Genomic DNA, 61,640 nt, shown 5'->3' on the forward strand with positions numbered 1-61,640 from the left:
GTATGTGCATGCTTTCACAATAAACCCTCAAAAAGCTGAACCCAGCAAATACCCTCAGGCTGGAGGGCAGCTGTCACTAACTTTCTGCTTGCAGCCTGTTTCCCAAGTCTCTTCTGCATCAGAGGACATCAGAGCCCTGAGGTATTTCAATCAGAAGATAATATCTTCTGCATCATAACAGTGCACCATGCCATGCAGAGCTGTACAGAGGATCTCAGATATTGGCCTATGAGTAGGAAAATAGTAGGTTGTCAGATGTAGTAGGTTGTAGGAAAATAGAGTTTGTCAGAGATTGGCTGTCCAAACACCATTTCAAACTTTTCTGCTTGCTTGCAAAGACTTCTGCAAGTCAGGATCTCGGCAACTGCTGTGTGTCTGCCTAAGAGACAAAATAAACATTTAATATGATTGCTGTTGGATGTGTTGTTATGCCAAGCACTTCCCAGTGCTGGTGCTGGCTTCTCTAGCTGAGTATGCAGTCATTGAAAGAGACGTTGCTACACGGTGAGTTATTAGGGTACCTGGAAAGTGAGACTTGATTTGTGAGGGCTTATGTTATTCAACATTAGGCAAGCAATAATTCTGCATGCCCATAAGCTGTCAGCCCCAGTCCTTTGCTGGAGAAGTGTCAGGCAAAGCTCAGATTCATGTTTTGATGACACAAAGTGTTTTGTGCCTTCTTGCTTGAGGCTCGGTGTTTGTCACAGCCTAGACAGCGGTGACAACAAACATGAACCATGGGCTTTTCGTAAAGAGTAACAGTATTTGTCATTCCCTTGGATCCAGGAGATTTTTAATGGATTTAGGCCTGCCCAGTTGTTGTGCCAGAGCAGGTTCTTTAGATGCTTTTAAGCTATTAAACATAGATGAATAATTGTAAATATATTACTGCAAAACACGGTAGGTTTGTGTGACCTAGTTTTTCAAGTCAGGCAACTTGATACTAACCTGAGAAACTGAAGTCATGGTTTTTGCCCATTAGTGAAAAGCTAGAATTATTGCCTCTTCAAATTTTATTATGACAAAGCAATTAGTTGTTTCCTTAGTTTTCTTTTCTTTTTTTTTAATTACTATGGCAAACAATCAGCCTTCTATGAAATAACTGCCGTCAATTCTCAGTGTTATCTGGCAACAGTGAACATGGTCATTGGATTCAAACTGAAAGGCTATCACCATCCATGTGACTGTAACAAGGTCTCCCATCTTTGTCTTAGCTCTCTTGATATGCAAGAAGCTCCAGTCCAACTGCTGGCTCTCTTCTTCCAGCTGAGAAACTATCTGCAAGAGCAATCCTGAAGTGCTTGGTTTGGCAGATGCTGTTTGGCACTCTCCTTCCTTGCAAAATAATTAAAGAAAGAAAAAAACTGAAGAAGAAAGAGGAGTGGGAATGAAACATTATGCAAGATCTGTTTAACCACAGAATTTAAAAAAATCAGTTGCACAAGTTGGGATCCAGAATCCTTGAATGTACAGTGATGTTTTCAACTGATTCCAGCGCGTTTTGAAGAATGCCGTCATTGGCTGTTTGATTTTATGGACAGTGTTGCCAACGAACATGATTGTGGTGTTTATGTAAGCTTTTTCCCTCCCACACAACCTCTTTCCATACTGCTCTGATACTGTACTGTTTCAGTATTGACTTCTGAGGTTCCCATTCATTTTGTAGTTAGCGTTGCCAGATGCATGCATTTAAATCTCACTGAACTTGTAAGTCACAAAATAACAACTGGTCTGTGCGAAAAACAAAACTCATATTCAGTCACAAACACCTTCAGCGATGACAAAAGGAAATACTGAAAAATTACTGATGAAGCAAATTGCTTCTTGGATGAAGTACTCTTATTGAGGATTTTTCCTGGTTCATGAATCCTCCAAATTCATCTTGTGCCTGATGTCTGATGCAAGGATGAGCATAGAAGAGGTCTTTCTGCATGACCGAGACAATTCTTGATGCTCACCTTCAGTTTTTATCATTTAATTTTCTGCCTTTTGTGTTACTCCAGCTGTCAACATTTGTCCTATTATTGCGGTGTAAACCATTGACGTGCAAAGGCAGTTGCTGCTACCACTGAGGGCTCTGTGACAGTGAGTGGGCAGAGCAAGGGACATTAGGGAAGGGCTGAGGGGCGCTGTGGTGCTAGATGCTTTCTGTAGGAAGCAGGAGGTATGGGATGAATTCACCAGATAAACACAGAAGGCTGCAGCAGGTTTCTAACATGTTAAAGGATATTGTGATGGTCTTATAATACCCTTTTGCAATGGGACTTCTGGAAGTAATAAGAGTTTCTGTCCACCTGACCTGCCTCAAAATTTCCGATGGTCAATAATGGTGCATTAGGTCTCCAAAGGTCTCCAACCTTGGTGCATGGGTTGAAAGTCATGTAGGCCTGGTCTTCTGATCAACGTGAGCAGGGAAACCTCACGTGCTGGCCCAGTTCTAGCAGGCAACATGGTTGGTCTACATATCGCTTAGTGGAATGCTGGTGGTCGTGGCATTTTCTGCTGGATGCCCAAATGTATGTTTTGCCTGATGCTTTAAAGGGTAACACCTGGGCAGAGATGCTTAGAGAGTCTGTGCTTTACCTGGTTTTACTCATCTTTGAGCGGAAAATAACATGGTGGTTGATGCCTTGAGCTTGCTGGAGATCGAGGTCTGCTCACCATGTCTTCTCTGCCCACCTGCAGGTTTGAGTGCAAAGACAACAGTATCTGTCAGTCATTCAAAGAAACTGAGGGGCACCGCACATCCCTTTGGTCCTGTTTGTGTTTTTTTTTTTTGGTGGCCAAATCTTCCCTATAAGTCAAGACAAATAATTGCTATAAGCTAAAGCAGATGTCCTCATCACCTGCATCATATTCAAACCGGGGTACAGCTTTCATCATTTTTCCAGCAAAGGAAAAATAGTGGGGATGTTTCCAAGTGATTAGAAATCAGATAAGAGGGAGTGCTGAGGATGGTAGCCAACGCAAGAAATCTCAGCTCTGTGTGAGCCAAGCTATATGTTTTTGTATTCATTAAGTTTTAACACCTCTCAGTCTCACCTCAGCAGATTTCATTTTCTTGGAATAAATTGTTAGCATTTATACAACTTTGACACGATTATTTTGGAGGCTTTTTACAGGAGGTTTTGCTTCACAGCTCTAACAACAGTCTGTGAGTGAATTTTTGGCTCCAAACACTGATGTTGTTTGCCTTGAATGTGCCTGTTGAGACCTCTGGCTTCCTATACAAAAACAAAATGATGGGACAGCCTAACTCTCCAAATCTGCAGTACCCTCACAGCCATCCAAACCAGTGCTCCTGAAATGTAGCATCTGATCATCGTGCTTTCACAGGCAGGAAAATAGTCTGAAGGAAAAAAGTAAGTAGACAAAGCTCAGATGGTTCTTCACTAGCAAAAATGCATTGGTAGTATTGTTTCTGCATCCTGCCCTTACCAACCCTCATGCGTTGGTCGGTCTGGATGTTAGGTTGAGTGCTTGAATCCTTTTAGAAATTGCATTTAGAAACTATTTGGCTTTGGGAAGTACCACAACCTGCATCTCAGAAGTGCTTTTCGAAGCAAAATCCATTATTATTTGACCAGGGAAACGATTTAGAAGACAGAGGATGCAGAACAGGAATCATTTTTGGCTCTGTAAGAGAAAGAGAAGCCATGATCTTTGCTACCTGGAAGTTCTGTTCCTTGATTCACTGGGGCATAAAAAAAATGACTCTTGCTTTGAATCTGTACAGTAGTTCATCAAAACATACAGCGCTATGAAACGACGCTTTGTTTTCAGTTGGAAAGATGCCAACACAAACAGGGATTCTCCTGGGTGATGATGTTACAGAGATCCAGGATGAGGAGAAAGCAGTGCAGCTCACTCTGTGTTGATACCTGCATCTTGTCTACCTAAGAAAGAGCCAAGAGGCAAGGTGGTATAAACAAACTGTCGCATATTCGGCAAATGGTGGTTAAATCTAAATAGTGAAAAGGATTTGATCCAAGGAAAAATGCAGCAGTGCCACTAGTACCACACAAGTGCCTCTGGAATGAAACTCTTTTGAAACTGTTTGTTGAGCAGCACTGCTTGGAGCCAGTGTGATAGGGAATACTTCAGATGCTCTGTGCCTTTGAGGGCTTTGTGGCTGTATTCATTTCCCATTTCTTTGCTCTGATTTCTCAATTGTGCTTCAGCTTATTCCGGTTATAGTGCATCCTGCCATTGCTTGCCTCCCTCCACTAAGAAATGCTATCAGACCTCTCCCGTGGCCGCCAGTTAGGAAAGGCATGCTCTCCCCATCCAGCATAAGCCACTGCATAATCTTCTTAGCCAGTACCAACTGATGGAAAACAAGGACAATATGCTATTTCTGCAAGCTGGAATCATCCAAGTTAAAAGCTTGGTGAATTTCTAACAGTGCATCTGCTGTGATCGCACCTTTCCTTGCCTTTCATTTCTCCCTGTGTTGTATGTGTAAATGAAAAGGTAGTTAGCTCTTAGTTGTGAGGCTTAGGTATGGGTTACGAACAATACCTAATAATTGTGTAGTAGTTGTACTGAGGAATAGGATACAGTGCTGGCATCCCTCTGCTACACAGCAGGAATGTTGATGGATAGCAGTTACTTCAGTGATTTCACTTGGGTTTGTGGTTCCTGATACTAGCAGATGAAAAATCATTGAAGAACATCATGGTGTTTTTTGTTAGTGTTATTATTTTCAATATACAGCACTGGACCAGTCCCTTGGAATTACAGATACCAACCAAAATAGAGCCATGCTCTCAATTTAATCAAGAGTTGCCCAGTGCTTACAGCAAAATCAGGTTTCAGTGAGTCACTTGTGGGAGAGACTTGAGACATTTAAGGTGGAAAGCGTCAGTGGCAGATCAAAGCTGGACTTCCCCTGGTAAACTGGTGTCCTGAACCTGGTGTGTGTGTGTGTGTGTTGCTGTTTGATCACCATGAGTTTAATTGCAGCGTGTACTTTGTGTTGCCTCCCTTTCTTAAAAGTATTTTCTTCCAGACAAGTTGTAAATATTGTGCAACTCTGTGGTACTTGCAAATGTGACTGCATTTTGGGGTGCAAGGAGCTTTGACAAGCTGCAAAATTCCTGCTCATGCATTCGGTGCAGTTCTGGTCAGAGCGCACACACATCTGTGGGCAGAAAAGATGCGATACGTCAGAGAAGCTCTTGCTGTTTGCCAGAGGTCTTAAGGGGATCTTCTATTTCATTCGGTAGTAATGCCCTTTTTGTTGACAAAAGTAAATTGATGACAGGCAGGAGGGAAGCATTTGGTGGAAAAATTCTGTTGACCCTTCTCAGATTGAATTTGACCACAGAACAGGATACCAGCAGTTGCAGAAATGATAGATTATTGTAATGACCGGCAGAATGGCCTTTTGGCATGTTTAAATGGCAATAAATTTCACTAGGAAGAGGGCAATTTAACTACTTTAGGGCAGTGAGGATCCTCTTTGTTTGAGGTGTAAATAAATTGCGGTTCATTAACAGTGCACATATTACGTTCACGGTGCAGCTCTAAAGCATGGGATGTTAATATTTAATTTAATTTAAGCAGATATGTTTTGTCTGTTTGGTTTTTTTTTTCTTTTTTTCTTTTTTTTTTTGAGTCCAGGCTTCCTCAACTTCCAGTGGCAGTTTCAAGGGCACTTTTAACCTCCTCAGGCCTCTTCCATCCCAGATAAACTGGCGTGCAAACAAAAAGCAATGCTTAGGCTCATGTTTCTAGCCAGCATTAGCAGCTGGGACTGTTGGTACCGCTTTGTGCCAGCAAAGCCTGTAGCATTCAGTGTGTGGTTTTATGTACAATGGTGTAGTCAGGAGAACTACGTGAAGCCAAAGCCTTGTCGGCTGCACCCAAGCAAAACCAAAGGGAAGGCTCTGAGTGAAGCAGATGGCAGCAGACCCACAGCAAGATCACTGCTGGGAGAATTTATTTCTCATATTTTACCTTGACTCCGAAATTCCCTCTGTCCCTTGCTCATTATTTTGGCACGGTTCCTTGCTGAACTCTGCCGTTACGGAGGAGAAGGAGGGCGGGGAGGAAATGTACCCAATGAAGTTTGACATTTCCTCAAAAAGATTGTATTAAAATCCACTTACATTTAGAGCATGCACTCATTTTGGAATGCTAATAAGGCATCGTTTCATCAAGGTAAAGGGAGCAAAATCTAATCAAGCCCAAGACCAGCTCGCCTTGCTGTTGACTGTGTTCCTGAAACATCACTTTAAAAGGTTGCTTTTAGACGTAGCTGGAAGTGACAGACTTAACAAAAGCTTATAAGTAGCTGTATCACTTGGCTACTTACCTCTGCCTGCGATACAAGAGCCTTATTTCTTTATTAAGGATTTTGGGGCGGACTGTGAGCTCGTATCCCTGTGCTGTTTCTATCAGTTGGACAGCACTCCCCCAGCATCCCATTCAAGTGTCAGAAAGGCTGGAATGCTTCTCCGCTTCTTGACCATTATCTTCAGTAATGAGAACTTGGTCAGGGCTGCCCTTCTAGCTTGGAAAAAGCAAAGATTAACAGAGGATTCATTTACATGTGATGTGTGTTGTTTTAAAGCCAAACAAATCAACAGAAAGTGGTCCTTAAAAGCACTCATCTCAGAGCAAGGTTGTAAACAAATGACTAAGAATTTGTTTATGGAAAAAAACATGCAGGTACTGTGAGCAATCTTTTCAACAGCGTCTAACATCTAAATTTCCAAAGGTGACTAAGAATGATCATACAGTACTTGGTTTGAGGCAGCTGGTTGAAGTGCTGGCTCCCAGGCAGGGTGGTTCTCATGGAGGGTCAGTTGTGCCCTGATGGATTGACTTTGATCATCTGTTTCAGGCCAGGCATCTCCCTGAGAAAGTCTTCACCTGCACCGCAGTCTCTCAGCAACGCTGTGCAGCCAGTGAATGTGTGTGGGGGTGGGATGGAGGCAGAAGACTGGCCAAGGTAGCAAATGGGCTCAAAGGCTTAGATGTCATGGTATACTAAGGTATGACATTGGGTGTGACACAGAAGGTCACCTAGATAAGATAAATCCAGAGAGCATCATGGAAACAGTGAGCAAAAGGGACATCCTTGATGTACTCAGTGTTTTCCTAGCTGTGTGCACCTGCACAGGATTTCACATCAATCAAACTCCAGCTTTCCCACTTTCCAGGATATCCTTTAGGTAGCTTTTCAGTGCATCCAGCCATTAGTGGGCACTGGCTTAAGAAGAGGGCACCTCCAAAAAGTTTTGAAGGATTGCATTTGTTTCTGAGCCGTGCTTCTGGGAAGGTTGTTAAAACAGTCCCATAAAGGTGCAGCTGTGAAGCTCAATTGCAGCATTGTGGTCCAGCATTTCTGCCACACGTAACACCTCTGCTGGGTTTGCCTGTCTTCAGCAGTGCTAAATTGTTTCTCATTAACACTTGCAAAGAGAAATGAAGGCATCAGGAATTTTTTACTGATGTTCTTCTGCTTGTAAAAGAAACATGAGGGTTTCAGTAACTTGCTTCTTCTCTCATATAAGATGAGTAGCAGACCCAGAGGGGCATGAGCGCCTCTCATGTCCCCATCCGACTCAGGCTCTTGGCTACAGGAGCGTCTTTATCTTTCATTTTATTAATTTGTTTCCTTTTTTGAAGATCTCTCACCTCTCCTGGCATTTACTGTTTTAGCTCTAAAACCAATAAAATTAGCTTTTTTTTTCTTCCAACAATTAAAGTCTGAGACTGAAGATCACATTGAAGCAAGCTGCAATTACAGATGGCTCGCTGAGATGCCTTCATTTTATTTCCAGTGAAGAAAATAACATTATTAGCAATACAGTCTTCTGATTTCTTCTCTTTGTGCCCATTGCCCATTTAAGTTTTGTACCCTCTAAAAGGTCAAGATAGTTATTTTTTATTACAATAGCATACTGTGGAAATGCTATTAATGCATGTTGAAAGAGAAAGTAGCACAGTGCATTGCATTGTTCTGCTTTTGAGAGGAGAATAACTGTCAGCTCTGAATGCTTTCTGAGACTGGGAAGGAGAAGGGAAAGCCGTTCAGTAGTTGATGCTTGCCCTGATTCGATCACTTCTCCCTCTCAAGCCTATTTTTATTATTTATTATTTGTAGTGATTATTTATATTCACTATCATTTATACTTACTGTTTATTTATGGTTATAACACACTCGTCATACAATATTAACCAACCTATAACACTGTCATTGATGGCTGTTTTTCATTATCCTTCATGAATATTTCAGTGTAGTCCACCCGATTCTTCTATTTTAGAAAAGCATTTAGAAGTGCAGTGTTGTGAAGTCCTATGAATACTAAGCTACCCATCCAAATGCCATTCATTACCTCTCCTCAGGCTTATTTAGGGGTGTTACAGCAAACACGTTACGTGTAGATGTGTACTGACAGAAAGAATCAGCCCTACGCATATATCCACATTGTTATTGAGTACCCTATGATTTAATTATTTCCTACTTGAGACAGTAAGATCTGAGGGTTTTAAGATCTGGCCAGATTTTTGGTTGGCTTGTTTGCTTATTAGAACAGTGGAGGCTTTGATTTAGAGAACTGTTTCAGAAATCCCATCCTTTTCTCAAATAATCTGGTGTTCACTGCTACTTCTGTTCCTGAAGATGAAGAATGCTTTGTTGGACCAAATTTGCTGGGTGTAGTATTTTGATGATGCAAGAGGACAGAACAAAAACGATGCTGTGATCATCTTAGAGGCTTGCTGCCTCCTTTCTCTTAGAAGCTAGGTATTGCCTGAAGTGGGAGAGTTTATCACTTCCAGAATTACACAAACGTTTCCCAGCACTGGTGTAGGGTAATTCCTGCCCATATATGCTAGAACTATGAGACAGCTGCAGTGGGTCGCTGTTAAAGTAGGCGTTCAGCTGCAGTGGGGTTTTATCATGCTGTATGTTATCAAAATGGCTTGCTTATTAGCCTAGTCAATAATCAACATGCAATTTTTGTTTGTGTCAAGAGTTGTTAAAAGATCTCTTCCCCTCTCTGAAAGTGCTCCCGTGTCTGCTGAAACATCAAGTTTCCCAACCAGAAGTCCTCTGCTGCTCTCATGTAGAGCCATCACCCCAGGCTGGCTTTGTGGGAGGAGCACGGCCCTGCTTTGAAGGCCCTTTGAAATCCTGCCACGGTCAAAGCGTGCCAGCCGGTCTGGCACTATAGAGCAGATGTGTGCTTTGCAAATTAATGAAATGCCTTTTGAAATGCTTTTAAGTAAATGAGAGTTAAATTCACCCTAATTGCATTAGCCTCCACGGAGAGCGGTGTCTGTTCAGGGTCACTTCAGCCTGGTTTTCAGCTGCGTTCGGCGCGTGTAAACTGGGCCCCTTTGGCCCGAGTGGAGGCTGAGTCCCGAACCCCATATCGGTCTGGGTGCAGTGTGGGGCTGACCATCCTCCAGGCCCCGTGGGGAATGAGGGGAAGAAGGGAAGAGGCCGAGTGCGGCACGAGACGGTCTCTCCTTCACTGGGGCTGCCTTCTTCATCTTCGTCGCGGTCTACTTTCTTTTTTCAGATGGCACTTTGACAGAAGATTAATTCAAGTCAGCTGCTGAAAATAATTATTGCATTATGGGAGCAGTAATCATTATTTAGAACATGATTAAATATGTCTGCGTCTATTGACTCTGCCTATGATTTATGTATTTGTTTAGTCAATAGTCTAATGTAAATGATGTAATTAATTATAGATGGTGGTGTCAGGTCATTGGTAAAAACAATCTGATGAGAACAAGGCCCCTGTTTTTTCCTGACAGATGCGGAGGGAGGGCGGGAGGGACGGGCAGAGTTGAGGGAATTCCAGGGGAACTTTTTCATGTGTGAATGGCGGCTGGGATCTCAATTTGCATGTTGTCTTTCTCTTGTTCAGCATTCGTTTAGAAATTGAAATAACTTGTTAAGCAAAGGGGAAGGGAACACATGATTGCAAAGAGGACACCTGGGAGTAGTGACGGCGAGCAGCTAAAGAGCCAGCTGCTCCCTAACACGAGAGAGCGTGCCACTATCATTTACCGCTTCATAAAATTAAATGTTTTCCAAATTAAATCAGTAGGCAGCATGCAGGAAGACCTACTATCTCTAATAACAATTTTTCAATCAATATCGGGGGCCCTGCCGATCTGAAATCGGAGCGGAGGAGCCTGGGATTGGCTGGAGGGGAGCGGGGGGAAGGAGGAGGTGGGGGAGCTCTGAGCTGCGCAGCTTTCAATCAGAGCAAAAGTTAAAAAATATATATATGCATGGTGGATTCTCCATCACTGTGAGTCTATTCCCCATAGATTTTTCTCTTAACTGATAATTCGGTCAGTCACATTCCTCAGAGGGAGGTCACGGGTCACCCCAGCCCCTGTCAGGCCTCAGAGAAACCATTTCCATTTTAATGCCACAGCTATAATCTATCAAAGATGTGATGTACAAGATACAATGAATTTAAGTGGTCTTCATATATCACTGAGCTTTCATGCCTTCACCTGGGTAATAGTCTGAATTACTCTCCCTACCTCACAATCTGTCACCCCCAGTAAAATAACTGCCACACGGGTGTTAATGGCAGGTTTGTCCAAATTGGGGCCGTGGTAGCCGGAGGCATTATACATCATAAACTTTAGCATTCAGTGCTTAGCCCGGCGGTGTCAACAATTGAAAATTATTCCGTAAATACTTCTGTGGGGCTGTTCTGCTCATGTTTTTATTTATGGGAGCGGAAATGAGCATAGCTGGACCAGCACAGGGGCCATCTGCTTGTGCAATTGCACAGCTAATGCCTGTGTTTAGATTGGATGCATCCACTTCCCTGTCCTTGCGGAAATGCATGGTATGTAATGCGTGAGCTGCAAGTGCGGGAGGGGGTGCAGAGCTGGTATAGCTGTGTTTGTAGGAACGTGCATCTCCTGCCTTGCCTTCAGCCAGCTCCTGTGCTGGCACGTGTCACCAATAGCCTTCAGCAGCTGGGTCATTTATTTAGAACGTGGTTAAATAAAGCCCCGTGCCCTGGGTATGGCAGGTATGAGGCTTTTTCTTGCTTTTGGTTTCTATTTTTTTAATTCAAGGGTTCAAAGTTAATTTGTAGGTGTTTTAAAGTTTCAAAGAAAGAATGGAGTTGGAATTCAGTAGCAAAGGCTGGATGTTAGGAAAAAGAACTTCTCAGGAGGAGGGGTGATGCTGCTCAGGGAGGTGGTGAAGTCACTGTCCCAGGGGATGTTCAAGAACTGTGGAGATGTGGCACTGAGGGACGTGGTCAGTGGACAGTATTGGTAGGTGGATGCTTGGATTAGACGATCTTAGAGGACTTTTCCAATCTTAATGATTCAATGAAGGCTCCTTGGGAGGACAGAGACTGCTCTGCTCCCACACCAACAAATGCATGGGTGGACAGAGATACGATGCACAGCGTGAAACTTCCTGGCAAATTTTTCCTGTGTGAAAACCGCCCTTACCTTGTAAGATATACCCCAGTGGCTGCATTTCTTCTGTGATGCTGGTGATTGCTTACTTCAGAAGCCACAAAGTTCTCAACCTCTCAGGGTCACATCAGCCAGCTCGAATCAAACTCTGGTTTCAGCCCTGTATCTTTTGCGTATTGCAGGCCTACAGATCTGTCTGCTATTGTCCTGATCTTAATGCATCACAGGGAATATTTGCTAAGTTGCTTTCTTTCCTAGATATTTCCAGGAGATTTCCTAGATATTTCCCAGATATTTCCGTGTTTACAATAGGGAGAACCTGCCACACTGTCTCTGTTGTATGCATAGCAAACATTGCAACACCAAAGAAGCAGCTAACTAAAATATTTTTTTGTAATCTTCTTAATGGAAGAAAGCAATTAAATCTTTTAGCTTCACCAGGACTTAAGTATGTGCTTAGTTTCAAGCACATCGTTGAGTACTTTCCTAAATCAGGATCTCGATTTCCAACATTGTGTTTTTTTTAACCTGGATATTATTTACAATACGTTGAACTCTTTTCTCTTTTGACATATTATGCTGATCTATGAGTTGGCCTTCATTTTGTCCTGTTAAGTAGAAACCCACTTCATCATGAAATATGTTCCTCATACTTTCTCCTACCCAGGGAGAGAAAAACATTGATAAACATCATATGGCAGCCATTTCTCAAAAGCTTCCAACAGGTCTCAGGAAAGGAGAAGGAAAATAAATATGAAGCAACCGCTGCTTGTTGAGGTGGATGCTGACTCCATGAAGGAGTGAGGGGGACTCTAGGTTAGAGGAGCAGGCTGCAGCAAATCCTGCCTCTGCCCTTCTTCTATCCAGCATGTAGAAGGCTGCAAGAAGTCATTTAACCCCAGTTCAGTTGGAGATGGAACAAAGTGTCACATCTAAATGTGCTACGTTGTTTAAAGTGCAGGGCTTCCAGGAGAATGCTACAAGTGCTGGTGACCTTTCCCAAGGACTCCTACTGAGCGTAAGCAGTGACTTTTTAGAGCATACAGTTTATTATTCCACTAACATTGGATTTAAAAAATTCCCCGGAATTTCAGGTTTCTTTGGAGGATTTCTTTAAGACAGATTTAGTTGAGTTTTAAGGCAGTATCTGCTAACGTGTGCCAGCAGTCATAATAGTACTGTGCACCAGATCTGTCTGTGTTTGTGTAACCTCTCAATCTGTTGCAGATCACCCTTGACTAATTCTTGTATGTCCAAAATACTGCTGGTTTCAGAGAAACTGAAATCTTTTACCCATTGCACAACAGAAGAGAGCTATTTCATCTAAAGGACAATATTGGCACAGAAACAAATGGCTTTGAACTGACCGTGAATAAATTTGAGCAATTACATTATTTCTAACCAGGCAGAGGAATGAAAGACTGGAAGAGCCTTCTAATATGAAAAGAAGGAACTGGAGCCCTGGGCAGCTTTAAGATGAAGCTTGATCAGTTTATGAAGGCAACTGTATGACGCGGTCTCTACAGCACTCTCAATAGCCACAAGCTAGATTCACAGGCCCCCTGGCCTCTCCCAGCCCAAGCCTGCAGACAGCAAAGGTCCATTTCTTCAAGTCTTTCCAGCCTTTTCGTCGACTGAGCAAAGAGTACGTGAGCTTTCTGAAAGAGCAGACCCACAATGGAAGCACTGTGCAGGTGCTACCATTCCTTAGAACACTGCCCTTAGAAAAATTCCCCTCTCCCTTTCTCCTAGCCAGCTCTGCTGAGATGCATGTGAGCACCACGGGGGAAAGTGGGAGAGGTCATATGTGATGAGCCAGCAAAAAGCATGGAAAATTCACCCCGAGCTTCTGATAAACAAGTTCTGTTTTCCCCAAGTCAAAGACATTTTTATTAGGAGTTTAATACTTCACCATGGTGCAGATATACAGCATATATGCTCTTTCCCAGAATTTCACCCTTATTTCAGATTAGATTTTGACCATAAAGCTTCAGTAATGTTTTTCTTTTAGTAGTAACACTTAACAAAATAATTAGGCAATTAATTGCCTAACTCCACAAGGAGCAGCAATTATTTTTTTTACTTAAAACATGTAAAAAGCTGTGTCATTTATTGATAGAGAGTCGCATAATATTCCACGGCAGAACAGCCCTCTGGAGACATTACTCTATATGCTGTGAATGCATTTTGAGAATAATAAACAAAACTCAGCTAAATCTTAAACGAGCTAATTCCTCTATTTAAAAAATACTGCTATTCATTACAATTATTTATTGTTTATCACTGTGCAGACGACCACAGCCCAGTGAGAACAACCCAGCCTGTACCCCCAGGAATTTACGGCCTCGGCTTTGTTCTGGTACAATACCTGAGCAGCTGTGCTCATGTGAGCTCCAGTTCAGCAGGGGATGTATGCATGTGCCTGGTTTTCAGGAGGGCTGTGGAACCAAGGCTTAGAGCAGGCATGCATTTTAAAAGTTTGTTTATCAGACTTTTGTAGTGAGGTGGGTACTGCTTCAGGTCCACTGGAGGTTGGAGAGAAAGGACATGGGCAGGAGAACTCCTGCTCAGTTCAGGTAGTCACAGGTGCAAACCTATTGTAACACGCTCAGAGCTTTGGTTCAAGTATTACTGTTCTTTTCAGGATCGGGAGATGTGATGAGAACGGCTGTTGAGGTCCCTGTCCCATTACTATGCTGTGTTCAGGTAATATACCTGGCTGTTGAGCAGTTTCATAGCATCATTATTCGGTGGGAGAAGACCTTTAAGGTCATCAAGTCCAACTGCCAGCCCACCCCCACCATTGCCCTTTCACCACGTCCCTCAGTGCCACATCTCCACAACACCCCTAGGGACGGTGACTCCACCACCTCTCTGGGTAACCTGTGCCACTGCTTCACCACTCCTTCTGAGAAGAAATGTTTCCTAATATCTGACCTAAACTTTCCCTGGCACAACTTGAGGCCATTCCCTCTCATCCTATCGCTGTTACCTGGGAGAAGAGGCTGACCTCCATCTCACTACAGCCTCCTTTTAGGATGTTGTAGAGCATGTGGGGCTCTCCTCTGTACCATAGATACTCAGTTTTGTGTTACAACTACGTGGGCATAAATTCCTTGGTGCTACATATACCATCTATGTGAATTGATCCTGTATTTCAGTGGTACATTCTCTGATTTTTGCTGCTTAATTGATCCTTTACAATCTTCATCCTGGCAGTCGCTGATCACTGAATTTATTGGGTTAGGATAGTTGTGCCATCACTACATGCAGGGTGCACAGAGTTGTTCAGGATGAAACACAGCCTATGCTCTGGCAGAGACCAGGGCTTCCCCCAGCTGGTGGCAGTCTGAGAACTGGTGTCAGATGAAGCTGCTGAGCTGAGCTGAGCGGTGAGGACTCTGGTGCCTCATTTAATTTCCAGCTGACTTTTGCTTTGCAAGAACACCACCCTGAAAGTCCAGTGTAGTCGTAATGCACCACGGTGATGCTGTTGATGTGGTGCATTTTCCTATTTCATTTTGAAATGGAACTGTGTATGTTTCTTCTTCGAACCTCCCTTTGTAATAGGGCACCGAGTGTTTAAAGTGTAATGTTACTCAGCATGCAGGGCCGAGTGTCAGTTTGTCAGAAACTAAACGTTTTGATTAGATCATCCTGCAATTATTCCAGAGTTTTATTTTGCAGAGAGTTTGGCGGCGCTTCTTACGTGAAGCAAAACCAAGTATTGAAACCTAGAGCCTTTGCGAACCGTCCGTCTGTCACCATGCAGCTCCTATAGATGTTCTTTTTCTATTCTCCCCAGATAAAGAGGAATTTTATTTTAAATCTGGGCTTTTAAATGCCTGAGAAAATAGGGCGGTCACAGAGCCATGGCTTTAAACAAACTTTATTTGGGCGCTTGACTGACTGGCAATTGCGGGCAATCATTTTAGCTGTCACAAGGCCCGGAGAAATGTGTGAGAGCTCTTCCATGAAATGTTTATATTTCATAAACAAAATGATGTGCTTAACAGTCAGAGTGATGGGAGGGTTCCGGCTAATGCATTTTCCAATGTGTGAGGCAGATTATTAATGCGCTCCAGTAGCTGTTAATTTCAGTTTGCCGGAATGATTTATGGGGAGGTAAAGGAGAGAGACATAATCTAATTGAGATCAGAATCGCTGTTCTAGGAGAGGAGCACCACCACGGGCCCCAGCCGCGGCAGAATGATTAATAACTAATAAGCAAATAATCCGTTAAATTATTATAAACGTTACTTCTGACAACTCTTCTGTTGCTGGTAGGGAGAGCAAAGCAAGCAAACAATATTAACAAAACCCCGTGTAAATTTTCTGGGCATTTCCATTCGGTTACACAGAGATAAACATCGGACAGTGAGGAGGAGAACATCCTGTTAGGGAACGCGTGGGCCCTGGTCGATTGGACATAAGTGTGGAAACGTGCTGGAATAGGAACAGCCATTGGGAGGGAATCGATCTCGAAAAGGAGGAGAGCGTCAGGAAAATGCGTGACATAATGCAACGGAAAGCTTCGGGCAAAACCTTTCTCATTTTCCCTCCTAGCAGGAAGTGTGGGTAAACCACATACGCTTACACCTTGCCCCGTAGAGTGTTAAAATTACATTTGGGGCTAGGCAGAAACAGCTTTGAAAAGTCAGATACTCAGTTGAGCGCCTTCTGTGGAATCCTTTAAAGTCCTTGTGCAGCTCTGTTGGCTGCATCCAGATGAAATCATGTAGGGCTTTCTGTGAGGGTTGGCAAGCCCAAAATAGAAGCAAGTGCTGCTTGTGCCTAATGCAGTCGGGAAAGCTATTTAAGAACAGTTTGTCTGCTGGAGGTATGATCCTTGCAGAGCTGCCAGGATCAGGGAGTGCTAGGAGGGGATCAGGCGTCCGCCTGAGTGACAGCCACAGAAACTGTGATTCAGTTTCTATGGGTGCAGTTTATCTGTTGGGAATGAGTAACCTGAGGAGCAGGGTGTATGAGCTCTCCTTGGTACAGGTGAGGGGCGGGTAGAGCTCTCCTACCTTATACCTTGATGTTGCACACCAGGCAGGCTTCCAGTGGTGAGCACACCATTATTGAAATTGTCATTGTGCCTTCACAAAAAAAAACGATGAAACCATGGCAGGACGTGCCCATTGTGGGCACACACTTTACCCAAGGGTGGACCCTGAGAGGAAGCAGTCTTAAGTCACATGTTATTATTATTATTTTTTTTTAATCATTCAAAAGCTCCGAAGCCCCTGATTTATGTCTGGAATATGACCAGTGAAGAACCTAAAACAATCAACAAAAGAGAAAGTAGCGTGATTCCAGCTAAAAAAATGAACAGGCACCTAATCCCCTAATAGAGGATAACAAGATAAACAGTAAAACTTTGCTTTGAGCACATACTTTTCTAAGCAAAAGTCTGCTGCCCATTAACTGGATGAATACATCCAAAGAACAAGCCAGAAGCTGTAACATGGGATCTCCTGTTCTGAGTTGATGCTATTAGTCTCAATAGCAAGGAACTTCATCTGCTTTGATAATCCCCCCATTCTAGTTTTTAATCCTAGAATCATCATTATGGTAATAAAACCCATGCTAAAGTGTCTCAGCCCTCTTGGAAAGAGGAAGAATGTGGCATCTCGTTTTCTTGCTCAAATGGATGCTTCCCTTGGGATTGTTTAGTCTGAGAAGAGGAGGCTTGGGGGAGGCCTTGTGGCTCTCTATAGCTGCCTGAGAGGAGGCTCTGGCATGGTAGGGGTTAGCCTCTTCTCCCACTAACAGTGATATGAGAAGTAATGGCCTTATGTTGTTCTAGTGGAGGTTTAGGTTGGATATTCGGAAATGTTTCTTCTCAGAAAGAGTGGTGGTGCATTGGCATGGGCTGCCCAGGGAGGTGGTGGAGTCACCATCCCTGGGGATATTCAGGAAGCCTGGAGATGTGGCACTGAGGGACGTGGTTAGTGGGCATGGTGGGGGTTGGTTGACTTAGAACTGAATGATCTTAGAGGTGTCTTTTCCAACCTTAATGATTCTATGTTTCTCTGAGATGAACCTGCAAATAGAGCTCAGTTCAGCTTTTGAAGACGCAGTGGGAACATCTCCTGTTAGTGCAGCACCTCTGCTGTCTCTTCTCTGTGCCCCAGATCAAGCTTCTCTACCCTCTGGGGCACAGAAAGCTTGAAAAGTGTCCTACGCTTGTTCTTCCTTTGCCCAGCTTCCTCTTCTCCAGTCCTTTTCATAAGTTGGCTGTAATGAAATACAATGGAAGCATCTTACCAGAAACCTCTTACAGAGGTGGAATATTAAGTTCTGACACTGTGATGAGCAGAGCCCTTCTTATAGGAGGACCTACCTGCAGCCTCTGCTTGTGACCTTCAGTTCCTCACCTTGGAAGTACTCACTGAGACTTCATTCCCTTGTCTGCTGAATTCAAATTCCTTGCATCCCCACTGCCCTGAGGAAGGGAGACCGACCTCTTCTTTAAGGTCAATGAGGAAAATAATTGAGGTTTAAACTCTTTAATGAGCAACACTGTAAAGCATGCAAAAATAACAACGTGGACAGCAAGAATGTACGTATGTTCCCCTGGATCATAGGAGCATTCAGCTGTAGTCAGGCACTGGAAAAGTTATTTAAAATCATACCCCATTCTTTTTGGGTTAATTCAGCCTGTGACCCAGTGTGCTGCTCATCCTAATATTAACTCTGAGAAACTTTTCTTGTAATCGTGTGGAATTTCTGTTTATTATTCTGGCTGTTGTGCTTGGCTCTGTTCCCTGCAGCGCGCCATGGCGGGATGCTAGCAATAAGCCATGGAGAGCACCCGTGCAAACACGCAGGCGCCCTCTCCCCAGCTCCAGGCTGGCTTTCCAGGGTTTGTTCTGTTTTAGTCCGAGATGTACTGCAAGCTAATCCTGATGTGCAAACCAGTGGCATTGACGAGTGCCCTCATCATGTCGCTGTGGCCTGGCCAGAGCCAACTGAACTGCTGGGAAATGCCTTGCTTGGTGAGCCACCAAGTGCAGACGCTCCTTCAGAGCTCCTGCAAGATGTCCCGTGCCTTTGAGTCTACCTCATAAGGCCAGAAATGTTCGGCTCTCAGGTACTCTGCAATGTTCCCTGGCAGGACTTCATCTTCCTTCCCATCCACATCCAGAAATAGGCACACAGCGGCATAACGTGTTTAAACAACTGACAGCTTTAGAAGGCCCTGCAGCTCAGTCTGGTTAAGGGCATTTTGTCTTCCGCGTTAACAGACCTGGAGTGAGGAGTGAGGTAGGCACAGGCTCATGTTTTGTGGAACTTGATGTTTAGATTTTCTTCGCCACGTTCTTGTAGCCGCCAAAACCATGCCAGGTCTCTTTTCCCAGGTGTGGTTGCCAGAGTGGGGCATTGGCCTTCAATCCCATGAAAGGTGCATTCCTCTCTTATCTCCTAAATATTTCCTGCAGCACTGGTGACAGCAGAGCAAAGAATGTGTGAAGTAATGGCCACCTTTAGGTTATCAGACCCTCTTTATTTAAAGCGTGTAGCATTTAACTTCCTAGTCCTGTTTGCAGAAGCTGTGGACAGTGTGTTGAAAACACACAAAGTCCTAATGTGTGAGCCTCCAGTATTAGTTCCCAATAGGGTGACACAGAAAAATCATACCTTAGCTTCAAGGGCATCAACAAATGAAATGCTGTTTAAAATTTGACCTGGTGTATCGAGGAAGGCTCTGTCAATAAATTCATCTGTCAGCTGCAGTGCTAGGCTGTGTTGCAGGGATTTATTTCGTCACATACACACAGACAATATATAACCAGGATCAATACAAAGTATGCATTGTCTTAGTAGTTCAAAAAGGAACAACTCAGCACAGCTTGGTTTAATAACTGGAAAATGAGAGCTTGTTTGCCTTCTGCAGACGGCAGAGGAATACCCAGTGCTTCCAGCAAGGACTCAGAGCTGCCATCTCCTCAAAACCGGACTTGAGGACAGGCTCTGCAGAGCAAATGTCCACATACACACCTCTGAAAGTGCTGTGTTCCCTCTTGTTTCATCCACAAGTGTCTCTCTAGAGCAAAACATAATGGCAGTATTTCCACTGGCATTTTGGTGAGTCGTAGTTGACATGTGCAAAGCACCTCAGAGCCTGAGTTGGACCTTGTATTGCCAAAATCAGGCACACAGACCTGGCTTGGGGTCAGCACGGTGCGTTTCTGCCTGATACTTCTGTTGTTGTTGCTCATCTTCCCCAGGTTTTGCTTGGAGAAACTCCCTGTTTTTATGCAAAGTCCCATGCAAGTTACTCTTGCTATAAAAGGTGACAATCACAGCTACACATGTCAGGATGCAGCATTGTTTTCAGTCAATAGGAATCTCTACCAACCCTAATGACAGTTGAGTTTGATCTTTAAAACACAGAAATACAGTTTCTACAAGTATAATTCTTCTTATTCTTTAACTGTTACCATTGTAAATTATGGGGCTAACAGCTGGCTTGCAATGAAGTCAGCTATTAATTGTACGTTCACTACCCTGCCTTGTGTAAATCAATATGAGAAACGAGCAGTCTCCTACTATCCAGCGCAGATACGGATACTCTGCACTGGGAAGTAATTTAAGGGTGGATGTCAGATTACTTGGGAAGTCGTCTTTCCTTTACAGAAAACAGGATAGTGAAAAAAAGCTTCACCCTATAGAAGCCCTCCTTAGTCCCTCTGGGAGTCGGTAAGCAAATCTAACAGCTCCAGCAGCGACACAAAACTGGTGCAGTTGTTGTTGCACAGGATAAGTTATTTTCCAAATCTGCCACTCTGCTACTGGGTATGACATTAGAGGTGACGTACTGTATATCTACAATGTACCCTTGAATCAAGGCTGTGAATTCTGAAGGATTTTCTCTTCTGGATTTTGTTCTTTTGGACTAACTTTGCTGTGTACATTATGCAAGTGAAGGTGGCTTTCAGTCAGTGTGCCTCAAATTGAGATAAAAACACACTTTCTTTGTGTTCAAGTATGTGTTAGGGAACTGAGACGTTTGTGTTGGTTGTCTGGTAGGGCTTGTGTGTCCAACTGGTGCTCCCTGATTGTTTCTCACCTGCCTTGCTTCTCACCTGCCTTGCGGGGAAGGAATCAGCAGGTAATTGAATGACAAAACCTATGTTCCAGGTTGTTTTGTTTTTGTTCTTGTTTTTGTTTTTCCCCAGAATGAGCAAAATGCTGATATCCCAATTCCGGTTTTGTTCTTCGGTGGGAGTTTAGCCTGGAGCAAGGCGCTGGTCCTGCCCTGCTCTCGGGCACAGCACTGCCCTGTGCTGCTCTGTCCTGGGGCACCCTCAGGGGTTTTCTGAACCCCGAGGACCCAGACATAACACCTCAGAGCGGTGTCTCAGTTCAAGGAAAAAGAAAATACAAGAAAGCTATCGAGTTTAAAGGAACCGTTGTGAAGTAGTGTAACTGCGCAAGCCTTGTTTTTGAGAGCAGATTGGATTATCTGTATATTGTACCATAAATGGGTTAAGCACACAAGCAGGAGATGCAGTTTTTTTTTTCTTTTTTTTTTTTTTTTTCTTTTTTCTTTTTCTTTCTTTCTCTGCCTTTTTTTTTTGCGTTGTGGAATTCATGTGTCAGGTACTCTTTGACAAATATTATTTCCGTCTTTAAATTGAGCAATGAATTGAAACTGGCAAAGGGAAAGGAGAAGAGAATATATTCTGTGGCTGTGTCTTTTAAATTGCTTTATCTATTGATAGGTTTGTCCCACGCTAAACACAATTTCAACAATATAGAAAGCACAGGCTGAAAAACTGAGCTCTAATTAAATCAGTAACGTTTCATTATTTCACGGGAACAATGCAAGTCTAAAGTGATCTTTCTGCAGAAAAATTAAATCAAACCCCACATGAAAGCTTGCCGTGCAGGATGTGCTTCACATCCAGCCTTCGGAATGGGTCTGCAGCCCCGATCCCTGCTCCTCTGTTAAGCAGTGCCGGCCGAAGGGAGAAAACAGGGTGGAAGGCAGAGAGGTGCACGAACAAACTTCAGCTGTCGGGTCCCAAAGTCACCCACGCACGCTCGCCTCGCTAATCCTCAATTTGCCATTCTGAAGAAGAAGGCGGTGAGGAAGAAGGGGGAGCTCACAATTCACAAACCAATTTGTGTTGTTTCTGCAACACTGCAAAAGTGCGACTCATGAATATGCTGATGAAATTGCAGTGCGAGTTTTGGCACCATTTCATCCCCTTGGCTAGATTAGGGAGCAATAACACTATAGGTTTACATGTCTTCGGGAACTGCTGCGGTGGGGAGAGTTGGGGGAGAGGGGGAAGGAGTAGAGCTGCAATATTTACAATTCGACAAAAATTGCATTGCTTCTCCCATAAAATAGCAGTATCGCCCACTCTGCTCAGGAGAGGTTGGTGAATCAGGCAGAGGGCTCATTCCTCAGGCTGAGAGGGAAGCAGCAGCAGGGCGGTGTGAGTGTCAGGAAGATAACCATCCCTGTTAGCATCTGTGTGGAAGAACAGAACCGTGTCATGCGTTCGTACAAAAATCATGGGCAAAGGGAGCTCCAGCACTTGGGTATTTTGTGCTGGAGAAGGAAGACCTGGAATTTGGACTGTGATTTGAGATCTTCGTTCATCTTGTCGTTGTGATATGAACATGTGCATATACTTACTCCAAATGAGGAGTTTGTCCTCAAAACCTCTGCAGTGACATGTTCAGAAGTGAGCACAGATTTAAAAGAAGCTTCAGAGCAGTACATTTAGTGCTGGCAGTTACCTACGTAGCCTACAGCACCGTAAAAACAAACGCTGCTGCGCTGAGTGCACAGATGTCATGTGGGAAGGAAGAAGTGCCCAGCACTGGGATAGGGGAGAATGCAGAAGGGTGCAAAGGAGCGGAGTTCACTCTGAGAGTTATTTACCGGTGTGGCACCCTGTAGGTATCTGGGACATCGAACGGCGTCCCCCTTGCTGGTTTATTTACTAACCGTCATAGTTATTCTTTTCATTACCTCCACGGCGTAATGGTTATTTTATGAAGGCTCATTAAATTTAATGAGACACCACCAGATTTTATTGCCTTCTAATAAAATGGGTAGGGGGAGCTGTTTTCCTTCTGATTCACACAGCTCCAGAGCACCTTAGCCAGCCCAGGTATTCTGTTGGGTCTCAGCGGGGCCCCGGCAGTCTTTCTGGTGGCCTCCTCGGGGACCTCAGGCAATTAACAGCTATTCTAATAAAATGTGTGCAGGGATGTGCTCAGATGTGTAAAGGTTGGTTTTAGATATGTGTTAGGTGTATGTTTATCCTATGTACGTGTGTCTTAGACTGGAGGATTTTTCTTCCCATGGAAGGCACAACTCTGCCAGAACGTGGAAGATGTTGTCATGGAAAGGAGTCGCTGCTCGGATGCTCTGGTGGCGCCGTGGGGTGAGGGCGGTTCTGCTAACAGGGCTTTGTGTTGCTCAGTCAGTTCTTGGCTGTTGCACCCAGCCTGTCCCATGTTTCAGACACGCGGGATTCAGTGAGATTTTGGGAAATGCGTTCCAGAAGTACTTCTGTGGGGCCTGGACGGGAAGAAGGTCCAGCGAGTTCTTCTTCCCTGTTGCCCATGAACTGCATCCTGCTAAAGATGGGGGCGAGGCAGCCTCCCTGGCTCCGTAACGAATGAAACCCTCCTCACAAAGCTGGTGGAACTATTAGAAGTAATAATTCCACGCAGCCTTTTCCCAGTTGTAAATAGCTAATCCTGCTTTCATAGACCTAGAGAACAGCCCGAGTTGGAAGGGACTCGTGGGGATCACCGAGTCCAGCTCGCAGCAGCAGTGCTGGGTATCGGGACAGACCCAAAGAAGCAGCTGCTCTCAGGGAGTTCCTGCTGTCGTTCTCTCACTGTGTGCCACGGTGCTGTTGTTGCTTCCTGCTGTTATTACAGAAATCTCGTTAGTGACCGGGGTGGTTTCTGCAGTTCTGCGCAGCACGTGGGTCCAGAGCTCCTGTTCGGTGCTTTTCTGCTGTCCGATCCCCGGCTGTGCCGGTGCGTCGCCCTGCTTCCTAAGAGATCCAGCCCCGCTCCTGTGGAAAAGCGAAAGAGGGGAACAGATAGATTTAAAACTCTTTGGCAATCGTTGTGGCGGGCTGGCGTTGTTGGAAATGTAACTCAGAGCGTTATTCCCGCGTGTGGGTGACGCATCCGGTGCCCCCAGTGTGACAATCGATACGAGCCCTGATTCCCAGCCCGGCGGTACGGCGCGCCGTGAAGTGCAGATGTGAAACGGATTAGGAATTTGCCTTTCCAAAGAAAAGTTTGCCGGGAATGCGTCTCTCTGTCAGAGCGAAGCTTTGCCCCGTAGGCAAAGCGGCTGAAGGTTTCGCCTAGGGAAGTTGCTCGGGAGGGATCACCCAGGCGGTGCGGGCTGAGAGGCTGCGGCCGGGTTCGGGTTTTCTGGAGCTGAAGGCACCGAGGCTGCCGCCTCCCCGACACGCAGCGGAACAGCTCCATCCAGAGAAAAGTCGGCCCCAGAGCAGGGGAAGGCGGCTCCGGGCTTCAGCGCTCCGAGCCGGCGATTCTGCTCCGCTTTCCTCTCCCCTCGTTTTCCTCACTAAAGCTGCTTCTCTGTGAGCAGAGCTCGGTGATATTTACCGGCCCGGGAGCATCTTTTCCGGACGGGATAATTTGGGATTGTGGGCTCCGAGGGCTCGCACCCGTTGAACCGTGGAACTCCGCGCCCGTGGGGGACGCGGTGGCCGCCGCTCCCCAGCCTGGGAAACGGCGGCCGTGTGCGTGGGGCGGGGATGGAGCGGGGGAACGCGGGGTGCGGGGCCCCGAAAGTGGCGGAGGAGGGACGCGGCCCGAAGGCCGCGTTGGGCCGGAGCCGCGCTCTGTCGGGATTTGAGGAACTGATGGCAGATTTCGTTGCTGGTACTCATCCTGTATCCTACTCATAAAGGGAGCGACGAGGAGGTATATCTATATACGTATATAAAAAAAAACCTGCCTGCGGTCGTTAGGGGATAGTTGGGGATAGTCTATTTCTGCTTTAATGCAGTGATCTAATTAACCCCCGGGCGGAATTCAAACGACCCTAGATTGGCCCTGTGACCCTGCCGCATACCGCCGTTAACTTTAGGCGAGCATTTCGGCAGCCGCACCTCGGCGCACCCGTCCCGTTCCCAGCTCCCTTCCGCTCCCTTCCCCGCAGCCGCGGAGCTCCGCTCGGTACCGCCGCCTCGTCCCGCTCCGGTGCCAATCCGAGCGTCGGTTTCTGTTTACGGCGTGATGCATTTGAGCCCGAACGCATTAGGTGCATTATTCATTGGGTACATTTGTCAGAACATGCGTGTGTATAAAGAACTAATGATCCATATTAAATTAATGACGCTATAAAAAAGAAAAATACCCCGTCCGTGCGGCTTATGACGGCGGCTCCGGACTTTGACAAACCGTAGAGAAGAGCGAATCGGGGGAAGCGCCTCCGAAATGGCATTTCTCGAAACGCGCCCGTACACAATGTTGGTTTTATTAAAACAAATTAATTCAGTCATTAAGGAATCATACGGCGAGTGTCTCATAAGTCAGGACCTCCAGTGGAACAAATTGATTAAATGACTGTGTAATAGTCTCTTTAAACAAATCTAGTGTAACAAGTTAATAGATCTGCTCAATTACCGGGCGGCGGCGGAGGGGGGTGGGGGTGTGTTGGGATGGCCCTCATTACGTGCTGGATTTGGGGTGTGGGGTGCGGGATGGGCGATGCGTGCCCATTTGGCCGAGCGTTTGCTCCCCGCCGTGACCCCGCCGCTTTCTCCGTAGGTTTTTATTCGGTGAGAGCGCGGCGCCCGTACGTTACTCTAACAATCGCTATAATTTTTGAACAACGGGGCTCGTATTTTACCGCGGCGAATTAAAAAGAATGCACTTTCATAATGATTAAAAAAAAAAAAGAAAAAAAAAAAATCTCCGAGCAATACCCAAATGGCACGACACGGATTACAGCCCGACGCGATGGGCCGGCAGGACGCTGCCCCGGGGCCGTGGCTGCGCTCCATCCCGTGCCGCTCCCGGGGCGGCGGGCACAGCGCCGGCTGCGCTGCGTTTCCTCCCCCGCCGCTCTCCGCGCTCGGCCGCGCATTTGTGCTTTTGTGCTCCCCTTTGCCCCCCTCCCCCCCGCACTCTTCCTTTGGCTCCGTACCCCCGATGAAGGCAGCAGACGGCGGGAGAAGGGTTTAATTGGTTTTATCGTTGTTTTGTTTGCGAACAGAAAGTGCATTACATCGAACGGGGCTTGCAAAGGGCTTTTCCTTCTCTTTACAAACCGAATTGGTTTTAATATAAATTAATAAAGGTTAAGACGCTATGTCACGATAGATCATCGTTATTAGCTTAAAAAAAAAAAAAAGGAAGAAAACAATTTACATTCTATAGTATTCTGTATGATACAAAAGGAAAACACACCTTAAATTCAATGACAGCAACTAAATGGATTTTTATATTCCGCCCGAAAGCGGCTGCGCCAATTCCCACCAGCACCAGTTCCGCTCAGTTGGGGTTTCTTTCTCTCGCCTCCTTTACGGCACGGCCTCGGGCTCCGCACCCCGGCGCCATGCGGGCGGTCCCCCCCAGTCCGCGGGGCCCGGCGGCCGTACAAAAAACAAAACGAAGGTATCGTACACGGGCGCTATTCACAGCCGGGACCGCGGGCTATTTACAAAGAGCCTTCAACAGGTGGCCCCGCCGCCGGCGACCCTACCATAACAACGCCGCTGTCCGGCCCGGCTAAGCCGCATTCGGCGACCGTACGAGAACGCGAGCCCGCAGTCCGGCTCCGGCCGCTCGGGGCGTAGAAAAATACATCTGTACATGTGCGCGGGGCTACGCGGAGGCCTCGCCCTCGGCGGGGTGCGGCAGCAGCCCCCCGGCGCCCGGTTTGTGTTTCTTGAGCAGCTGCGCGATCTTCTCGTCGTCCGAGTTGGGGTCGAGGGGTTTGTTGTAGTCGTCGTCGTCGTCCTCGTTGTCCGAGGCGCCCTTCAACCGCTCCGTCTCCGAGTCCTGCTTCTTCTTGGCCGTCGCCATCTCGGCCGCGTGTTTCTTCCGCCACTTGGTCCGCCGGTTCTGGAACCACACCTGCGGCCCCGCGCCGTCACCGCGCGGCCCCGCCGCCGACCCCGGGCCGCCCCCCCCGGGCCACCCAGCTCACCTTCACCTGGCTCTCGGTCATGCCCAGCGAGTAGGCGAGCCGCGCCCGCTCGGGGCCCGCCAGGTACTTGGTCTGCTCGAAAGTCTTCTCCAGAGCGAAAATCTGCTGCCCGGAGAAGGTGGGCCGCGTGTGCTTCCTCTTGCCGTCCTTGTCCAGCAGGATCGAGCCTTGATCTGCCGGAGGGGGAAACACACGCGCGCGTTACGCTCTGCGCCGCTCCGCTCCGCTCGGGACGCGCGGCCCCGGGCCGGCCCCGCGGTACTCACGCGGCGCGCAGCCGATGCGGGCGTCCCTCCAGGGCGGGCCCTGCACCACGCCTGGCCAGAAGATGGGCGCCCGCCCGGGCAGCTCGGCCAGCGGCTTCGCGTAGCGCCCGGCGGCGGCCACGGCAGCGGCGGCGCCGAAGTAGAGCGCGGGCGGCGGCGGCGGCGGCGGCGGCGGGCTGAGGCTGCCGAAGCGCGGCAGCGCGGCCAGCAGCGCGGCGGGGCCGGCGGGCGGCGGCGGGGCTGCGGCGGGCGGCGGAGCGGAGGGCCGCCCCAGGATGTCGTTGATGCCGTGCGGGGTGGCGGCCGAGAGCGGCGCCGAGAGCCCGGCGGCCTTGGGGCCGGGGGAGCCGAGCGGCGGCGAGGGCGAGGCGGAGGCGGAGGCGGGCGAAGAGGAGGCGGAGGAGGGCCCGGCGGGGTACGCGGGGTACGGCGGCGCCTTCATCTCGGCCATGCTGTGCAGGGCGGCCAGCGGCGGGCTGCCCAGCAGGAAGGCGCCCTGCCGGGGCGCGCCGTCCGTCTGCCCCAGCGCCAGCATCGCCCCGCCGCCCGCCGGCCGACGCCGCCGCCGAGCCGCCCCGGGCGGGCCCTAGCGCCGCGGGGCCCCGCCGCCCGTCCCCCGCATCCAGCGCGGCTCTCAGCGGGGAGCGGCTGCGCGCCCGAGCGGCGGCCCCGCCGCCCCGCCGGGCATCGGGGCTGCGCCGCGGCGGCCGCCCCGCGAGCGCTGTGCGCGGCCGGAGGGAGCGCTGCGACGCGCGGACGGCCCCGCGGGAGGGAGGGACGCTCGGGCCGGCCGCGGGCTCAAAGCGGTGCGGGGGCCCCGCGAGCCGCCCCTTCGTCCTCCTCGGGGCCCCGCATCCCGGCCGCGGCCCGCCGCCTCCGCCTCCCGCTCCGCCTCCCGCCGCCGGCTGCGGGCTCGGGGCGCAGCTCGGGGCGCAGCTCCGGGCGCACTGCCGCGCCGCCCCGCTCCTGCCTCCTTTAGCGGGGCTCGGCCGGCAGCGGGCGCGGCGGCGGCGGCGGCGGGCGGGGGCGGAGCGGCGGGCGGGGCTGAGCTCACGGGCCGGGCCGGGCCGAGCTGAGCGGGTCGGGGGGGCCGCGCTCCGCCCCGGCGGCCAACTTCTGTTTTCGGCCCGCCGCCGCTGGCTTTTTCTTTTCTTTTCTTTTCTTTTCTTTTCTTTTCTTTTCTTTTCTTTTCTTTTCTTTTCTTTTCTTTTCTTTTCTTTTCTTTTCTTTTCTTTTCTTTTCTTTTCTTTTCTTTTCTTTTCTTTTCTTTTCTTTTCTTTTCTTTTCTTTTCTCTTCCCTTCCCTTCCCTTCCCTTCCCTTCCCTTCCCTTCCCTTCCCTTCCCTTCCCTTCCCTTCCCTTCCCTTCCCTTCCCTTCCCTTCCCTTCCCTTCCCTTCCCTTCCCTTCCCTTCCTTCCCTTCCCTTCCCTTCCCTTCCCTTCCCTTCCCTTCCCTTCCCTTCCCTTCCCCCTTCCCCTTTTTTCCTCCTCTCCTCTCCTCTCCTCTCCTCTCCTCTCCTCTCCTCTCCTCTCCTCTCCTCTCCTCTCCTCTCCTCTCCTCTCCTCTCCTCTCCTCTCCTCTCCTCTCCTCTCCTCTCCTCTCCTCTCCTCTCCTCTCCTCTCCTCTCCTCTCCTCTCCTCTCCTCTCCTCTCCTCTCCTCTCCTCTCCTCTCCTCTCCTCTCCTCTCCTTTGTCATATTCTTCTCTTATTTTCTTTCTGTTCTCTCCCTTTCTCTCAGGATTTCTCTGTCTTTTTTTTTCCTCTTTCTCCTTTATTTCCTTCCCTCCCCCCCCTCCCCCCCCCCTATTTCCTTCGTTCTTTACATTCTGTTTCTTTTTCTCTTTTTCTTTCCCTTTTTCCTTCTGCTTCTCTTCTCCTTTTTGCTTTATCTTTCCATTTCTCGGTTTCTCTTTCTTTTTTTTTACCCTCCTTTTTTTTCTATTTTCTTTTGCCTTTTTTATTTTCCTTCTTTTTCTCTGTTCCTTTTTCTTTTTTTTTCCTCTTTTTCTTTATTTCTTTTTTTGTTTTTCATTTTCCTATTTTTTTCTTTTTCCGATTTTTTTTTTCTTTTTCCGTCTTTGTCTGTTTGTTTGTTGTTTCCTTTTCTCTCTCTCTCTCTCTCTCTCTCTCTCTTTCTTTTCTGCCTTCTACTTTCCGTGTTCCCCGTTCATCCCCGTTCTCGTTTCTCCTCCTGCCGTCCCAACCTCTCCCCGCTCCGACCTTCAGATCGAAGCCGCGGCGCTGCCCCGGGTCCGGCCCTTCCCATCGCCGCCGTCCCCGGGCAGCCCCGGCCAGGAGGGAACAGCCTCGGCCCGGCCCGACCCGTTCGGGTCTGCGGGGCCGCGGGGCCAGGAGACGAAGGGAGAGGCGGGCGGGAGCGGCGCGGCCGGGAGCGACCCGCGGGGCTTTGCTGCCGCGTTTGGCACTTAGCACGGGGACGCGGGAAGAAAAGGAACAGAGCGGCACCTCCGTGCCACGGCCCGTTAGAATGGGGTCCCCGGGTGCCGCCCGCGCTTCGCTTCGTTTTGCGGTCTGTTTATGGGCGCACGCCGAGCGCGGCTCTTCGGGAACCGCCGCGGCTGCCGGCAGCGGAGAGCTCGGGGCCCGGGGGAACCTCAGAGGAGCGGCCGCTTTGTTCGGCGCGCGCAGCGCTCCGCCGTCACCGCCTGCTCTTCGCCACCGGCCTCCTGAGAGTGCCGGGCGGCATTCGGGCACTGTGCGGGCATCGGGTGGTTCGTAGTCCTCCTCGTGCCGGGGAAAGGACCGAGCCGGGATCTGCCAGTGCTTTGCCGTGTGCTAATTCCAACAAGTCTTCAAGGTCTGATTACCGAAACGGAGCACAGAGCATACAAACGCCGTCGAGATTTTAATTTTTTTAATTTTTACATTCGCCCATAATTCACGTTGCAAATGTGCCCTTTATGACAAAATGGTGATGATGCCGCAGGGCTGCCTGCAGCGGGGCCAACGCTGAGGGATCGTGCGTGGCCTCTCCTGCTCCTTCTGCTTCCTCCCAAATGCAGAGCGGCCGAGAAGCAGAGCGAGCTCATTAAAAATAGTTAATAGGTTAATAGGCACCCGGGCTTATATTTCTCTAATGCAGAACGCCGCTGCTTCAGTGATGTGGCTGTGAGGCGTTATAGGGAGCCAAGAGAATGAATCAGACGTTTAATGGAGATGTGGAAGCGGAAATCTCTGCTAGGGCTACAAAAATGAGAGCCAACAATACACTAAAATATAATAAAATTAGAATTAAAATTCCGCACACGAAGTGCCAACGTGTCTCCACTCTCGCTAGGCACAAACTGAAGCAAAGCCCCAACGAATGGCCGGAGCCGGGACTTTAGCTGCGGTCCCCCTGCTCCATGTCCCCATCCCCGGGCTCCGGGGGGCTCAGCCGGGACAGTGCCCTACGCGGGGCTTTGGGGAGCCCCTTCCTTAGCGACTCTCCCCCCCCCCCCCCCCGGCCCGGACGGCGCTCGGGAGCTGCAGCAGAAATCCTTTTTCCTTCTGTTAGTCCGGACTGACCCCTACTGGGGGAGAGCCGCGGAGCAGAGCGGGAAGGCCCCACACTGCGAGGGGAGCAAAGACTTTCTAGAGCTTTTGTACGTTTATTGTGAGAAACTGTTACGGACTAGCAAAAAAATAAATAAATAAATAAATAAAAAATCGGAAACAAACAAACAGACGAACCAGCGTGGCTCCACTTTGGTTTCACGCGGACAGCAAAAATGTGTGGAAATGTGACTGGCAGTGCTGTTGCGCTTCTGTAGTCTCTTTGGCTCGATGGGAAAAACGTACGCACGGCGGGGGCACCTCGGGGCATCGGGCCCCATGGAAATGGGACCGCAGAGCTTTGCTCAGAAGCTGCTGGCACACGGTGCTCCGGGGCGTCGGGGAACCGGAGATCGTTACATCGATGGTCCAAATGGGGACGGGAGGGAGGAAGTGGCGGCAGCTCTCGTTATGTGCATGTTTTTATGGCTTTTAGAAAACCACATTGCAGCATTTTCCGTCGCGTCCGAGGCTGACAGGGCTGCATTGATTAAAACATCCGATTTAGGTCATAAAGAAAATTCGCTCGCAGCAGCACAGTCCGTAACGCCACGCTTTCTTAAGACGTCTCGCTCCCGTCGCTGCGGCGCGGAACGCAACACGGAGCCCTCCGCTCCCTGCGCGTCCCCGACGCCGAGCGCGCCCGGTGCCGCCAGGGGCTGCTGTGCTGCCGGGAAGGGCGCAGCGCTCCGCGGGTACCGAGCGCTCCGCGGGTACCGAGCGCTCCGCGGGTGCCGATCCCGCCGCGGCTCTGGGAGGCAGTCACGGCCCTCGGCCTCGCACCGGAGGCACCGCCCGGCCCCCCGAGCGCAGGGCTTCACGGGGTGGCCATCCGCGGCGTGGCTGTAGCTTTTGCCTTCCGTGCTTCCTGCCGGCTGCCTGCCGCTTACAGCGCATACCCCTGGTGAGGCTCTGTCTGTCCCGTGAGATGAGACTGCTGGATGGCAGAAGTGAGTTATATTCCAGAAACGGCCAAAAATCAGGCTGCACATAGCCTGGGTGGAAAGGCATAGCCTGTCACTCAGTGTTCCATGCAGACGTTTGCGGTAAAACACCGGCTCTGCGTGGTTATACAGCCTGCAGTGCATGGGAATGTATGTGGGAAGGATGTGTTGCAAATGCATGGCGTGTTCAGGCAGCTGCAACAAGTTCCAGAGTGAATCTTGGAGGAAAACAGCAGTGGTTTGCCAAGCAGCCATCATGTCTGAAACATCTTTTGGGAAAAAGAAATGGCATCCTGGGAATCGTGGCATGGAAGGAAGATCTGTGCGCTGCTCCACACCTGGACCAAGGGATGGCAGGTGGGACACAGCTTCCTGCAGCCACGTCTTCCTGGCGATTACCTGGTGATATTCCTCACTCTTCTGTGCTTTGTTTGGAGGCATCACAGCCACGTTGCTTCCCTGGATTTTTGATTGTTGGTTTGGTTTTTTTTTGTGTGTGTGGTTTGGCATACAGCTGTCCCTACTTCATAAAGTTTGAGCGTGCAAGCTCCAAGCACATAATTCTCAGGCACAAATAATACAGACTGTGACGTTTCACTGCCAGACTAGCGAATGCAAACAGCTTACTTGGCACGTTAGCTCAACACAGAACAATTCAGCGCTGTCAGTGGACTTAAATTAGTAAAATATGGATGCTTATATTCCATTCAGGATGCCTTGGCAAATCACTGCTGTCTGTCAGCACATGTTAACACCAACAAGACAAGAGTTAGAGTTCATATTGTATCCATTTAGAGGGAGAAAAGAGACTCCATTCTGTTTTGCTTTGTGCTGTTTGAGAGGAGGACTCACCTGGGAGCACTCAGGTTGTGCGACACCGAGCTCCTGGCCTGGAATCCAGCTGTGTGCACTCCCCAGGCAGCACCAAGCGCAGGCGCTGCACTTCCCCATGCGGTCCCAGTGCTGCTCGGTGCAGTCCCTGTGGTGCGGGAGCACCTGTGCTAAGGGCTCGCCATGCTCTATGCAGCTCAAATTCTGGGGCTGTTGTGTGACTGCTCTCTGCTTTCCTCTCTATATTTCTCTATAAGGAAAAGATTGCAAATTGATTACATGCAACATTTTACAGTGCTGTTTATAATTGCTACAACCTGTGGGACACAGTGCTGTTGCTGACGTTGTGTGACATTGCCATTGATGCTGAGCAGTGGGTACCGACATTTTCCACGTCTCCACTGTTCTGTGTATAAGTAGGAATCAATTTCAACAAGACAAAAGCTGTGAACAATTTCTGATTCCAAGAGTTCCAGCAGTTGGGCTCCCCTGTGTGAAGGAGGTGTAAATCTCAAAGCAACATTCCAGGCCTGGTCGGTTCTGTTCCTCAGCCTCACAGCTGCCAGGGGCCGGTTCCTTCAGGCTGCTCTTGCTGTGAAAGGAAGGGGGCTGATCTGCTCCGCTGCCCTCTGCAGAAGGGGCTCGGTGGTAGTCAGCAGAGGCTGCAGCAGCCCCTCGCAGACTGCCTTCCCAGCAGGGCTCTGCACGCAGCTCATGCACGCGTTTTCACACAGGGATTATGTAACTCTAGCAGTGTAGGGACTTCATTGTGTGTCTGCCTGCAGAGCGCTCCCCCTTCTGTACGCAGAGCATAGAGACAGCGCGGAGCCGCTTGCTGCTCGGCGCAGCGTGGCTGTGGTGCACTCTGCACCTTACCCGATACACGGGCTGAGCGTGGGGACACGCCGGGTGCCACTGTTGTGGAAAGCACTGGGCCCAAGCACTCGGCTTTGGTTTGTTCGCCAGCAGCTTTTGGTCACTGAATGGATGTGAGAGGCAAAGGCCCGGCAGCAGGAACTTCTGAGGACTCTAGTTGAGAATTCTTCATTGATACTTCACTTGTACATGAGATCCATGATAATATTGGTATATCAGAAGGGCTGTTGGCAGGCATGCCGATGTCTCTATGTGTGAAGAATGTGGCAGTTCCTACCACACATTGTGAAAACACAAAAACACTCCAGAGAAGTAATGTTACATTCCAGGCAAAGCGGCTCATTGCCCCACAGGATCCTGAGCAGCAGAGAGGAGGATTCCTACCCGACCAGTCCAACCAGCTGAGACTCAGGGCACTGCAAGCTGAGGGTGTGTACTGGGCTTCCAGGAGCAGCCAGACTGTTCTGCTGCCAGCCCCGACCATTCAACTGCCAGTCCCACTGCTCTACCTGCAGCCCTGGCCCTCACTCATCTTGTGTCATCTCTGTGCCTTGCTGTCACAGCTCAGAGACAAGAAAAAAGGAAGACTAGGCTCATGTGCCCACCTAATCCTTCTGGCACCTGGTTCTTGTTTTTAATTCTCTCTCTTCATGGCCCTGCCCATAGGATTGTTCATGCTGTCATCCCACTGTCACCAGTTGCTCAGGTGCTCCCTCTCTTCCTTATCCCCAAATGCAGTGACTCATGCTCTTGCACTCACCTGCTCTCCATTCATTAATAACTTTGGCTTTCTGTCTCTGCTGGTTAGCCTTTGCTGTTATCATTGCATTAGTCCATTTGCGAAAAAAATATTTTCTCCTCTGAGTTTTTCTAGGTGAATCTTTTCCCTTTCACAGTTTAGGAGGTGGCTGCTCATCCTGGATGGGATGTAAGCATTTGCTTTATGGGTCTGGTCTTGTTCAACATCTTCATCAATGACCTGGATGAAGGGATAGAGTGCACCCTCAGCAAGTTTGCTGATGATACAAAGCTGGAAGGAGTGGTTGACACATCAGAAGGCTGTGCTGCCATTCAGAGAGACCTGGACAGGCTGAGAGTTGAGCAGAGAGGAACACGATGAGGTTCAGCAGAGGCATATCCTGCACCTGGGGAGGAATACCTGCACACATCGGTGCCAACAGATGGGGGGCTGACCTGCTAGAGAGGAGCTCTGTGGAGAAGGACCTGGGTGTCCTGGTGGACAGCAGGTTGGCCATGAGCCAGCAGTGTGCCCTTGTGGCCAAGAAGGGCAGTGGGATCCTGGGTGTGTTGCAAAGAGTGCGGCCAGCAGGGTGAGGGAGGTGATCCTCCTCCTCTGCTCTACCACGGTGAGGTCACATCTGGAGCACTGTGCCCAGTTCTGGGCTCCCCAGCTCAAGAAGGACGGGGAACTTCTGGACAGAGTCCAGTGGAGGGCGACAAAGATGATCGGGGCCTGGAGAACCTCTTGCATGGGGAAAGGCTGAGGGAGCTGGGGCTGTACAGCCTGCAGAAGGGAGGCTGAGAGCAGATCGGATCAGTGCTTATCAATATCTAACGGGTGGGAATCATGCGGGTGGGGCCAGGCTCTGTTCTGTGCTGTGCAGCAACAGGACAAGGGCAGCGGGCACAGATTGGAATGCAGGAATTCCATACGAACATAAGAAGTTTCCTGTGAGGGTGACAGAGCACTGAACAGCTGCCCAGTGCGGTCATGGAGTCTGCTTCTCTGGAGATACTCAGAACCCACCTGGAGGCTTTTGTGTGCGACCTGCTGCAGGGATCTGCTCCAGCAGGGGGGGATTGGGCTGGGGATCTCTGGAGGTCCCTTCCAACCCCTGTGATTCTGTGATTTTGTGCAGGCAGCAAAGCATCACTTGTGTCTGCCGAACGTGGGAAGATCCTTTCTGTGGCTTTACTGCTAGGCCAGCTTTGCCGGGAGGTGTGCAGCAAGGCTGTGCCGGCAGGGCCACGGGGAGCAGGCGGGCTGCTCTGTGCTTCCGTGTGAGTCCCAGCGCAGGGAGCGGCGGGGTCCTCACGCTGGAGATGAGGAGCACTGATGGAGAAACACATTTACAGCCGTGTTTATGAGGCGTCGGCAACCAGGCAACCTTTGTCCGAGGGCGGGAGCCACACCTCAGCGCGCTGCCCGCCCTGTGCTCGAGACCGGCCTCCCGCAGGAGCGGCCCTTCTCTGAAGCAACAGAGCCATTACCGAAAGACGCCCTCGCGTCAGCCCGACCCGCAGGCCGGGAGCGCGGCTCCACGGGCAGTGCAGGTGCCTTGGGGGCGGGCGGCGCCGGCCCCGCTCCGCCCAGCGACAGAGAGGAGGGCCGGCCCGGCGGCGGGCGCACCTGGACACCGCGGCGGCGGGGACGCGGCCGGCTCCGCGCCCCCTGACGGGGCTGCCAGCGCCGCGCCCGGCCACAGCGCGCTCCCGCCGCCATGTCGGCCCGGCGGCGGCGACGAGCGGCCGCTGATGAGGAGGAGGAGAAGAAGGAGGTGGAGGAGGAGGATGGCAGCGACAGAGTGAGGAGCGGTGGGGCCGTGGGGCTGGGCAGGCCGCGGGCGGGCGCCGGGAGGCTGCGGGGGGCGGCGTGGCGGCTTCGGTCACCGCGGGGAAAGGAGGGCTGTGGGCGGAGGGCCGCCGGGAGCCGCGCGCTGCCGGAGCTGCGGGGCTGTGCGGAGTGAGAAAGCGAAAGTCTGCTGGCAGCCCTCGTCCTGCACTTTGGTTGGGAGGGCACGGAGCCACCGAGCTCTGCAGTGAGCCGGAGTGTGCTGCGTTCAGGGCCCCATTCTGTACGGCAGCGCTTAGGCCACAGCTGCGTGTCTCTCCCTACGTGAGAACTTATTTTAGCTATGACTTTTCATAGCGGTCTGCTCAAAATACTGCTTTCCTACAGAAGCATTTGGTTTTGCTCAGCTCTGGACACGGCGACCTGCCCCCAACCCCCCATCCCACCTCAGCTCCCCCCGCCACAGAAGGGCTTGTCAGGCTGCTGGGAAGGCAAGCCCAGGATCTAGAGATGAGTTTTGTATCAGCCACAGTTGGGTCCTGATTTAGTGGTGGGCACAGTGGTTGTGCACGCCATAGGGGATCTGATGGGGAGTATGAGGCCATTGGGATTCACAGGTGCCACCACACTCTGTCCCCATAGATGGGAACGTGCGTGCTCTGCCTCTTGCCTTGCCTTTGCAACATGCAGACAGCACGTTCTCCTTCAGATGTTTGCACATTGCCTGTTCTGCCTTGGGGGCTGCACATTTGGAAACTTGTTCCCTCCTCCATGACTGCTCCAGATGGCTGTGAAGCAACGGGTTTCCGCTGCTCCCCACTGCGCAGCTGGGAAACATCACCCTCTTCCACTCTTAAAATGAGAATTTGAATGTATAGAAACTGCTGGCTGCTGATGCAACTACTGCTGACCCAATTCATTCAGTTTCCAGATGGGTAAAAGGGACATGCTTTAAAGCACTGTGCATGTCAATGCAGAGGAATGCTCGGAGTTTGCTCAAGACCTGCAAGAACTCTTGAGTATATCTGAAGGCTTTTATCTGTTAGACCCTTCATTGGCATTTTCAGTATGTTTGCTGATACTTATAATACTTGCTAAGTCCAGAAATGCTCATTTCCTAGTGAATTTAAGTCAAGCTGTTTGGTTGTTTGGTTTTTTTTTTTTTTTTTCCCCTTTTCTGCTCTTCTTCTTAGTAATGCACAGAAACAATCAGTATCTGTTTCTACTTCCTTGTTTTCGAATAGAAGGTAACTTCGGTTTAGAACAAATGCTGTATGCCCTTTGTATAGCTTATTCCTGAGCACTGCATAGTTTAGTGTCCCCAGCTGCCTGCAACCTTATCAAGCTGATGACTGCAAAATTCCTGTCAGCGTGCCTTTGCCCCATGGGCCTCTGCGATTTCACAAGTTTTTTCTTTCCTCACATTGTCCTGTGATGTGCAGGAGTGATCTTTAGGTCTTCCCTGTCCCATTTGTTGCTGTGTGCCTTGTGTGCTTTTCCCATAAATGTCTTATATGTTTCCATGAATACTCCACTGCCCTCCAGAGCAAGTGGAATGATTTAGCGTTAAAATACTCAGTATGAAAAAGTCAGTTACAGTTTTGCAGATTGCTGTTCAAGCTACTCTCAAAATTCCAACTGTTGCATTCGTTACCATGAAGGTTGTGATGCTGCTTTCAAATGCTTGAAAGACATCAGTGTGTCCTGAAGGTAGGGAGATGGTTACTTCTCATGGTGTCACACGGAGTTCAGGAAGCGGTGTTGTGTTGCCGTGTAGCCACCAAATGAGTGACTGTGTGCACAGGCTAAGTGTTAATTATTTCTAAGTAAAACAAACCTGGAATCACTGACTGGTGTTTCTCCAGTAACAGCACAAAAGGTGTTTCTGTTCAGTGAAACAGCCCTTCTGGGAATCAGCCGCTGGAGAAATGACTTGGGCTCAGACTCTCACCTGCAAGGCTGGCCCCAAATTTTGTCCAGAGTCATGGTGTGTGTCCTGAACCCGGAGACATTTGAGGTCAGGCTGGATGGGGCTCAGAGCAACTGCTGAAGCAGCAGGTGTCCTTGCTTGTTGCAGTGAACTTGGACTAGATGACCTTTAAAGGCCCCGTCCGACTCAAATGATTCAGTGATTCTTTAAATGTTCTAAACTCACTTGGAGTTAAATGAAATCCTAATGACAGTGTCAGTTAGAATGAAATGTCAGACTCTGTCACAAATCACTTCTTTCAGTTTGCTTAGTAATGTTGGAGTAACCAGAAAATAGACCTGGTTAGTTTGACGGGTAACAAGAGGGCTAACTATTTTCAAAACTCACATCTTGAAAGTGTGTGAGTTGGGATGTGGAGGTTTCAGTTGGTGATTTGGTGTGTGCAGTTTTCATGGGATTGTGGTTTTGCTTATGTTGGGCTTCAACAGCTTGGAAAAAAAAGGTTTTACTATTCAAGATCTTCTGATGCTTTGATGGCTTGGCTTCAGAGGAAGGTATCGAAGTACATTAATTTAAATACGCCACAAGGTGTTCTCACTGAACTGTTAGCTTCAGTGTAACACTTGTGGGAGAGACTGTAGAAAGATCAATGCTGGAGGAGAAAACTGAACAATTACGCTGGTAAAATGGCAATCAATTATTTGCTTTGTATATGTGTATATATATGTGAAAATAGAAGTACGTATATATACATATAAGTTGTTGGAAAATGTCTGTCTTCCTTTTCTCTTAACATAGGTGATGTTCCGTTCTCTGAGGAAAGCATATTTACAGTGTCTACCTGAGTTTCTTACTGTGTTATGGAAATAGTCCAGTACTAACAGAACATTGCAAGTGCCTTAGTAATGAGTAATTCCTGTGCATGTTTCACTCGGCGTCTGTTAATTGTAGCACAGAAATGTCTTATATGGGATGGCAATTAAGATGAGTATGGCCTTTTAGAAGGTGAGAGGTTGACAGGTCTGTTTTTATTTTTATGCGTGACACATGGATGTATTTTGGTGGCTGCTGGAAAGCAGAAAGCAAGAATTCCATATGGAAGCTTGATTTTTGTGCAGGTGTCACAATACCTCCTGCTAGGTAGGCACAGTGTCCTTCCTTGAGTTCCTCCTATGGAACGGTATTTGTAATATTGCTCAGTTTAGCTTGAGGATGGAAGTCTTGTCACTTTTTAGGAAAGCCAACATTAAAACAAACCAAACCTCTACAACTACATACACCTTTCTCTTGGATTAGTTCACAAATGCTGAAAACTGATGAACATTGCAGCTTCAGAAAGAAACATCTGTTGGGCGCTGAGCTCCTAGGAGCGGCTGAATAACAGTTTGTGTTTGCCTTCTTCCTGTTCTTATCAGGCCTGCATCATTCAGCCCTGTTGGACTTAGCCTTAATGAGCTGGTTAGATGGGTTCTCTTGCAGGAACATGAGCCTTCAGATGAGGAGAGGCAAGTCAACAGCCTCCTTGTAGTGTCTGTCTGTCACAGGCACTTGGGGCCTGAACCAATGAGATGAGTGCGTGTGAAAGGCTCTGTCACCTGCTGTGTGAGAACTGTGGGGAGACGTGGCAATACCTCATATCAAACATTTAACTTGGAGCTGAGGTTAAAAGGTGTCATTTTGGACACTACAACTTCTGGTGTTTTCACTTTACGTTTGAAAAACTTGTCAATCAGAGCCCACAGCCTCAAGCTGTAGCTTTTCACGCGTTGCCCCTCGCACATCCTCACTGTTGCTGTGTGTTCAGCTTGGCTAGGTCCCAGACCAGGAGAACAGGAGAAGGAAGGGCTGCTGGGTTTTATATTCGCTCCAAAACTAATCTGCAAAGTCAAACTGAAATAGCAAGACTCCTGATCTGATCTTTTTTTTTTTGACGGCTTTTGTAGTGATCACACCACTGGTTACTGCAGTGATGATTGTTGTTATTCCTAGCTATTAACTGGAATGTTTATAGTCAATTATGTAACTAAGAAAAAAAATTAACAAGAAAAGTATGTCCCCAAGTGATTGGGTTCTTAAAGCATTTCATGCTGGAGATGACAATTAACTGACTGCTAGTGAGCAACTTCCTCTTTGGCTTCGGACTGGGCAAATTAAATACTTTACTCAGGAAATGTTTTGTGGCCATTATAGCATGAAATGGAAGATGAAGTGCTCAAGGTCATTGCTGAGGTGTGGTTCAAAGGGAAATAGAAGATAGTTCATGGTTTATTCCCCAGAAGTTGTTCTAGCAATTTAAAGCTAAAAAATGGCAGAATGTGTGCAGCTTGAAGACTGCACCGGCCCACCTTCTGATAGCAGCAGCAGCATCAAACTGCTGAAGATGCATTGGATAAGCACAGGAGGACTTCCATGGTGTTCACATGCTCTGAAAAATGCCACGGATTTCAGATGCTGGAAATATCAACTTGAAAACATTGCTTCAAGTTAGGTGCATGAGTAAAGATTGTGTTAAAATATCAGAGGTGTAAAAATAGGCATGGTTTTATTTCTTGCTGTTTAAACAGCAGTTGAGCATGGAGCCACTTAGGGCTGTGCTGAAAGCCCAGAAATGGAACAAAAATCTTGGAGGTATTTTTAGTTCTCAGTACGTAAAGGAGAGAACTTCTCTGCTGTGCACAAACAAGGATTAATATTAAATACTCTAAGTCGTGGTCTTAGGGCCAGGATTACTGCCCTTCATCAGCAGTGCAGTGCTATCTTCTAGCACTGTGCAAACAGCTTTTTGTACTTGGATGCAGACTGTAAGAGGTGGAACAGTGGTTTGGAGAAAGGCTTGTGATTATTTTTTACTTTTTTACCTTTTTCTTGTGCATTATGATACCTATAGTTGATTTCCTAACCTGTAGTACTACAAAACTGGAAAAAGCCATCTCTGAATAACAAGGCTTGCATGCCCATTAATTTGTTTGTTTGCTTGCTTTTCAGGCCTTCAACAAACTTCCTGAGATCTAGATCATGCTTCAAATATTTACTCTTCTAATGCCTATTAATTATAGTCAGTGTCTGCCTGATGATTACTCAGCCATGGGATCAGAGGGGAGGGTCCAGCCTCCCTGCTCACCTCCTGCAGGCCAGCGCTGGGAGCCCAAACAGCCCCAAACCAGGCCTCCAAGCTTCCCCATTTCAGCCCGGTTTGGTTTGTGTTTCTGAATGCGGGCTCCATCAGCAGCTTCAGGCAGTGAGGTTTGGCACACCTTACCTTTTCCACTTGTGTTGTTGACACAGGTTGTTGGTTACTGAGGCTGAGATTATGGTTATTGAGGCTTTGATTATGTTCAAGCACAGCTTCCTGTAGGCCAAGAGGTTACGGGGAAAAGGCTACAGACTATAGAGGAACCGAGTGATGGCTGGGACTGTAGACCTTAGCTCCACAGTGGTTTTTTGGAGGCAAGGGGAAATGTACTCTGCTGTCTTCTAAAATACCAAAAATATTCAGAAGAAGGGAGCAGCTGTGCCAGGGCCAAGCGCGGCCTTCCACCTGCGCAGAGTTAGGGATTTGTAACAAAAGAATGAAGTAAATCAGCACCTTGGGTATTGACTGCTGCTGAGGAAAAAGAAATCTCAATGATCTGCTCTCACTGTTGGTGACAGTTTGCACATTAGATTGCATATGTTGCTTTTGGATAAGATGAAAGATCGGTCTGTCTCGTATCTTCTGAGTAGTCAGTGAACAATGAAGATCCGGGTGCTTTGCTGGGGTTGTACCAAGAGGTTATTCTGAATAATACTGTCACTGATCCCTTCATAATTTGTTCTTGGGTGTCATGTATTTTCAAGCTGGAGGGTTCAAGGGTCCCTTCAGTTTGTTCTTGGGTCATTTATTTTCAAGCTGGAGGGTTCAAGTCCCCTCGTAGGTGTGTGTGAGACTGTGAAAGCAATCTCTCATTGTGGAGAGGTTGGTCTGGTGCTCCATTTCCTTTCTTCTCTGTGTAACGCCACCAGAAGACCCTTTGCTGCCTTAGATTAGCTTGAAATTAAGGTGAGGAAGTTTGTTAGAGACTAAGGGATTTTTGTTAAACCTCTGTTTTATTCACCTTTAGTTCTTTTGGAAACAAATATCCTTGTGCTTATGTAGGTGGGTAGAGAGAGTGCCCAGAATATGAAGTTCCCTGAGTGTAGCAGGTCGTGTCACAACACTGGAGTACTGCCCTTCTCATAAACATATATTAATGCACACTTGCTTTCTACAGCATCAACCACTTGACTAGCACATCATTGCTTTCTCGATTTAGGGAACTGATAATTCCTACGTCACTTTCCAAGATGTGTTTGTGACTGAATACTGTGTTGTGGCATAATTAATATTCCTGTATGTCGAGTTGAGGTGATTGAGCTATATCTTTTTTTTCCTCTGGTCATAGGAAGTGGATTTGGATGAAGGACTTGTTGATTTGGATCTCAGAAATGATTCGGATACCCCCGATGTTCCACCACCAACAGACAGCACTCCAGAAATCCTCAAAAGGGCTTTGTCGGGCTTGTCTGCCAGGTATTGTAAAACAAACGAGCTCTCTAATTGGAGAGCTGCCAACTAAAATTATTGCAGACTGTATTGTAGTTTTAATTTTCACTTGGTACATAACAAAAATTCAAGGATAATTTTTTATTTGTTGTCACAATTGATATTTATGCTTCAGAAGCCCATTTAGTGTAATGTTGTTTCACAGCAGCTGAAGATTGCCCACAGTTCACTGAAACTTGTGCAGTTGTTCTGTCTAAGCGTTGCAATAAAATATGTGAGAGAGCAGTGTTTGGGTTTGATCTCTAGAGTCAGAATTTCTAGGGGTTATAAATGCTTATTTCCTACATTCAAGCTTTATGAGGGGGCCGTTTGTGTTTCAGAGAAAGTGTTGATTCTCTGGATGAACTTCTGTAAGTTTTTTGGGCAGCATTTTCACTTCTGATAAGTAGGCCATGAGGAACAAGCCGCTTCTCCGTAACTTGTACTGAAGGGGAACTTAAAGCCTTATTGTAATGAATTCCTCTCCAACCTTGTTCTGACAATTTCGGCAGTTCCACTTAGTGGCTTTAGCTGCCATTAGCTGGCAGATGAATATCAAATGAAGGTAGTTCAACTCTACGTTAAATGCAAAACATGAAGCAAAACTGAGTGTCTCTTGAAGCAAGTGTGTCTACTGGGGCAGCAGTGACACGTAAAACTGGTATTAAAGGAGGACACTGTGAAGACCTTTTCTTCAAGATCTAGTAGGCTTTCTTTTGTGCTTAGCAGTAAGTTGTGATTTCGTGGTTGATTGTACATGCATGGGCAAGACTTTTGAAGGGAGCAAGGCAGAGGAGGAGAAGAACTTACTGAAAAGGAAGTACAGTACACACTATTAATAATTAAAAACATTTCCATGGCAGAAAGGAGCATGCAGTGAATTTATTCCCAGATATTTATTTATTTATTTATTTTTGTCTGTCAGCTTCAGAGACCTGTATGCTGCTTTCCTGGCAGCCTTTCTTTTTACATGTAAGTCTTTGTACGGCTGCTTTCCCCATGTCTCTTGCTGTGAAAAGCTCCCAGAGGATCCTGATGTATTTTCACAGCTGCCTTCAAGGAGGGGCTGATCCATAACGTCTGAAATAAGAGGGAGGAGAGGCTATGAGGAAAGAGGGAAGATTGCTACCTTTGCTTTCTTTTACCATGTGTTCTGTTGAGTTGGCAGCTAGTAAACTAGATTCTGTGTTTCTTGCTGTATGTTCTATTAAGCAAGGTGTATCTGGGCTTCCTGCTGCTTCTCATCAACTCAAGTATTCGCACAGTGTAGGAGTGGCCTTTGTTTTCATTTTTAACTGGTTGCTTTTTGTACTGTTTCTCTTTACAGATGGAAAAATTGGTGGATTCGTGGGATTCTAACGCTAGCTATGATTTCTGTGTTTTTTCTGATCATATACATGGGATCTTTCATGCTGATGCTTCTGGTGAGTTTCTTTAAATACTCTGTATTGTGCAAGAGTTACTTAATCTCTTCGTCCAGCATAAGGAATAGCTGGAAGCAAAGTGCAGACATTACAGAAAGCAATTTCTCTTCTGTAAATGTAGGTGTCTTTAAACTACTGAAAAGGTTCTCAATTGGGTGCTTTTGGATGAAGACCTCCTCGGTAACTTTATTTGGGAAGAAATTAAACAAGTCAAATGGATTTTTGCCTTGAAGCTAATGAAATCAATCTATTTCCTTGTCTGATTCCCATTACCTTCTCATACCCTCCTTTGATTTTGTTTGAAATACACAAAGGGAGCTTCATTTTTCAGGCTGAGAAAAGCAGGCAGTTCAAGTCAGCTGGCAGTGCCTGGCGCTGGAGGACTTTCCTCAGTCATGCTCCATTAATTCCCTGCTTCTCTCCAGAGCTGCCTTGGCGGAGTGGAGCTAGGTGCCTGTCTGTGACACAGAGACAAAATGCATTTTTAGGTCACAAAGTAAACAAACGTAGTGGATTAGCATCCACTGCATGCTGCTTCTTTCCATTGCTTTTATTTCTGCTATTCTTAGTGAATGAGGGTTTAATTATTTTTTTCAGTTGTGGCAAACTACAAAAAGAAACATGTTTCCTAAAATTCTGGAGTTTAGTACTTCTGGTTTGCTGCTTTGGTTTCTCCCCCAGCATTGTCAAATTGTCAAAACCTTTATTTTTTCCATGTCTACTCCAGAACACCTCTTGAGATGCTGGAATGCTGTTTCACCAGTATTATGGTCTGTATTACAGGCCCTACATCTGAATGAGTCTGATTTGTATTTCCTGTCTTTAGAAGAATGACACAACAAGCTTGTGATTTCAGTGGCAGATGATTTTACTGAGTGTATGAAGAAACAACAAAAAAGCTCTGTTAAGTTGTAGCTCGTTGGGGAGACATTTCTTGCTACGTCAGTAGTCTATAACACTTTCAGAATAACTGGAGCAAAAAGAAACTGCTGGCTTTGAATTATTATTTGCTATATTCATGGTATGCTGCAAAGTTTCAGTCATGGCTAAGCTAACAGGATATTAACTAAAAAGCAGTTGAGGTTAGTATAGAATTAATAGAGAATTCTTCCTCTGTACTATAAAGCAAAAAAGACAGTTGCCTAATACAGTTAACTGTGTCTAAATTTGATATTAGTTACAGTGTTCAAAAAGTGAAGTAATGAAAAGTTTTGCTCATGTATGATTTAGTTTCACTGGAGTCACATAGCTTAAATTTTCTCAGGAGTTGTCATGCTAAAACCAAATCTTAGTACGGGCCGGGAGGATGCCTGGAGAGCTGTAGGAAGGGTAATCCAGATAAGTTTGGAGGACAAGTCCTCAAACTGCTCCCAAAAACTGGGGGAATGTATATTGTGTTTGTTTGCTGTTGAGGCAGAAGCTTCCACACCTTCACCCCCAAATGTCCTTTTCCTCTTAAGGACCAACCTTTAAATACTACGGGCAATTGTGACGTTAGAGTTTATGATGAAGGCAAAGCAGAATTGAGGGCATGAGCAGGGCAGGTGTCAGAATTAACTCGCTGAGGTGATGTAATACTGTTCAAACTGTTTTGAAGAAGGTGAAGTGCATTCATGAGTGCAGGTGCTCAGAGAAATCCTGCAAAGCCTACGGTGATGGCATGCACAGTCAGTGTGGGTAGGTTCCTCCTCCAGTGTCTGCACAAGATTACTTCTTAGCACTGTTTGAAAGCACTGGATATCAGGGCAAGATGGTCTGCTTGGTGACTAAAAGTTAAGCAAACCTGACTGAGTCCCTCAGGGCCCGTGGCCCGCAGAGTGCGCCTCCAGACGTGCATAGGCAAGCACAGCCATGGTGAGATCGTGAAACAGCAGCAAGGCTGTGCGGGGTGTGATACTTATACCTGCACTGGGTGACCTATGCTTCTAATCAGCACCGATAATTATCAGTGTAGACTTACCTGTAATGAAGTACTTGCAAATGGAAGGCTTGCTATGTTGCGTTGCACGACTTTTTTTTTTTTTTCTTTCTACCTTGAACGTATCTCTTGAATTTAAATAAAACTTAACCAAAAGAGCTTTCTCTTTATGGAAATGCTTTTGACTTGCTGCCATCCAAGTATTTTAATGAGGAACAGTCAGGAATTCTCTCTTATTTCTTGAGGGGATTCTTGCAGCTAGCCCAGAGTGCCTTTTTTTGACAAGCTCAGTGTGTCTTTTTTACAAACCTAATAGCTGTGAGTTAAGGGGGCAGGGACAGTTAAGCAGAGCTTAAGTTTCTCCTTATTCTTGTTTGGAAGCTGTCTCCTTTCTGCATGGAATTTAAATTTGGAGTAATTTTTTCCCCCCTTAATGTAGGCTGCAGTGCTCCACACAGCCTTTAAGAAACAAGCAGTGGTCAATGTACATTATTCCTCCTTCTTCTTAATTTTAGGTCTTGGGCATCCAAGTGAAATGTTTCCACGAAATCATTACTATAGGTTACAGAGTGTATCACTCGTATGATTTACCGTGGTTCAGATCCCTCAGCTGGTAAGTAGCAAGCAAGATGGTCAATAAGTAGAGATGGGAAATTTAAGCCTTAGCATTGTTTGTATCCTGGCATGATGGAAGTATAGCTTTGTAAGTCATGTGCAGATGTAAAACCTGGCATCTGTCTCTACTACATGACTCTGTAATTGCCTTCCTTTTGTGAACTTGAACAAATAAGATGGCTTTTTACTACTTTTTTTCCTGTTATAAATATGTATGCATGTACACATTTGTGTGCATGCATATATGCTTGAAGTCAGAATTAAGCATTTGGAAGCTGCCTGAAAATGTGCATAGCCAAATAATCACCTGACCTATATTATCTGAAAAGCTTTGACTTTTGCAAGTAATTCTGTGTACTTTTAAAGGATTCTTTTCACAAGCAAGTGACTGAAATCATGATGTACAAGTTCTAAATCCTTTCCTGTTTTGAGTTTAATCACAGGACTGGGTAGATAGAAGTGGTAGGGGATATTTTGAAAGCCACAGGACAGGATTAATGTTTCTGACAAATCCGGGATATTTGTGTCAATGTCCTGCTTCTTAGAGGGTGTACAGCGTACCACTTGGTCTACTTTGGCAGCTAACTACAGTCTACCTATGTATGCTAAGTTCAAAATCAGCATTTCAATACCACCCAAAGTCTTGCTGCTGAGACTGCATATTGAGACCTATCAGCTGGGTGGGAGGGTACTGCTGGTGATTGGAATGTGAGCTGTGAGGCATAGTTTGAGGGGCAAAGCCTTGCAAAGTGGACTTTAGGATTGGCTTGGAGGAGAAGACAAGTACTGATCTCCATAAACATCCAGATATCCAGCCCATCTTGAATTATGAGTTTTTTGGCTTTTCTGACTCCAGTAAAAAGCTGAAGAACATGCTGCTCGAGAAACGTGCATCTTTTACTGGTTTTGAATTTGATATTTTTTTCTTTTTTTTATTTGCATGTTAGCTGGTTTGGCTGACATGAAGCTTTTTTTTCTTTTGAAAAATCCTTCAGAAGGAGACGTGTGAAGGTGACATCTCACTTCATTCAGACTTTGTGTTTGGATGTACTTCCAGTTTATTTTGGAAGAAGTTGTGGTTGGAGCTGTGTCACTGATTTGTGAATTGACTTTAACCCCATAAGATTATTGTTAGGTGAAGGAAGCTAGAAGTGAAAGACACAGGAGAAGATGCAGCTGTAACTCTTTCACACAAGAATCTTCAGTCCAGATGGCAAAAGTAAAGTTCTGATCAGATCCTCAAACACATCGACAGAGGTTTGAACTCAGAGGTTTTGTTCTGCAAGTATCTTATTATTTTCTGTGGCAGATATCATGAGCTTTTCATATTAGAATTGAGTACAAGAATGTATCCAGTTGTATTACTTAGTGTAGATGGTATCTGATACTTATTCTGTACTGTGAGAATATCTGAAAAGGGCTTTCGTAGGTGTGAATTATTCAGTACAGGACATGAAACGATTTTTGTGACATTTATTTTTCTAATCGGATTTCATTATAAGAAATAAATTACAAAATTTGCTTGTTGGAGAAGGCTTCAAACCAGAGGTATAGTGAAAATCTGAATTTATTCTTGCATTTGTATTCCATCATGAGCTCTTGCCACTTAGTTGTTTTTCTTATTGTGTATGTTTGGGAGCGATGTTAACTGAATGACACAACCCTGTATTACCGTGTTAAAATAATAGCTACCTTTATTTGTTTTAGGTATTTCTTGCTGTGTGTCAATTACTTTTTTTATGGGGAGACTGTGGCCGATTACTTTGGTACGTTTGTTCAGAGAAGAGAACAGCTTCAGTTCTTAATTCGTTACCACAGGTTCATCTCTTTTGCACTCTACTTGGCAGGTAAGTGTGGGGAATGATAGAAATTAAAGATCTTTGTGCTGCATTTCTTCTTGTGCCTATTTGTGTATGTTTTCATGGTGGGTTTTGGTTTTTTTTGTTTGTTTGTTTTTGTTGTTCTTTTTTGTTCTTGCTTTTTTTTTTTTTTTTTTTAAAGCTTTCTGCTGTTATCCTCTCTATTAATTTTTCTGGTGCTGTTTAAGGAAATTCCCAATTCTATTCTCATCATGAAAATGAATGTAATTTTTGCATTTACTCAGGGAGTAACCTAAGAAAAAGCAGATTATCTTAGGAAAGCTGAGCTTATGGTGCTCATTAGGAATCATCTTGGACTGGTTTTATGATGATTGATGATCCTGAATATGTGCAGGGTGTTTTGACAGTCTGTGAAATAGCTTATATTCACCATTTCTGTGATAGGTTAATGCTGTATTGTGCAAGTGTTCCGCCAGGTCAGCAGCCAGGAGCTTGGTATTATATTTTCAAGCTATTTTTCCAAAGACCTGAGAGTTTGTTTTATCTGCAAGATGCACTTTTGCTTGCCTCATGGATAAATTTTCCTCCCAGTCCAGCTTTGTGGGATATGGCTTTGTAAACCACTAAATACAGTCTGCTCTGCTTTCAGGAACGCAACATTAATATTACTATTATTTACTATATTAATATTATCATTAGCTTAGAAAGTAATCAATTGAAGACTCGGGTTGTTCTAAGGAGCAGGAGACTGCCGTGCTGAAGTATTCATAACATAGATGAAGAAACCTGCTGTTAATAAAGAGCTTTGTCTACTGTTACTGTTTTTTAAGCCAGATAAAAGTTTTTCTCCATGTTTAGATTTCCATGATGGGACCTTGGAAGGAACAAAACAGATGCTTCTTACTAAGGATAGCTAAGTCTGCTCTAATGAGAATAATTCTGTGCCTGTGGTTACTGAGCAGAAGCAAATACTCTGACCAGAGGAACTGGGAAGAGCTTCAAGGGAAGAGAATGACTGGCATATCATGGTTCAGTGTCATTGAATATACAGTGGTACAAACTACACTTACTTTATTTTACAGGCTTCTGCATGTTTGTTCTGAGTTTAGTGAAGAAACACTATCGTCTGCAGTTTTACATGGTGTGTATTACCCACTTTGCTGTGGTCAGTCACGTTATGAATGTCACAAGAAAGAATCATGTCATTATGTTCATAAAATAGCTTGGGAGTGCTTCAGCTGGCAGCTACATGATACAGAGTAATGTCAGTCTGAGTGTTTACACCATGGGGCTGCCTCTGTCAGAAAGTGCAGTCTCTCAGTGAATCCAAGCTGTGATTAATGAGGCCCTGCGCATACCCAGGGTGATGCATCTCTTAGTGACAGATGGGTAAAGGAGAGGCTCCTGGTGAGAGGCACGTGCCTTTCGTGCAGGCCAAAAACCAGACACGTTCAGCGCAAAGCTGGACATGACTCTGGTGACCACAGGCCCCACTGCAATGCTAGGAGGGAGCCTGACCTGAACACCTGTGTGGGGAATTGGTTTTGTGCCAGCAGCACAAAACCAGCACTTAGCAGCACTTCTTCTGTTGTATAAACATGTGTTTCTATCTCTCATCTTTGGTCTTCTAGTACAGTGTGTGGTGGATAGTCAAGAGCATTAACATACAGTTTTCTCGTGTAATTTTTGTAATGTGCCTTTTTTATATCTAAATTGAAGGTGTAACATCGCATCTATTAAAAAAGATAGAAATGACCAGAAAACAGTAAAACAGTAAGGCAGCACAGCCGTTTTATTAAAAAAACAAACCAACAAACAGAACAGTTTTTGAATGTCTTGTGCAACCTGAAGATTTCTTAAGGACCTGTTTCTGCTGTTATCTCCTGTTTCTGCAGGTGCCTTAGATGGCACTTTAGCCTTGCAGATTGCTCATTTTGGACTAGGAATTGCATGATATTTAAAATCAATAAATAAAAGATTTACCATGTTTGTGGGATAAGTTGCTTGGTGGAGGGGAAATGCAGCTTTTCTGGGAGAGGTGGTCTTTGGTAATTAGCAAAGTACAGGTCTTTGATTTGGCACAAGGTAAATACATTGCTTTCCCTTCTGGAAAAAGGAGGGGCAGAGGAATGTGCTTGGTCATTCGACATTGTGATTTTCAGAAAGCACTAAGGTGTGACTATGTAAGAATTTCAGAAGAACAGAAGGAGCAGCGTATCCTCTGGATGGGAGAACACTGTTTGGATAGACGAGAACAGCCATCTGGTTTGAGTTGATATTACAGCACCTTTGTATGAATCACTGAAGTTTTGCTTCAGAGTTCCTTTACTAACCAGCGAATAATATGTTCAGAAAGTTTAGGTCAGTTCTTGCACTCCCTTTCAACTTTCTTCAGTTTTCTTAACTATAAGTTGTTGTGGACTGCTATAGGAAAATACATGTGATAAGAAAACTTAAGGAAGTACCACGTTGTACGTGTCAAATAGTCCAGACATGGAGTGCTTAAATCCAGAGTTCCATGGAAAAATGACCAGGTCTTGATCTAAGAGTTTTTGGAAAGTGAGATGTAGAAGCATTACTTGTAGACTGTTTGGAAGCCACCTGATGGGCAGAGTATTGGTGAACTTGACAGTTTAAATGTTCATGCCCATAAAAATTAACACTTCCTTTTCTCTCATCCTGAGAAATCTCATGTTTCCTGAGAGGGTTGGTGTTAAGTCATGATGTCCACATCTGTGTGACATGACTCTTTCATGAGTTCTTCATTGCCATTTTATTGTTACAGTTCTAACTTGTCTGTTACACGTATATACACAGAATATCACATTGCTTACCTTTCTTCGCTGCTTTCATGCTGAAAGTACACGTATGTCTCACTAAATTGGATGTTCAACTGCACATTAAAAATTCTGGGTGATGGAAGAGGATGAGGAAAGCTTTTAAAGTTTCAGTCCTTTCTTCAGAAAGCCAGCTAACTTGTGATATACTGTATGCATGCACTCTGCATTATCGCTAGAGCTGGTGTACGTGAGAGCCCCTAAGGGCTCTTCTAGCTGACATGCCAGTATTGATGGAGATGTACTGATCCGTGTTCTCACTAACTGTTGTGTTGTTGCATTGTTAACAGTTCGCATGGACTCATGTCACTTTGCTGATCACTGTAACTCAATCTCATCTAGTCATCCAAAATCTCTTTGAAGGCATGATCTGGTAAGGGGACAGCAATAAACTAATTTGTAACTCTATTGCATTGAAAGGCTAACTCTGCTATGTAGTGGGTGTGGCTAGGGAATAACTGCGGAACAGTGGAAGTAGCACAAGATAAGAGCACCTGTGCTTAGTTGGACGGGGAGCTGGAGGAAGTGGGAGCAATGAGGTGAAGGTACAGGACAGTGGGCAGAGACCTCTCCAGCCAGATGGCAGCCACAAGGATGGTGGTTTCAAGTAGCCACTTCATTTGTCTGCCAGGTTCGGGATTAATTGCAAATGTCGTGAATATGGCATTTTGCTGAGTGCAGGAACACAGCTGCTCAGGAGCTTTAGGTACCTCAGTGCTACTGAGGTTGGACCACTTAATTTGGAAGACCAAATCTGGCTTTAGGAGTCCCACTCGAGACCTTTCCAAAAGGTTTGAAGGCCATAAAATCCTCAGAGATTAGAAACAACATCGTGGGAATTTTTACAAGGTAACTAAAAATGTTCTCACCTATTTTTAGCAGGCAAAACAAAATAGTTCTGGCAAAGTGATGTAGCATGGACCAGTAGTCTGAAACCACACGTCTTGTCTGTATGGAGGTTCAGGTGAAACGACAGCAAAGACTCCCTTTTCTTACTGACTGATGGCAGTCTCCAAGAGCAAGGTGTCTATTAGAAGAAAAACGCTTCTCCCTTCCTGCCTTTAGTTTGTATGCTAAAGTTCAAATCAGTTTGTTTGAAATTCTCTATGAGTTTAAATCTTGAATGTTGCCCAGTCATCCCAAGTCTTGTTTCCAGCTACGTAATCAATTCTGATGATGCAGTTAAACTTGATGACTTCAAAACTTCTCCCCCCAAAAGAAGTAATGCTTTCCCACCCCACACCTCTGCAGGTGGTAAATTAGAAGTTGAGAAAGAAAGTAGCAGTGCATGGAAAGCAGTGTGTTCTTCCAAGAACTTAATACTGCATGTTCTCCTTTTCCTTTCCTGATGGAAGGACAATAGGAGATTATTGCAGAGAGGACATGTTCACAGCTAGAAAGAAGAAACAAAGCCTTTGACAGAGTTTGTTTAACTGAATTCTTTTCATAGTGATTTAGTTCATGTGAAAAGCTGAACCAAGTTTCCTTGTTAGCTACCTACTGATTTGGCACATAATTATAACATCCAACTTCTAGTTTATTAATACATCTCTGCCTTGAAATGGGGGGAAATGCAAGTTAACAGGATCGAGTAGCAAATTCAGATGCTATCTGCATGCAGAGAACACTTTAAAAAGCTAACACAGGCTGCTGCAAACTGATGAGAAGAAAAAAAAGAGCTGACTTTCTTTTTTAAAATTTAAGTACCATTGAACTTATAAGGACTTTGCTTGCTTTGATGTTAACAATAATATTAACGTGTTTCTTTCTGTTGATTTCTTCTTAACGGTGGTATCAGTCAGCAGGTCTGATAGAAAAACCCAGCCTGTTGTCATTTTAAGCTTGTGTGCTAAAATTAAATTTTAACTTGAATTGGCATGGGTCTCTAACAGTCTTGATTAGCTGAACATTAACATCAGTATGGCTAACTGTGTTACTTAGGGAGGAACAAGGTGAAGACATTTTGAAGCATAACAGTTTCTAAGTATTTCAGAACATTTCCAAACAAAAATGCTGCTGTGTGAATTATAAATTATTTGTACTGAAGCTCTGGCAGTTTTCCCCTTTCTCTATGTGAATCTTTCGGTGCATCTTTCTCTAGGTTTCTGGTGCCAATTTCGAGTGTTATCTGCAATGATATTGCTGCTTACATTTTTGGATTCTTTTTTGGCAGAACTCCATTAATTAAGGTATGTGTGTAAGTATTCTTTGAGTTTTCACAGTTTACAACATTTTTGATACTTGCTAAAAAATAATATTTATAGAATAAACACTTTCATCTGTTCTGCAGGTTACCTATTTGCTAAAAGCCACATTGTTTATCTGATTTCTAGAGATTTGTAAGTGGCAACTGAAATTATGGTGGATGTAGTATTAACACCATAGTATAATACAGTTGCAGCCTATTTCATTGTTAGCCTATTTCATCCTTTTTTTTTCTTTCAATTTCCCATGCAGGTTAAACTGCATGCTTCCTTCACAGTGTTTAGTGACTAACTTAGCTGGTGACATTCAGTATTCCATGTGTACATGTGCTCACAAGCAGGTGTTGATGTTTGCAAGTGAGGTACAAAAATGGAGGTGGGGATGAAAGAAGGTTTAGTGATGCAATTGTTGCAGCTAACTCTGTCTTGCACCTAGCTGTCTCCCAAAAAGACCTGGGAAGGGTTCATTGGAGGCGGCTTCTCCACAGTTCTATTTGGATTTGTTGTAAGTAACCACAGGACTTTCCTTTTATAGATTCCGCTTTTAATGTTCTGTTTTCAGGGGAAATAAAATTACTGACAAATTAGGTCATCTCAAACTGCAGAAAGTCTAAGAGTTGGGGATTTGTGGTTGATCATCTTTTTAGCTACAGAATTCTGCTTAATCATAACTGGTTTTAAAAGTTAAGCACAAGGTTTGTACTTCAACTGAAGTACATTACTGTTACAGACTATATCGGAGTTCTTTTATCTAATAGTTACATCTCTATTTTAAAATTTGAGTTTATTAAAGCATTGCTTTTGCTTTGTGAAGAAGTAGCTTTGTATTTTATGCTTCATGTTGTTATTTTTCCTGACTGAAATGCCTCTGGGTTTGGATGGGTACTTTATTCTGATGGTATGTCTAGGATAAAAGAGCAACATAAGTGATTTTACATGTAATTTATCACCAAGGTCAGAATTTGTAGGTACCAGACCTTGTAGAAGTAGTAGTTCAAGTTTTAATAGAAAAGTAAACTGAAAAGGAATAATGAGTTGTAGATGTATGGGGATATTATGATGCAGAAATACACTGCAGATACTTCTGAGAGACAGAAAAATAAAAACAAACTGGGAAATTACCATGAAGGGTATTGAAATTCCACATCTGCCTGCCTTGGTGAGGCATTCTCCACCCTAAAACGAGGGCTCCGTTGTGGTCTCTTTATTACCAAAAATTTTCATATCCTGAGCTTGCGATAACAAAGTCATTTATTAGAGTAGGTTTTTGACTGTAACAACTAATGCATATTTCAAGAGTTCTTGTTCTGCTTTCCAGTTTTCCTATTTCTTGGCTCAACATCAATACTTTGTCTGCCCAGTGGAATATAACAGTGAAACCAACAGATTTGTGACAGAGTGTGAACCTTCAGAGCTTTTCCAGCTGAAGAAATACTCTGTGCCACTATTGCTTCAGGCTGTGTTGGGATGGGTAAGGAAAAAAGCAAGGCTTTAATTAAGGTAGAAATTACAAAGCTGATCTTTAAAGTTTTCCTAAACCTTTTAGAAGGATGTTCCAGCACAGGTAGGTCTTCAGGGTTAGAAACTGAATTGTTACTCTCAGCTTCTCTTACTCACATGAGGAGGTGGTCACTCAAGCAGAATGCACATGTGTTGCTGAAGGAAATGTCTATGTCCTTGTTGCCTGTATTTGTGCAGGAAGTGGATGGTACTGCTCACTGTGCTGCATGTCATGTTCAACCACTCTGCTGAAAAGCTGTTACAGTCTTAAGCTGTTACAGTCTGTGGAAAATAGGCCAAGGCTTGTTACGGCCAGAGTTAGCAGTAAGGGTGAATACTTTTGTTAGTAGAAAAGCAGTCCATTTTTGAGTTAGTGTGCAGCTGCATCTAGATTAGAAATTGCACTGTCTCTGTGAAGTAGATCTTGTGTAATTAAGGCCATTCCTTCTATTGTACACGGAGAAAAACAGACTAAGTTACAGTTTCACCCAGTGGAGTCATTGCAGCATGTCCTCATATGCAGCCTGTGCCTCCTGTCAGGAGGAGTGCTGTGTCTTTAGCTGGCAGGAAGTAGGTCGTTGCTCCTCCTGCCATATCAGTTTTGCTGCCTTCATCACAGGAAAAGATTAAGTAAAACTAGAGTCTGTATGCATTTCATATATATATATATATATATATGAATTCTGTGTAAATACGTGAATAACTACATGCACACACACCCCACAGCCAACCCTGCATGGATAGAGGTGTGCATGCACATGTGTATACAGACACACAGATACATCCACGCACACACAGCCAGATGCATACCCACATGCATACGAGAGTGCACATGAGTACATCCACATCCCCCAAACATCTCTACCCACCCCCATCACCTACATGTGCAGATCCACACTGTGCATATATGTATACATACACCCATGCACGTGTGTGCCCTTATTTATATACATTTGTAAACATGCACACATGTGCAAAATATATGCGGAGAGAGACCTAACCCCCACACATCTACACTCTTGTGTATGTACACATACCCACAGCTGCACACAGAACTCACATGTATACTTACCGTGCATGGATATATGCATCTACCTGTATAAGTGCGTGTGTGGGTATGTACACCCATGCACATTCATATACCTACATGTATACATCCCCACACATACACGAGCATACATACGTATGCATATGTGCATGCAGACACACTTTTAGACACATGTATATGTAGACACGTATACATTCCACTCCATGTGTATGTATGCATACACCCCATATGTCCCATGCACATACAGATGTGTGTGTATATACCCATGCTTACATACAGACATATGTACGCTTGCACAGCTACATATACACAAGTGTGCACACATGTAGATGTGCAGATATACATTGCACAGCCAATTCTTACACAGGGATGTATATATATGCATACATACACTGTGCATGTGTGCATGCACACATTTGTGTACACTCTAATGTGTGCGTATGTTCACTTCTGCATACATACACAAGCATACAGACACTTATCTGTATGCAGACTGTGTACATGCCCACAGACATGTATATGTGCATGTATATGTACACATGTGGTACAAACATTGATATGCATGCCTACTGAAGTGCAGACATGCATGCTTATGCCCATATATTCACATGCACATATGTGCCTGTATGTATACATTTACACACGAGTGCACTCAGGCACACTTATGTAGGCAGGTAGATGCACACAGATGCATACACATATGGACAGGCCCACATGTGTGCACGCGAATGTTAACATGCATGTAAACATGTGTATTCATATACAGGCACATGCACATCCATGCATACACGTGTGCTCCTGTGCATATATACATCCCTGTGCATATACACATGCAAATATACATGTGTAGACACGTGTGCATGCATATATACACAGGCACATATACACACAGACTTATGTGTATATGCACTCACACATACACATGTGTGCACTTAGGCACATATACACGCACACCCCACACGGACACACACATATGCCCTAATCTTCCCTGTGAGACACGAAGAAGGTGCCTGTGACAAACGTATGACACAAGTGGGTTCTGCATCACCTTCTGCTCTATTCATTGCCTCAACATTGAGAACAAGCAGACAGTGCTAAGAAAGATGGTGTGTTTTAAGTGCTTTTGCATGAGCATAGCATTTAATGAGAAAAGCTCACGATTGTAACAAGAAGGCATAAGTGGAAATTGTTGCTGATGTTTGCAAAAACTGAGGATTATAAATAATAGCCGCAGCTGGTAGTTCAAAACAAAGCAAAAAGAAGACTGTATCTAGAAGCAGATCCAGTATTTTCCTGAATGAACACACCATTGCTTCAGAGACTGTGAAGTTGACAGCAAATTTAAAAATTATTTTTATGTAGTTAATTAGTGTGTAAGCTGGGCTAAGCATTGTGTTGTCCTGCTGCATTATGACTTTTGTTAAAGGACAGGGTGATGGGAGCAGCCAGCTCTGTCATGGTCCGGTTGAGACGTGTCCACCCCAGAAAGAGGTGGTGGTTGCACACACGCCTCAGGAGTAGTATTGAAAAACACTGTGTCCATTGAGGAGATAATTACTTAGAGCAGTGTTTATAGAAAATGACCATCGGTTTAGGAAACAGTTGGTGTTGGCCGTGATGCGGATCAGAAATGTAAGGTACCAGAGTTTCAACTGCAGGTGGAGTGTGTTGAGAATTGCCAGGGAAGGTGTGCTCTGCATGCAGCAGCATTGCTAGGCTGGAGCTTGTGCCATTGACTTGGATGAGCTCAAAGATGCAAAATAAAACTTATCATCATTAATGTATTGTTTGGCAATAGGTGTTCTCCTTCCTGACAATCAAGTCTCTCTTATCCCTAAGAAATGTAACGGGCCAGAAGAAATGTTAAGTCTTTGAGCAAGATGAGGGGGATGTAATATGGTCAAATGTAAAATCAAATATTAATGGAGTAAACCTTTCACATCCCAGTGCTGCACTGTGTATGTATAGGGGACGGCATGGCAGACTTGTGTAGAAATTCCTGTCTGTCTCATGGGAGCACTTCAGAGCAGCAACTGTGACAGTGAACTGCGCGACAGCAGCCAATTTCTGGGGACACTGAGTCACCTAAACTGCAGAAATCCTATTGGCTCTGTGGAGAGCTCCATTCTCTACAGGATACAGAGCTGGAAAAGCAGGGCAGGGGAAACTTTATTTCTTCTGATTGTTTGGCTGAAAAGTATTATTCTCTATTGGGAAAACTGAAGCTTTGTGGAAATGTGCCCAATTTTAAAATATTTAAGCTGAAACATGCCTAGAATCAAAGGTACTGAAATATCCTGTTAATTATTTTTCTTGTAGGAAACGGTGAATATGTACCCATTCCAGATGCACAGCATTGCACTGTCAACATTTGCTTCACTAATTGGGCCATTTGGAGGATTCTTTGCCAGTGGATTTAAACGAGCTTTCAAAATCAAGGTGTGTCATCATTCCCATATGCTGTCTTTGTTCTGATTGTCTCTCTGTATGAGATCGGTTGCTTTGAGGTTTTTTTTCATGTGTGGATTCCATTACCTAATCTTTCTCAGACGATGTATGAGCTGTGCTTCAGTAGCAGTACCAGCTCTTTGTTTTATTGGATACATATGTGTGTTATTCCTAAATTATTACTATTATTTTTTTGCATTTTGGTTGATACTATTCCTAGCTATGCTTCTAAGGTGAGCAAGATGCAAGATAATTATATTCCACACCACTCAGTAGATACCTATCAATCTGCAGGTATCTGACCACTGCTCACGGTGGTTTGCCCCAATCTTTACAGCATTAAAGCTGTACTTTACAGACCCAGCCTGTGCTGCATGCAGATGCTGACACTTCTGTTCAGCAAGGCACGAGTGACTGACTGCCTATGGCAGTGCAGCACTGCATTGTAGCAAGAGCGTGTGCTGACACACGATGCGATGTGTTGGCCTCTTTGTCACAAGTGTGGCTGAAATTCAGTGACACTGGACTATGGGAGGAGAGTAGCCACACATTTTCTTCTGACCTTCCTTATGTCTTGGCAGGACTACTGTAATTCTTAACCTGTTCCTTCAGCCTGCTGGTTGTGGCACATGCTTTGCACCAAAGCATATAAGTAAACCTCTGTGGTCTGAACTCCCACCCATGTGCTTGTGCTTATTCCCTTTCCTCACACTGGTCCAACCACTTATCTGATGGCTGGCTACTTACAGCCTAGTGCACTGTTATGCCTGTGTCTGCTCTGTAAGACAAACATGGGTAACACAGAAGGTGGCATATTTGTTTGCATCTGAGTCTTTTTTTTCTTTTCCATTCCTTTTTTTTTTTTAAAGGGATTGTTTGATGACAGGGCTTTGTGATGCTACTGAATGTACTAATGTTGCATGTACATGCTATGGCTTTTAGTTACTCTTCTGAGAAGCCAGTGATAAAACTGGTAGGTGAATGAGCATATGACTTGTTAAGTCACTGGGAGTCAGCAGAAAGGGATTTCAGTTCTCACTCTTTCCTTGGTGTAAGTGCATCAGTGTCAGCTAGCAGTAGATGCTAAGGCAAGAAAAGTGTTGAAGAGGAGAATGAGATCCTTCAGGGCAAGAAACTGCAACCATTGGTTGAAGAAGCTTTCTACAAAAAGCAGTGAAGTACATGCATACACAGAGATGTACTTGGTGGATGTGCACTTGACCTGTCTTCTAGTATGTGACTCTGGGGAAGTTGCTACATCTCTTTCTTTTTCACTTTTTCTTACCTCTTGCCTCATCGTTTTGGCTAGAAAGTTCTGTAGCAAAAAGGCACTTGCTAAGTTTTGTCTCAGTGCATTGAAACTGTAGCTTAATAGCATAAAATGTTGCTGTCAGGTGAGCCTTGGCTGGTGTGTTTCATCTGAATCGTTTACCGTGATGCTTTTTCCTTCTGTCCTTCACACCCTAAAGGATTTTGCAGACACAATCCCTGGGCACGGTGGTATAATGGATCGCTTTGATTGTCAGTACTTGATGGCTACTTTTGTTCATGTCTACATCACCAGTTTCATAAGGTATGGGTTTTTTGAAATTCAAGGTACTCAAATACGAGTAGGAGCTGTGCCACATGTACCACAGTGTTTTGGTCTGAGCTGTGCTCTGCATAATTAGCGCAGTGAAGGTTGTTTCTATGTTTGTTGTATGCAATGACTTCAAATACAGAGTCATGAAGAGGGCAGAGATCGCATAAGATTTGTGCAACATTAAAGCTATGCCCAGGGTATCAGCAGTAACCCACGTATCTTTAAATATGAGGCTTTTTGCTGCAGCCTCATAGAAGGCTTCACAAAGAGCCTGCATGTTGTGACTGTGGTTCTTCCCATGAGCTTAAGTATTCTCAGTGGCAGGACTTGAGGCTTTCTGTTGGAGAGTAAAACGCTACCATTAAAGAGAGTAGAGGACTTCTTAAAAATGCTGCTTGTCATCCCACACCAACTTTCACAAAGGTGAAATCATGGGAATGGAAATGCTATTGCAGTCAGTCATTTTAGTTCCGGGGTGGGGGAAATCGAGGTAAGGAACATGAGATGGCCAAACTGATACACGCCCTTCGTTTTGTAAATGCATTTGAGTAAATAACAATGAGAAAATGAAGAAGTTACAGATTTTTTGCTTCATACTGAGTTAATTGTAGAAGTACACAGTAAGTGACTGACTGGATTCCTGTTATTTAGGGATGCACAGTTTGATTTAAGAATTTATTATTATTATTATTTTTTTACTCTGACAACTTTCCATTTAGTTGGTATTTACACAGCTTATCCAGCAACAGGTATTAAAATGAAAAAGATCTTTTGATGAAGACTGTGGTTATGGTAATTATGAACAAATCTGTGAATCTTTTTTGTTATAACCTTTCTTAATATTCCCATTTGATAGTAAATACAGGCACCATTTTTAATTCCTGTTTACATTCAGCAAATGAGAGTGCTGGCCCAGTGATGCTTGCCCATGCACCCTGTGGCAAAGGTTAGACTGGGTGAAATCCATACTTTGGTGCTGCCAGACAAAAGGGAGGCACTGTTTCTGCAGCAGAGCAGGGTGAGAATGGAAAGCTATCTGAAAGCTTCTTTAGAACCGCTGTTCATCAAAAAAACTTATTTCATTGACAGGGGCCCAAATCCCAGCAAAGTACTGAAGCAGCTGTTGGTCCTTCAGCCCGAGCAACAACTCAATGTGTACAGAACCCTGAAATCTCATCTTGTCGAAAAAGGGATCCTGCAGCCATCCCTGCGAGGATAGTTTGCCAAAACAGAGGAATGGTGAGAAAAAGACATGCAGACGTTGTCTGTGGAAAAGCACTGTAAGTGTGCACAAAGGTAATGGCTGAAGGAAGGCTACATCATGATCTGGACGAGGTGAATGTTTCTTTCCTTAAAGGAATGCGAATGCTCTGACTTTCCAGTAGGATACAGGAGAAGAGTTATTCCTAAAATAATTAAAATAATTACAGAGTAACAGTACCGTGCTATGTATTTTATTTCCCGCAGTGAATGGTAGCAGGCCTTCTTCAGCACTCAGCCTGACAACGTTTGTATTTTAAAAAGTCCTTTTTAAGATGTCCTGGATTAGAACAGTAAGACTGAACTCCCGATGAGTTATACGTCCAGCGAACTTTAGTGAAATTTCTCAATTCACTGGTGGCTTTTAATGAGTTCTCCATTACTGTATTTCATAGCAATATTTTTTTGGTGTAAAGTGGTTACTGTAGTAAAAATACAGAAGAGGCAGGCAGTTGCTCGTTTAACCAGCTGGGTGATGAAGACAGAGTTGGCCAGAAAATCCACGTTTGCTTGGTCAAAGCAGTGCTGGTGGACTGCTGTCAGACCTCCTGTATTTACTGAGTCACTGTGAAGGTGAAACTTTGCTGTGTTTTTAACTAATCAGCTTTCTTATGAAACTACTTCATCCTTTCAAGAGGGAGATATCTGTACTGGAGCATACTGAGCTGATTGGGCTGTGGAGCTGCTGTTTTTTAAAATTAATGTTATGCACTGTAAAGAAGCACATACGTCTGGGAGCAGTAATTACCTGAAGGTGGGATTCTCCAATCCTGTAACCAGATTGGAAAGAATTTGGAGTTTAAGAACTTGGTTTCCCCAGGATGATCAGTGTCTGAAGACATTATTTCAAGCCTTATTCCTTGTGCCTATTTACTACT

General features: G+C 45.8%; 2 protein-coding genes across 2 annotated transcripts; one reads left to right on the plus strand and one right to left on the minus strand.

Moving 5' to 3' along the window:
* Positions 1-26,286: 26,286 nt before the first annotated feature.
* On the minus strand, positions 26,287-27,412 carry NKX6-1 (NK6 homeobox 1; the record flags this gene model as incomplete). Its single annotated transcript, XM_079535139.1, has 3 exons — positions 26,287-26,538; positions 26,612-26,784; positions 26,878-27,412. 3 exons carry the CDS (start codon positions 27,410-27,412, stop codon positions 26,287-26,289), a joined length of 960 nt encoding a protein of 319 aa, XP_079391265.1.
* Positions 27,413-35,544: 8,132 nt separating this feature from the next.
* CDS1 (CDP-diacylglycerol synthase 1) lies at positions 35,545-60,721 on the plus strand (the record flags this gene model as incomplete). The annotated part of the gene is made up of 13 exons (XM_079534277.1): positions 35,545-35,628; positions 41,967-42,094; positions 43,434-43,530; positions 45,964-46,061; positions 47,771-47,910; positions 48,966-49,024; positions 51,011-51,093; positions 52,822-52,909; positions 53,361-53,429; positions 54,243-54,395; positions 57,792-57,911; positions 59,390-59,493; positions 60,592-60,721. The coding sequence occupies 13 exons, from the start codon at positions 35,545-35,547 to the stop codon at positions 60,719-60,721; spliced, it is 1,353 nt and encodes a 450-aa protein (XP_079390403.1).
* Between the last annotated feature and the right edge of the window lie 919 nt (positions 60,722-61,640).

This window comes from Tetrao urogallus (assembly GCF_951394365.1).
Source record: "Tetrao urogallus genome assembly, chromosome: 4".
Lineage (NCBI taxonomy): Eukaryota > Metazoa > Chordata > Aves > Galliformes > Phasianidae > Tetrao > Tetrao urogallus.